Source organism: Giraffa tippelskirchi, chromosome 3 (genome assembly GCF_054371585.1).
Source record: "Giraffa tippelskirchi isolate mGirTip1 chromosome 3, T2T-mGirTip1v1.2.pri, whole genome shotgun sequence".
Classification (NCBI taxonomy): domain Eukaryota; kingdom Metazoa; phylum Chordata; class Mammalia; order Artiodactyla; family Giraffidae; genus Giraffa; species Giraffa tippelskirchi.
Window position 1 is genome coordinate 156,236,686 of NC_137277.1, and position 72,089 is coordinate 156,308,774.

The window sequence follows — 72,089 nt, forward strand, 5'->3', positions numbered from 1 at the left end:
GCCTGAGTTATTCTACTGTTGGTTCCCTCCAGAGTGCTTTTGATCTCAATTATTCCATTATTCATTATTGATCGACTCTTCTTTAGTTGCTCTAGGTCCTTGTTAAACATTTCTTGCATCTTCTCAGTCCTTGTCTCTATTTATCTGTAGCTCCATTTTGTTTTCAAGATTTTGGATCATCTTTACTATCATTATTCTGAATTCTTTTTCAGGTAGACTCCTTATCTCCTCATCTTTTGTTTGGTTTGGTGGGTATTTAAAATATTCCTTTACCTACTGAATACTTCTCTGCCTTTTCATTTTGTTTAGATTGCTGTGTTTGGGGTACCCTTTCTGTAGGCTGGATGTTCGTGGTTCCTCTTTACTGTGGAGTCTGCTCCCTGTGGGTGGGATTGGATTGGTGGCTTGTCAAGATTTCCTGGTTGGGGGAGCTTGTGTCTCTGTTCTGGTGGGTGGAGCTGGATCTCTTCTTTCTGGAGTGCAATGAAGTGTCCAGTAATGAGTTTTGGGGTGTCTATGGGTTTGGCATGGCTTTGGGCAGCCTGTCTTTTAATGCTCAGGGTTGTGTTCCTGCTTTGCTGGAGAATTAGCACGGTATGTCTTGCACTGGAACTTGTTGGCTGTTGGATGGAGCTTGGTTTCAGTGTAGATATGGAGATTTTGGGGTGAACTCTTGTCTATTGATTTTCCTTGGAGTCAGGAGTTCTCTGATGTTCTCAAGTTTTGGAGTTAAGCCTCCTGCTTCTGGCTTTCAGTCCTTCTCTTACAGTAGCCTCAAGACTTCTCCCATCCATACAGCACAGATGATAAAACATCTAGGTTAATGGTGAAACAACTCCCCACAGCATGGGATACACAGAGAGATTCACAGAGTTACATAGAGAAGAGAACAGGGAGGAGGGAGATAGAGGTGACCAGGAGGAGAAGAGGGGGAGTCAAAAGGGGAGAGAGCAATCTAGCCAGTAATCAATTTCGTAAGTGCTCTTCACAGCCTGGAACACCCAAGAATTACACAGAGAAGAGAAGAGGGAGAAAGGAGATAGAAGTGACCTGGGGGAAAAATCAGTTGAGTCACTCAGTCGTGTTCCCACTCTTTGCAACCCCATGGACTGCAGCATGCCAGGCCTCCTTGTCCAACATCAACTCCAAGAGTTTACAAAAACTCATCTCCATTGAGTCGGTGATGCCATCCAACCATCTCGTCCTCTGTCATCCTCTTCTCCTCCCGCCTTCAATCTTTCCCAGCATCAGGATCTTTTCCAATGAGTCAGTTCTTCTCATCAGGTGGCCAAAGTGTTGGAGTTTCAGCTTCAGCATCAGTCCTTCCAATGAATATTCAGGACTGATTTCCTTTAGGATGGATTGGTTGGATCTCCTTGCAGTCCAAGGGACTCTCAAAAGTCTCCAAAACCACAGTTCAAAAGCATCAATTCTTCAGTGCTCAGCTTTCCTTACAGTCCAACTCTCACATCCATACATGACCATTGGAAAAACCACAGCTTTGACTAGATGGACCTTTGTTGGCAAAGTAATGTCTCTGCTTTTTAATATGCTGTCTAGTTTGGTCATAACTTTTCTTCCAAGCAGTAAGCATCTTTTAATTTCATGGCTGCAGTCACCATCTGCAGTGATTCTGGAGCCCTGAAAAATAAAGTCAGCCACTGTTTCCACTGTTTCCCCATCTATTTGCCATAAACTGATGGGACCAGATGCCATGATCTTAGTTTTCTGAATGTTGAGTTTTAAGCCAACCTTTTCACTCTCCTCTTTCACTTTCATCAAGAGGCTCTTTAGTTCTTCACTTTCTGCCGTAAGGGTGGTGCCATCTGCATATCTGAGGTTATTGAATTTCTCCCAGCAATCTTGATTCCAGCTTGTGCTTCTTCCAGCCCAGCATTTCTCATGATGTACTCTGCATGTAAGTTAAATAAGCAGGGTGACAATATACAGCCTTGACATACTCCTCTCCCAGTCTGTTGTTCCTTTTCCAGTTCTAACTTTTTCTTCCTGACCTACATACAGATTTCTCAAGAGGCAGGTCAGGTGACCTGGTATTCCCATCTCTTTAAGAATTTTACACAGTTCGTTGTGAGCCACACAGTCAAAGTCTTTGACTTAGTCAATAAAGCAGAAGTAGACGTTTTTTTGGAACTCTCTTGCTTTTTTGATGATCCAACTGACGTTGGGGGAGAAAAGGGAGAGTCAAAAGGGGAGCGAGCAATTAAGCCAGTAATCAAATCCCTAAGTGAAAAATGGATACTTGAAGATTAGATTCTTAAAAGTTCAAAATTGATAACAAATATCAAAAAGCAAAGATTAAAAATCTAGAATAGAGTTTAGACTCTCAAAAATACAATATAAAAATACAAAACAAAATCACAAAAAGTAATACATATATATATATATGAAATTTGCTTTAAAAATAGGGTCTTTTTTGGCAAGGTAATAGTAGGTTATAAAAATGAAAATTGAAAGAGTAATAAAGAACTTAAATTTTTTAAAAAAACTTTAAAAGTGACAATAGTAAAAACATATCTAGGAATTTCTCTGGAGCCGTTGTGGGCAGTGTGGTATCAGTTCAGTTTCATATAGTTCCTTCTTCTAGCTTGTACTTGTTCTCAGGTCTATAGGCCCCCTCCAACGCACAGTCAATATCAACTGAAGGATTTTATTCTGTTGCACCTGTTGCTTCCAGAGCAGTTCCCTCTTTTTGTTTATTTTGGCTTCCTCTGTCTGCCAGTCTCTTCAGTGTCAAATTTCTGCCCTGACACAAGGGGGCAAAGGTGGTCACTTATTTAGGTTCAGTTGTGTTGTGGGGAGGGAGGGACACTGCAAACAAATGTTGCTGGCATGTGTGGGGAGTGCTTGCAGTGTATGGACCACACTGGGTTTGTTTGCCACATGCCAGGGCGGTGTGTGCTTCCCACGTCTACACTGCTCAGGCTTCAGGGTGCTCTGCAAGGGCACCGTCTCAAGTAGGCCCTGCATTTTGTGCCCTTCCCAGGTCGAAGCTGCTCAGGTTCTTGGGTACTCTGCAAGGGCTCAGATCTGGTTGGGGTGTGCATTCTTTGCCCTTCCCAGGTCTGAGCAGTTCAGGTGACCGGGTGCTTGGCGAGCGCACTGTCCCAGGTAGGCCATGTGTCTTAATCACCTCCCTGCTCCAGCCACTTGGTTTCCCGAGTGTGCCATGAGCACTGTCTCAGGCGTGCCATGAGTCTCCTCTGGGGGGCTGATCTCAGGCTGCGACCCTCCTGGCAGACGTCAACTGTCCAGGATCCCAGGAAGACATGGTTAGCAACTGGGAGCCTGTTCACAGTTTGGTGGAAGATGTCGTCTCTGGGGCTGAGATTGCAGCAGCCCTTGTCTTCTGGCTCTGGCTTTCGCAAGCCTGCCTGTCTGCCTTCACCTAGGGAGGGGCCTATATGCAGCCAGCTAGCTCTCTTTTGGTATTCACTCAAACCTTTGTTCTGTGAGCATGCCAGGCTGTTAGAGCCTTTTGTAGCAAAGTTTTTTTTTTTTTCTCTCTGGCAATCCCATGGTTTGGGTTGCTGTCTCACGTTAGCTCCCTCAGATTGTCCTCAAGGAATTCAGGCCCAGTTCTTACCCTAAGGACCGATGATGCAACCTCTGCCTCCTTGGTGGGGGACGTGAGCCTCTGGGCTACTTCTCCGCTGGCAGTTGCAGTTAGGCATGCATTCTGTGGGTTTTTTTTTTTTTTCTCCTGGTTATGTTGCCCTCTGAGATTCCAAAACTCCCCACAGACCCACCTGTCAAAGGGTTTCCTATTGTGGAAACTTCTCCTTTTTCACAACTCCCTCCCCAGGATGGGTCTCTGTCCTTGACTTTTGTCTCTGTTTTGTTTTTTTTTTTCTTTTCTTTTATATTTTGTCCTACTTCCTTTTGAAGAGAATGGGCTGCCTTTCTGGGTGCCTGGTGTCCTCAGCCAGCATTGTTTTGTGGAAGTTGCTCAACATTCAATGAGCTTTTGATGAATTTGTGGGAGAGAAAGTGGTCTCCCGTCCTATTCCTTCACCATCTTGGGACCACTCCACAGGCCTAGGTATTTTTCATGGCCAACAGACTGGTGTGTGTGTTGTAAAACACAACAAGAAAACAGAAAATTGAAAACACTAAAGTTTAAATTACATGGCTACAAAATATGTAATATTAACCTCATTATTTTAAAATTTTTCTCAAGCTTGTTGAGAATCATCTGGGGTTGTTAAAGCAAATTGCTTTCTATGCCAGCATATCTGACTTAGTTTGTCTTGGTTGGGTCCTAGAGTTTGCATTTCTAACAAGTTCCAGGTAATGCTAATTAACCTTGTTGGGCCAGAGACTGCACTTTGAGAACCAACAATCTGAGAATGTTAATTCATGTTTTTTGGCTTGAGCACCTAGGTAGTTAGTAAGTGAATTAGGTAATCATTAAGTGAATTAGGAAACACAGCAAAAAGGGCAATTCGAAGTGACTGGTAGAGAGATGATGAATTTGGCTTTTTCAAGGAAACAGAAGAAAACACCATCAAAGTCAGATCTACAGAGAGTCATTAATATATTTCAGTAACATGCAAATGAAGCTAATTCTTAACTGGACAGGTGAGAACTGGTGAAAGGTAAAATACAACATGCTGTTCTTTCACCATAGTAAGTGGTAGACAATGTATTGGCTATGTGCGTCATCTAATCTTACATCAGTTCTTAGTACAGAACATCTCCTGCAGGAGGAAACTGGCAACCCACTCCAGTATTCTTGCCTGGAAATAATCCCATGGACAGAGGAGCTTGGCAGGCTACAGTCAATGGGGTCACAACGAGTTGAACACGACTGAGTGACTAAGCATGATCATTAGCGTTAAGTACAAAACATGCAGGGAACACACTAATGTGAGTAAGAGTGTCTGCCCAGGCTCACTTGTATCAGTGTTTCAATTTAGAAGTTAAAAATGAATGAGTTTTTCCTATTTCTAGTGACATTTCCAAGCTTCCTGGTTCATCCCTGTTCTTATGCCCTGAAGTGTCCCTGGATAAATGACCTCTGTGACACTACAGATCACTTTATGAAATTCTCATTTAGGAAACATGGCAAATGACAGACGGTGGTAAATAAAGTGTAAATGACACCTCTGGTGTATATTTACTACTCTGAACATGCTAAGAAAAAAAAAAAACTGGAGAAGGGTGTGATTTGATCTTTTTTCGTATTTAAATACCTTTAACAATTAGTTGACTAATCGTGGCTCCTTGTAAATTCTAAACAATGGCAAGGGTCTAATTTTCCTCATACAAATCTTTGATTCCAGATGACTCAAATTAATTATCTAGTATAGATTATCTTCCACATGATTCTCATATTACCAGAAGCTTAGGACTCTGAATTGAAAGATTCCAAAGCCTTGGTAATTTTTCCACTAAAATTATAAACACATATTTTTCCCAAGTCCATTCCTTTCCCTTGGTACAGTCACTATCACAGACAATTGATCTCTTCAAGGCTGTACCCTTTGCTTTGACATTGTCTGGAACTGTGTCACATCAGTAATCAGACTCCAATCATCCAAGCTCTTTGATGCTCTTGCTATTAGTGCATGTCCTCTTTGATCACAACACTAATCAGTTCTCTCAATTCATCAGCCAACTCCTGACCTTCCTTCCTTCTTCTCTAGAGTCAGAATTCTATGATGCATTATCTAGTCCCGCGGTATTCAAATGCTCTGTGGCCAGTAACATGGGCATCGTCTGGGAGCTTGTTAGACATGCAGACTCTGAGGGCCCACCAGACTGGCATTTTAGAATCATCTTAACAAGATTCCTAATGATTTGTATGCAGATAAGGCGGGCTTCCCTGGTGGTTTAGACGGTAAAGAATCTGCCTTCAATGTGGGAGACCCAGGTTGGATCCCTGGATCTGGAAGATCCCCTGGAGAAGAAAATGGCTACCCACTCCAGTATTCTTCCCTGGAGAATCCCATAGACAGAGGAGCTTGGCAGGCTGCAGTCCATGGGGTCACAAAGATTTAGCGACTGAAAACAACTCTCTGCAGGAGTACTGAACTCAGTTACCTACAAATACAGATAGAAACCATGGGTCACAGGAGAAACTTGGACACACTTGAAATTTGTGGAATAAAGGAAAGACTAGCTGGAAGGTGAACAGGAATATTTGAAAATGTTTCCTTGTAATCAGTTGTCTCTTCCCCCATCTTCTTCACCAGACTGAGTTGTCAGGGTGGGGACGTGTGTCTCATGCACACAGAATCCCCCGCCAGGCATCTTGCTTATAACATACACGCTTAATGAATTTGGGGAATAAAATGGTTTTAAAGCATTTCTCAGGCATGATTAAATAAAATGGCAGTCTGAAGCATATGAATACTGCCAGCAGTTCAGATTATACCAGCAAGAGGGTGATGTTAATACCTGAATGCCAGATACTCAATCAAAATTAACCATCAACTTTCACCATGAGCCGTTATCAGTGTTTCTCTGGTTACAGATACCTTTCTTAATTCCCCAGCTTCATTAGAGAAGAGAAATTATGCAACTACTTTATAAACTGATTTATCAAGAGTCCTGCTTTCCCCTGCATAATGACCAAGTGCCTCACAAATACTTTCTCTGCCGCTTACTTGCAGAGTGATAGAACATTAGCTGCAGATTTAATGTCACCATGTTTGTGATTTGCATGTGGATGAAAAGTTAACATAATGTAGAACTGTGAAATTAAACTGGTCGACTATGAGCAGCAGTCCTGCTAAGATCCATTCATCTATCCTCATTATTTCACCTCGGGGCTTATTGTGATTGCTGCTTTCCTCCATTACTCACAAAATTGTCAAATAAGTCCCAGAGGATGCACTGGCACAGGGCTTCTTGTGGAAAACAGTGTTTGCAAAGCTCACATAACGGGACCAACGAAGCCAACAGGTGGAAAAGCCCAGTGTTCTCTTGCCTTGTTAGCTGACCCTCGGCTTCAGCAGGAAGAGGGTGGATCTGGACAGGAAACAGAATGGGAGAGCCAATTATCAGGGGACTGACTTGTAGTTTTTTCTTACTTTAAATGATGCCTCTAAGAGTCAAGAATACATGAGACTTTATGACACAGTCCACAGTGGGAACTATCCTGGGGAAAAAGAAATGACACAACACTGATTATTCTATTCAGAGAGTACGGGAAGCAGGGGGGCAAAGGCTTTTTCTAATGCAAAGTGTAGGAAAAAATAAACTATTGTAGGTAAGTTTCAGGAGATGAATTACTTCTTCAAGTTTTGTTTGCTCATGTGGTTACAACTTTGGTGCAACTGAAAGCGCTTGTCACTGTTTTTCTTCTGGTAGGAAAATGAGCCAGGAAACAGTAAAACCGAGAACAAAGCTACTGCCTTAGCAATTGAAATGTAATCTTGTGAATAGGTAGGGGGAATGCTCCACACATCACTTTGGAGTCTCTGGGTGGCCTCTGCAAAGCACCATCCTCTCCACAGCCCTGTGCCCACATCTAAAGATGGGGTGCCCTCATCTCTACCTTCATTTGATCAAAGGAGCAAAATAAAAATAACTGAATTTAGCCTTAATAATATAAATCATTCATACGATAGACAAGGGGAATGAAGGGCATTTTAATCAGAGGCACAGGGAACAAAATATAACTTGGGGATGGAAACAAGTATTTTATAATTTGGCAAAGTCTGGTGTGCTAAGTGACACTAAATGGCTGAGTCATGAAAGGAAGTAGTACAGTCATGCCAGGTGACTGAGCAGAACTCCTTTCCAACCTCTGCACATACATTTTATAATTATGCCTCATTTAATCTCCCCCTGCATTCAAAGTTCCCTTCAGAACTGGTCAGCAGGGAAATCAATTTCTAGAATGAGACTTTTATTAACCACAGGGTGGATTCTCATATGTATGGGATGGTTAATATACTGCCCTGCTTGAAGCCTAGTAGATTCTTCCTAATTCTATTAATGATCAGATTTTAAAATGTTTTCCTCTAATAAATCTTTATATTCATAAAGTACTTCAAATCTTGTTTGACTCAACAATGAAGAAAAAGTCAGCAGCAAGTCCTAGGGAATGAGTATAAAGAAAAAGCCATCATTTACCATTGAAAGAATATATTTCTTAAGTTTAAACCAGAGCAAACAAGAAGCACATGACAATGTACGGTCATAATAAAATTTTATTGAGAACCAGTACATTAAATCCTTTATAGAACATAGAAATACATACAATTCCAGCCCTTTCCAATAAATGGCAATGTAACATTGGCATAGGATTCCTGAATATCCCAAACGCTTTGTTTTGTACCTGTAGGAGAGAAACAGTTCTTCTACCGCTTAACAACACAGAAGTGGGGTGCTCTGACCTATTTAGGGTGGGCAGCACTGGAGACAGAATTCAGCATGAATAAAGAAGGACTACAAATGAGTTCAAGTAGCTGAAGGAGCAGATGAATAAATGTTCACTCTTCTTATTCTGTATTTCAAACTCAGTCAAGAGAAGGCAAGGCATTATAAAATCAGACACAAATTAACTCGAGGACATGAGCAAAGCATATCTCTCAATTAAGTTATGCTGCTGCTGCTGCTGCTAAGTCGCTTCAGTCGTGTCCGACTCTGTGCGACCCCAGAGACGGCCGCCCACCAGGCTCCCCCGTCCCTGGGATTCTCCAGGCAAGAGTAAGGAGTGGGTTGCCATTTCCTTCTCCAATGCATGAAAGTGAAAAGTGAAAGTGAAATCGCTCAGTCGTGTCCGACTTCCAGCGACCCCATGGACTGCAGCCTACCAGGCTCCTCCATCCATGGGATTTTCCAGGCAAGAGGACTGGAGTGGGTTGCCATTGCCTTCTCCAATTAAGTTATGCAGAGACGCTATAATAAAAGAGAAAATGGCCACTTTTACCTAAAACTCTACCTACCATGAAGGCTTTTGATGCCAAATAAGTGGAAGTGACATCAAAGATGAAAAGGGAGTCAAATGACTCTAAGGATTAAAGACTGACTTCTTGATGGGACCACAGATCAATAGGATTGATATAAATAATTGATGTGACATTTACAGAAACACACGAGAGGATAAATGAATACTGCCTAACACAGTTTTAAGGTTTTACTACCTAGTTTTTACATAGAGATAAAAGATACTACTGAGTTTTCTGGAAAGCAATTTTGAGTTTTTCATTCTGTTTTGCTTTTTTAACAAAGAGAAAAATATCTGAGGGAAAAATGATAGAAACAAGTGAAATGATGCCTCTTCCTTTCAAAACTAAGAAAACTACTATAAAATTTCAGTTTCTACCATGGTGTCAGGTTATTATCCTGAGTTTTATACCGTTTGCCTGAATTTAAAATCCTATCAAACTTTCTGAGCTCGTAAATATAAATAAAAAAAACAATGGCACAAGTATAAAATCTTGCCTGTTTAATAACTGATAACTTAATTATGTCAATATTGATAAATCTGCTAATGGATGGCAGTAGCTAAACTGCAATCCAAATACAAATAAGAATCTTATTCAAAATGTTCTACTCCCTGCCTTGATGTCTTTCTGGAGTTAATTAAGATGTTTGGCGAAGCATTGTTATCAGTGTCCTCTGGTTAGTAGAAAGTGTTTTTTTGTTCTTTTTCCCTTGGTTAGTAAATATAGTAGCTAAAAGTGCAGGCAGAGTATGCTGCTGCTGCTGCTGCTGCTGCTGCTGCTAAGTTGCTTCAGCCATGTCCGACTCTAAGCGACGCCATAGACGGCAGCTCACCAGGCTCCGCCGTCCCTAGGATTCTCCAGGCAACAGGTGGAGTATAGTAAGATATTTAATTAAACCATACGGGCTCTATTCTTTCAAGTTGGACACCCATCCAAAGGCAAATTAGCTTTACAGTGAATGTTGACACCTTTGATGTGAAATGCTCACACTCACAAGAAAGGCAAAGCTGGCACACAGCTTACCAGCAGCACTTCAATATCTGAGAAGCACAAGGTTGTCCTGACTAACACAAGTCACAGAATAAGCTAATCCTGGGACTTGACCCAGTGGGCTGTGTCTTAGATCCCATTGTCACTAGCCTTTAAAGGGTCAGGCAGTTTCCAATAATATTAGCTATTTTGGTGCTACATGGAAAATAATAAGGGATTTCTACCCACAGGAACCAACATACACTCAGTGGGAATTTGGTTCAAAGTTTCAGTTAAAAATAGCATATTTTTGTGACCTAGAGAGCCGTGAAATAGGCACATTTAAAATTCTTAGACCCTGTTTTTTAAAGTGGCGAAATGTTTCAAAATCAGTCAATATACATAGAAAAGATGAAATAAGCCTGGGGAAATCAGCAATGGAAGGAGGAGGAATGGGAGCTGATAAGTCAAAACGTTGGTACTGAATTTAAAGCACCAGGAATTCTTCACCTACCATATAAATAACCGATCCTGAGGGCTCAGAAATTGATGAGTGTTAAAGCCTAGAGTATGCTAAGAGACAAAAGCCATTTGTTCTAAGAATGATCACTGGGTAATACTGTCTCAATAAACAGCATTTCTATCAAAAGCTTAGCGATTCTGCCATATAGCATCCCTCCCCCTCTTTAAACAAGTAAAATGCTCTACTATTTAGTGAAAAGATCAACATCTAGATAGACAGGAAGGAAAATATCTTATGGCTTGTACCAAGCAGGCAACACTTTATAAAGCATAGTCTTTGCAAGATAAGTAAAACACAAGTTAAAGTTTAGAAGATTAGTCAGAAAAGGTGGACTCAAATCCTGGGTCATAATATATTCACACATAGAAATATCATTTCCTGATCTTACTAATTCCAAAGAAGAAACACATTTATATTAAGTAATTCCAAAACATATTAGCTTATCTGGAAACGTTTTGCTAGCTTATCTTGAAATAACCATCAAATCAGAATTTTCATATAACGACCATCCCATTTTAGAAGTTTTTGATAAAGGCGTTGGATTATAGAGCTTGAATGCTCTCCTAAAAGGGGCGAATTTGAAAGTATGTTTATCTCTAGTTTAGATAAAGATTGTGAATTTGAAAAATGGTGTTTGGGTCCCTAGCCCAGTTGACAACTTCTTCAAATTTTGTCCCCTTTCATAATCAACCACTTAGAGAAAAGCAAAGTCATAAAACTGTTATTAAAATACTAAAGAGAAGAGGTGGAGGGCAATATCAAACAAGAAGCATGTCTTTATCTACATTTGTTTCTTTTAAATGTTTTTAGAACAGTAACAGATGATTATATTCATAAGCTTAAGTAAGAATACACCTGCCCCTAAGTTCTGAAATATATACATATATGCCCTCAAAATACTATACATATTACCTACGATCCCTTTAGGAGAAACTGAAGTTACTTAAGATTTTCTTGGATATTTTAAAATAAAAGTCGATAACAGAAAGGAACTGAACTAAAGACATATTTTGAAAAACCAGTCAACTAAATTACATACAGAGCTTGACTCTATTGTTGCTTTAGCCAAGGTTTGATAACAGAGATTCATGCAGCGAGTTGCAGAGGGGGGAGCTTTCCTTTTACAGTTCAAATGCAGGGAACTTGGCTTTTGTGGGCACTAGGAGGTCAGCCAAGAAATATATTGTTCCAGCCATTCCTGAAGGAAAAGAAAGAGTCAAAAGTTATTACACCAAAAGATGACATTTTTTATAGTGGCTTCATTTTGCAGCATAAACAATATGATGATATAATTTGTATGATTTAAATGAAGTAGGTGTCTGTTTTTATATGTTGCAGCTCATTAGAGAGGATCACCAGTAAGGTGCCCAGCCTCTTTATGCAGGTAGAAGACAGGAGGGAGAGTGGAGCCAGACTGGTTTAAAGCAGGGCCCTACCATCTACCATATGTGAGCTCCTTCATCATGGCCCCACTTATCTGTCTGAGCCTCAGAAATCTCATCTATGACATGAGGATAATAGTACATATTTCTGATGAGATGATTTATGATGACATCTACAAAATGCCTAGCATGTGCCTGGCTCCATAAACAGCAGTCACCATAATTACTACTATTGGATCCACGGTGGTCTGGGTGCTAATGGATTTTTAAAACTGAGTTATCATATTAGGAAATAAAGAAGTAGTTTAAGAAATAACTATAAAATTAATTTGTTGATAAAATGCAGCATATTACTAAGCAGAGAAGTAGATGCTGATATTATAAGGCAAATAAGTAATGTGTGGAAAATACCTTCAAAGAGGGAGAAGGGGGTGTCTGGTGTTCGGCATCCGTGTTCTCCATAATCTAAGCACCATTCAGCAAACTGAAAATGAGACCAAATTAAATTATTGAAATGATTTCTTCTAGAGACTCCTAAAAGTTGACAGAGGTTATCTCTAAGATTTACTCTGAAGTCAAAACCTATTCTCAAGGCAGGGAAAGGGTTTAACCCAGAGACATGATGGTCTAAAAAGAAAGTACAGAGCATGGGAGGAATTTAATGAGCTTCTGAGTCACGTCTCCAGGGCTATCAAAGAAGAAAGGAACAAAACCACCTTACAGCTCCCAGCAACACAACATCCCTTGCCAATGCTGTTGAGTAGAATTATATCCTTTAAAAAAAACAAAAACAAACACCTAATTCAATTGAATGGCTTTTCTTAAACTGTGTTTGTTCTATAGACTTATGGTTTAAAAAAATAAATGAATTAAATCAGATTAACCAGAGCCACTTCTAAAACCTCCTGGGCAAAGGTGTGCTCTGTTTGGCAGTCCTGAACCCTACCTTACAGGCCCTGTACAGGTACTTCGCATCCTGCGTGAGGCTGTACAGTGACAGGAAGGCGTAGGCATTCCCTGCAGTGCCGTGGCACAGCCCATACCCCTTCTTCAGCAAGCCATACTGCCAGATCACGTCGGCACACTGATAGGCATCATTGAGATACCGTTCTTCTTTGAACACCTGCAGAGTCAAGGGACAGAGTTTATTATAAGGGATATAAAAGACACTTCTATTGACCTTCCTTCCTGACAGGAGAGAAAAGGAGATGGGAAAAGGGAGGAAGAGAAAGGGAGGTGGCTTAGTAAGAAAGGGTAAAGAATTCAGAGACACAGAGATATGTTATATTGGTGGGGAAAAATTACGATAATTCACTAGCATTTTTTTTGTTTTTAAATACATAACTGGACATGACCTTGTCTGTATGATCTAAGTTTTATATGCATGTATGTTTGTGTTGTTGCTGTTTTTTAGTTGCTAAGTCTTTTTGGACTCTCTGCGACCCCATGGACTAGAGGCCACCAGGATCCTCTGTCCATGGGATTTCCCACATAAGAATGCTGGAGTGGGTTGCCATTTCCTTTTCCAGGGGATCTTTCCGATCCAGGGATCAAACCCATGTCTCCTGCATTGGGAGGTGGATTCTTTATCATGGAGCCACGCTATTTGTATACCTGGATGTTACTGGTGAAGTATAGCCTTATTTACTTGCAACTTGCTATTATCCTTAGTCACTTTGCAAAGGATAAACACTATCTTCTCTGTAACAATGATGCTCTTCACTATTAGAAAGTTTCTTTATACCCTGGAGAAGAAATTGTTTATAAAATTGATTATAAAACATGATACTTTGTCAGAAAAATAGAGATACATCTTTACAATCTTTTGTGACCTCCTAACTCTTGATTAAAGATGTGAAAAATATATGTGTGTGTGTGTATGTGTGTGTGTGTGTGTGTGTGTGTGTGTTTCCCATGCCGTGTAGCTTGTGGGATCTTAGTTCCCCAACCAGGGACTGAACCCATATCCTCTGAAGTAGAAGGACAGAGTCCCAACCACTGGACTGCCAGAGAATTCCAGAGAAATATTTTCTGAGTAGATATTTTTAATATCTCATTGCAGTATAAAAGTAGAGCAAGACAGTTTTAAAAGTTTTTGTATTATATTTGACTTTCTGAAGGCAAAATCTGATATACTAAGAGCTTATTCAGACCATAAGATGACAGTGACTATTCAGAGTCTATAAAATTGTAATTTGTAGAACACATACCAATGAACATCGATATCTTGGTTTACTTCCATTTTTTTCCCCTCAAATAAAAACCTTTGCTTCTTTGATTATGGCTCTATCATAACATGCTTTTTTAGAAGTGATACTTGCATTTTAAAAATTATGGTAAAATATATGTATGAAAGTTACCACTTTAATCATTTAAAGTGGACAACTCAATGGCATTAATTACATCGCCTGTGTTGTTTCAAGATGATGAATGAATAGGATGGGGAGACCACTTTCTCCCCCACAAATTCATCAAAAGATCATTTGAATGCTGAGCAACTTCCACAAATCAACTTCTGAACACTGGCAGAGGACACCAGGCACCCAGAAAGGCAGCCCATTCTCTTTGAAAGGAGGTAGGACAAAACACAAAAGACAAAAAGAGAGACAAAAGAGTTAGGGACGGAGACCTGTCCTGGGGAGGGAGTCATGAAGGATAAGTTTCCATACAGTAGGAAATCCTCTCACAGGCGGGTCTGTGCGGAGTTTTGGAATCTCAGAAAGCAAAAAAACACAAACAAACCACAGAATACACACCTAATTGCAACTGCAAAGAACTGCAAACTGCAAAGAACTTTCCTGTGAAAGGCTCTAACCTAACACCTAATGCACAGTCTGGCCTGCTCATAGAACAAAGGACTGAGGGAATACCAAAGGAGAACTAGCCCCCTGCACACTGGCCCTTCCCCGCCCAGAGGCAGAGAGGCAGGCTTGAGCCAGAAGGCAAGGGGCTGCTGCAATCTCAGCCACAGAGATGGCATCCTCCACCAAACTGTGAGCAGGCTCCCAGCTGCTAACCAAATCTTCCTGAGATTCTGGATGGTTGACACCTGCCAGGAGGGTCGCAGCCTGAGATCAGGTCTCCAGAGGAGACACACAGCACACCTGAGATGGTGCTCTTGCGGCGCACCTGGGAAACCAAGCAGTGGGGACCGTGGAGGTGATTAAGATGCACGGTCCACCTGGGACAGTGCACTCGCCAAGAACCTGGTCATCTGAGCTGCTCAGATCTGGGAAGGGCACAAAATGCACGCTCAACCCACAGAGACTGAGCCAGAACTGTGTCTGAGTGTCTCCTGTGGAGGTATGGGTCAGCAGTGGCCTGCTGCAGGGGCAGGAGCTCTGGGTGCAGCAGACCTGGGTGTGGCATAAGCCCTCTTGGAGGAGGTTGCCAGTAACCCCACCATAGAACTACCAGAACTTACACAGGACTGGGGAAAGAAACTCTTGGAGGGCACAAACAAAACCTCGTGTGCACCAGGACCCTGGAGAAAGAAGCAGTGAACCCACAAGAAACTGACCCAGACATGCCCATGAGTGTCCAGGAGTCTCTGGCAAAGGCGTCGGTCGGCGGTGGCCTGCTGCAGGGTTGGGGCACTGAGTGCAGCAGTGCCTGCATGGAACCTTTTAAAGGAGGTCACCATTATCTTCATCACCTCCACCACAGTTTGGCCTCAGGTCAAGCAACAGAGAGGGAACACAGCCCAGCTCACCAACAGAAAACTGGATTAAAGATTTACTGAACATGACCCCACCCATCAGAACAAGACCCAGTTTCCCCATCAGTTAGTCTCTCCCATCAGGAAGTTTCCATAAGCCTCTTATCCTTATCCATCAGAGGGCAGACAGAATGAAAACCACAATCACAGTAAACTAACCAATCTGGTCACATGGGCCACAGCCTTGTCTGGCTCAACGAAACTATGAGCCATGACATGTAGGGCCACCCAAGATGGACCGGTCATGGTGGAGAGTTCTGACAAAACGTGGTCCACTGGAGAAGGAATGGCAAACCACTTGCCTTGAGAACCCCATGAATAGTATGAAAAGGCAAAAGATAGGACACTGAAAGATGAACTCCCCAGGTCGGTAGATGCCCGATATGCCACTGGAGAAGAATGGAGAAATAACTCCAGAAAAAATGAAGAGATGGAGCCAAACAAAAACACCACCCAGTTGTGGATGTGAAGGGTGATGGAAGTAAAGTCTGATGCTGTAAAGAGCACTATTGTATAGGAACCTTGAATGTTAGGTCTATGAATCAAGGCAAATTGGAAGTGCTCAAACAGGAGATGGTAAGAGTGAACATAGACATTTTAGGAATCAATGAACGAAAATGAACTGGAATGGGTGAATTTAACTCAGATGACCATTATATCTACTACTGCAGGCAAGAATCCCTAAGAAGAAATGGAGTAGCCATCACAGTCAACAAAAAGAGTCTGAAATGCAGTACTTGGATGCAATCTCAAAAACGATAGAACGATCTCTGTTTTATTTCCAAGGTAAACCATTCAATATCATGGTAATCCAAGTCTATGCTCTGACCAGTAATGCTGAAGAAGCTGAAGTTGAACGCTTCTATGAAGACCTATAAGACCTTCTAGAACTAACACCAAAAAAAGATGTCCTCTTCGTTATAGGGTCTGGAATGCAAAAGTAGGAAGTCAAGAGCTACCTGGAGTAACAGGCAAATTTGGCTGTGGAATACAAAGAAGAAGGTCAAAGGCTAACAGAGTTTTGCCAAGAGAACGCACTGGTCATAGCAAACACCCTCTTTCAACAACACAAAAGAGGGCTCTACACATGGACATCACCAGATGGTCAACACTGAAATCAGATTGATTATATTCTTTGCAGCCAAAGGTGGAGAAGCTCTATACAGTCAGCAAAAACAAGACTGGGAGCTGACTGTGGCTCAGATCATAAACTCCTTATTGCCAAATTCAGATTGAAATTGAAGAAAGTAGGGAAAACCACTAGACCATTCAGGTATGACCTAAATCAAATCCCTTATGATTATACAGTGAAAGTGACAAATAGATTCAAGGGATTAGAACTGATGGACAGAGTGCCTGAAGAATTATGGACAGAGGTTTGTGACACTGTACACGAAGCCATGATCAAGACCATCCCCAAGAAAAAGAAATGCAAAAAGGCAAAATGGCTGTCTGAGAAGGCCTTACAAATAGCTGAGAAAAGAAGAGAAGCTAAAGGCAAAAGAGAAAAGGAAAGATATACCCATTTGAATGCAGAGTTCCAAAGAAAAGCAAGGAGAGATAAGAAAGCCTTCCTCAGTGATGAATGCAAAGAAATAGAGGAAAACAATAGAATGGGGAAGACTAGAGATCTCTTCAAGAAAATTAGAGATACCAAGGGAACATTTCATGCAAACTTGAGCACAATAAAGGACAGAAATGGTATGGACCTAACAGAAGCAGAATATATTAAGAAGAGGTGGCAAGAATACACAGAAGAACTATACAAAAAAGATCTTCATGACCCAGAAACCATGATGGTGTGATCACTCACCTAGAGCCAGACATCCTGGAATGCGAAGTCAAGTGGGCCTTAGGAAGCATCACTAGGAGGAAAGCTAGTGGAAATGATAGAATTCCAGCTGAGCAATTTCAAATCCTAAAAGATGATGCTATGAAAGTGCTACACTCAGTATGCCAGCAAATTTTGCATATTGAGTTTTCACTCCAATCCCAAAGAAAGGCAATTCCAAAGAATGTTCAAACTACTGCACAAATGCACTCATCTCACACACCAGCAAAGTAATGCTCAAAATTCTCCAAGCCAGGCTTCAACAGTACATGAACCATGAACTTCCAGATGTTCAAGCTTGTTTTAGAAAAGGCAGAGGAACCAGAGATTAAATTGCCAACATCCATTGGATCATTGAAAAAGCAAGAGAGTTCCAGAAAAACATCTACTTTTACTTTACTGACTATGCCAACGCCTTTGACTGTGTGGATCACAACAAACTGTGGAAAATTCTGAAAGAGATGGGAATACCAGACCACCTGACCTGCTTCCTAAGAAATCTGTATGCAAGTCAAGAAGCAACAGTTAGAACTGGACAAGGAACAACACACTGGTTCCAAATCAGGAAAGGAGTACGTCAAGACTGTACATTGTTACCCTGCTTATTTAACTTATATGCAGAGTACATCACGTGAAATGCCGGGCTGGATGAAGCCCAAGCTGGAATCAAGATTGCTGGGAGAAATATCAATAACCTCAGATATGCAGAGGGCACCACCCTTATGGCAGAAAGTGAAGAACTAAAGAGCGTTTTGATGAAAGTGAAAGAGGAGAGTGAAAAAATTGGCTTAAAACTCAGCATTCAGAAAATTAAGATCATGGCATCTGGTCCCATCACTTCATGGGAAATAGATGGGGAAGCAATGGAAACACTGAGAGACTTTATTTTTTGGGGCTCCAAAATCACTGCAGATGGTGACTGCAGCCATGAAATTAAATGATGCTTGCTCTTTGGAAGAAAAGCTATGACCAACCGAGACAGCATATTAGAAAGCAGAGACATTACTTTACCAACAAAGGTCCGTCTAGTCAAAGCTATGGTTTTTCCAGTAGTCATGTATGGATGTGAGAGTTGGGACTAAAAAGAAAGCTGAGTGCCGAAGAATTGATGCTTTTGGACTGTGGTGTTGGAGAAGACTCTTGAGAGCCCCTTGGACTATAAGGAAATCCAACCAGTCCATCCTAAAGGAAATCAGTCCTGAATATTCATTGGAAGGACTGATGCTGAAGCTGAAACTCCAATACTTTGGCCACCTGATGCCAAGAACCGATTCACTGGAAAAGGCCCTGATGCTGGGAAAGATTGAAGGCAGGAGGAAAAGGGGATGACAGAGGATGAGATGGTTGGATGGCATCATTGATGTGATGGACATGAGTTTGAGTAGCCTCCAGGAGTTGGTGATGGATAAGGAAGGATGGCGTGCTGCAATCCATGGGATTGCAAAGAGTTGGACGTGACTAACCGACTGAACTGAACTGAACTGATGTTGTATTAATAGAACCATCACCATTATCTATTTCCAAAACCTTTTCAACATCCCAAACAGAAACTCTGTACCCATAAAATAATCATTCTCACCCTCCTAGCCCTTGGTAACTTTTATGCTACGCTCTCACTATGAATATGCCTATTTTGTATATCTCACATTAACCATCACAGCATGTAAGTGGAGTCATACTGGATCTGCTCTTTTGTTTCTGGCGTGTTTCACTTGGCATCATGTTTTCAAGGTTCTTGCACGTTGTAGTATGGATCAGAAGTTAATGCTTTTTTAGGGATAAATTATATTCTGTTGCATGTAGACACCGTATTTTGCCCATCCTTTTATCTGCTGATGGATAGTTGGATTGTTTCCACTTTTTGGCTACTGTGAACAATGCTGCTAGGGAACACTGGTGTACATGTATCTGTTTGAAACCTCATTTTCACTTCTTTTGGGTATATACCAAGGAGTGGAATTGCTGGAGCATATGTTTAATCCTGTGTTTAATTTTTTGATGAACTGACAAACTGCTTTCTATAGTAGTTGTACCATTTTATATTGCCACCAGCAATCGCCAGGGAGAATCCTTTCTATTTTTAATTAAGCTCCTGGGATATTTCTCTTGTCTTTGCCATTAATACTATAGATCTTGGCTACTGTATCCATCAGTGAAGTGGTTCCCTGTTCTGTGAAATAATGTGTGCTATGGTACAAATGGATACTGTGAGAATGAATTATAATTCATACAACCAAGTGAGTTTAGGTCCAACAAATGGTTTGTCTATGTATCCATGAAAAATTATACAAAAAACTAATTAAGGTGATAGAATTTTATATTCTGTTTGCTAACTTATTTCTAAAAATGAGAAAATTCATATTACCTTATAGGCCTGAATGAGCATGTAGATTACCCCGGGAGCACCGTGGCACCAGTGGACTAGCAGATCACGACTGTCGTCCACACAAGGAGGGTAATTGCCTGAAGGGAATTTCAGTTGGCAGACATAGTCTACGCTGGGCTTGACCAAATTATGTAGCTTCGCATGGCTCACTTGAAGGCTGGGCTAAAAACAAGAATGGGAATTATTAGTTCTGCTGAAACAAACAGTCCTTTTTAACACTCAAAGTCAAAGTGTTAGTCACTCAGTCCTGTCAGACACTTTGCTCAGGAATGGGTTTAAAAAGAGAGGAAAAGATGACCAAATGAATTGGAAGTCATTAAATGGTTTTGGATTCCACCCAATTTTTTCACCTACTGGCACAAACCAAAATCAGGCCATCAGTTTACATCTGGAACCTTATATACATATTATTTTCAATATTTATTTTTATCTAGATACATATAAAAATTTCCAAAGCCAATACTTAAGAATGTGAGCTAAGAGAAGTTTCCTAAGGTCTTAGCACCTTAAGCACACTTTAAGGACCACAAAGAGATGCATTAGACAAGTCAGGTACAACTTTCATCTAAAGTAGTAGAGGTGGTAGTTTAGTTGCTAAATCATGTCCAACTCTTGGAGACCCCATGGACTGTAGCCCATCAGGCCCCTCTGTCCATGGGATTTCCAAGGCAAGAATACTGGAGTGGGTTGTCATTTCCTTCTGCAAGGAATCTTCCTGACCCAGGTATCGAACCTGACTCTCCTGCATTACAGGCGAATTCTTCACCGACTGAGCCACCAGTGAAGCCCATTTAGAGTACTGGTGGGTCATATTTACAACAGAAGAAGATGCTGACAAGTTGGGAGATCTAGGATCTAAATCCCAAATTGGTGTGACTCTAGATTAAGTCTTTCTGCAAAAGATTTGGAACTGATACTTATGAAGGCTTATTTAGATACAATAGTGAACAGAATTACAGGATTTGGTGCCATATGGCATATGAGCCTCTACTTTTGATACAATTTTTAGTTTTGGTCCTGGTCCTAATTCAGTGTACTGCATACTTCTTTTAAACAACAAATTCAGTGTTGTCTTTGCCAGGCAGGGGCTGGGCATCTGGGGTGGGAGGGAGGCAGTGTTGTGAAGTCAGGCAGGAGGCAGTGGTGGCAGGAACGAGATGATACTGATCATAAGGCTTTCACGGACACTGAACATGCACTGAGTCCTGTAGACACACTTAGATTCCACTTTACGCAAAGACTATTGTTCAAGCACAGTTTAAAATGTGAGAGCTGAATGACTGGATTCTCCTCAAACTTGCAGAAGTTCTCAAAATGGCCTAGAAACTACGTTTTTATGTTGATACTTATGCACCTATCAGAATGGACTTTGAGGATTAAAAATTAAATCATTTCAAATAGATAATAATGTGCAAATGGAAAATGCAATACTTAGGTTTCCAGATTTCTTATTATAACCAAACACATAGAAGCAGAGGGTAAGACACCTCCTGATGATCTGCTTCGAAGAAAGGTCATGAGGTCATCCAGTCACTGACACGTATGACTCTAACTCACCTTGGCACGTCAAGGTTGTTCTTCTTTCCTGAAAACTTTCAAAAATCTGTATTTACTTCTGGAAATAAGAGAGTCAGTGAGGGAAGTGTGCCAGAAAAATAAAACCCCTAATTATAAAACTCTGACTTGAGAAGTGCAGAACATCACCGTTGGTCTCTTACTGCCAGTAACACTCCAAGTATGGTTATGCATTCAAAAGCAATAATGTTTTATTTTTCAGCTCTGCTGTTCTTGTTTAGTTACAGGGAAATGACAGATGTGAGGTTGATTTGGCATTATTACAGCTGCTCCACCAGCTTTGGGCATTTATACCCAAGCTCTCTTGTTGTATGTATTAATGAAACATTTTTCGTTATGCTACACTGTAGTTTGGGAAATTGAGGGGGGGGGCACCTTTACCATCGTTAAAAATCAGTATTCTTTTGCCATGAATTCTTATTCTTAAGCACAAGTGCCGATTTCTCCTTCAGCAGTTAGACAACCCCCTGGAAATGATGCTCTCATGAGGAGCCCTCTTCTGATCTCCCCTTCCAGGTTATGCTTGCTGTAATGTTCTATTTGCCCTTGGTCTATCTGGCTTTGGCTGATGCCCCCCCAACAGTATTAGCATCAAAGAACTGTTAACATGGCATGTGCTGTGCTTAGTCGCTCAGTCACGTCCAACTCTTTGCGACCCCTTGGACTACAGCCCGCCAGGCTCCTCTGTCCATGGGGATTCTCCAGGCAAGAATACTAGAGTGGGTTTCCATGCCCTCCTCCATGGGATCTTCCCAAACCAGGGATCCAACCCAGGTCTCCCACACTGTAGGAAGATTCTTTACCGTCTGAGCCACCAGGGAAGCCCAAGAATACTGGAGTGGGTAGCCTATCCCTTCTCCAGGGGATCTTCCCGGCCCAGGAATCGAACCAGGGTCTCCCACATTGCAGGCAGATTCTTTACCACTTGAGTTACCACAAAAACCCTGGAACATGGACTATTTAGCTATTTTTCAGGTAAATTACACAAAATCCATTGAAAAGGCTCCTTAGTTTTGCTCTCTAACTGTGCTTTAGGCAGCAGATCCTTCCTTGTTTTCTAGTGATTTTGTTCTTATTTCTGGAACTTCTTTCCATGGGTTGTGCCTTCTAATGAGGAGCAGTATTAATTCAAGGCATCTGCTGAAAGAGCAGAGCAGAGGGCACTTCATATAGAACAACAGGTCAAAACACTTACTCTGCACAAGTGGCGTGAGGTGGGCAAGTGTGGTCACCTACAAATCAAACATCATCTCAAAGCACAGTGCCTTTTACGTTAATACACTTCAAATACACTTTGGCAAGCACTGTTGTTGTTTAGTCATTGCATTGTATCTGACTCTTTGCAACCCCATGAACTGTAGCCCGCCAGGCTCCTCTGTCCATGGGATTCCCCAGGCAAGAATACTACAGTGGGTTCTGATTTCCTTCTCCAGGGGATCTTCCTGACCCAGGGATCAAACCTGGGTCTCCTGCACTGGCAGGCAGGTTCTTTACCATTGAGGCACCACGGAAGCCCTTGGCAGTCACTACTCGTGTTTATCTAGGCCAGGTAATGACCAGGAGAGTGATGTAGCAGTTGACAGAATGAAAAAACTGAGCTGGAGCACTTGTCTTCTCACCCTAGATAGTACAGTAGGAACCACATTCTAGTTTCATCATCACCACCTCTTACCTGCATCAGGTAGTAATAAATTCCTGCCAGGCCATGAGCAGCCCCCACATAATATTCTTGGTACCATTCATACATCAGTGGAGTCTTTCCTGTGAACCTTCTCTTTCTAGCTAGGTCTTCTCCAGAAGTTAAGACTGTTTCACAAATCTACAGAGAGAAACCCAACAGAATAAGGAAAGAATTAGAATGGAGACGAAGGATTTTTGCTAACAGGTACTGGGGAACACAGCAAGTTAGATATCACCTTATGGCCATGAATGGGCACAGTTTGACTCTGTACTCAGAGAAGCACATGGGATTATTCTGCCAAGGTCAACTCTGACCCTTATCTTCCTCTGAATGCCCCTGAACTCTCAAATGGAGCAGCTGGACTTACTCTGAGTCACTCCCTTCAGTTTCCCACAGCACCCCGAGTGAAGCTGGTGGTGCTGGGATCATGCCTGACCTTCAGAAGTCAAGATACACCTTCCTGGCCAGCTACCTGGGATGTGCCGATGAGGGAAAGAAAACCAACAGTTTAGGCAGACAGGAAGCGGGATCCTAAAAAGACGCCAGAAAGCACAAAAACATGGTACCTGCTGAATATGGCTCTGAGGAATCTTTTCCTCTCCAAAATTCTTATTCACAAACAGAAGAGCACTGATGTAGCCCATTCGTCCATAGAGCATTTCACTTGGAGCATGGGGATGAATCTTATTTAAGTGAATTAGCCTGGGAATAAAAGTACATGCCTAAGATAATGTGAAAGGGATCGGGTAGAGATAGATACTTAAAAATGGTACAATTAAAACACACACATACAAATATATATAGAGAGTTATATATATATATACATATGTGGGATTATTATTTATATTAAATATGTAAAATATAATTTTAAATATATTTACATAAAATATAATATTTAAATATATTCACATATAACTTATATTAGTATACTCTAAATATTAAGTAGGCTGGGCCAGACCATAAATGGGTAATCAGGGGTCAGTGATTAACCATCAACTACATTTCTTTTCTTCAGTTCACAAGGGAACTGACAAACAAGAAATTCAAAGAATGGAGGAACACATAATTATGGCTGGGACCACCTACCGTTTCCCTAGCCCCTCACGGCAGTATACCTGGAGACCAGCAGCTGGCGTCCGAGAAGCCAAGAACTACTGGCTATTATAACATTCAGTCTGAGGAAATGACAAAAGTCAACACTCAAAGGGCCATCCATTTCCATAAAATGAAATGCCTGCTGCACCCCAGTTATCGGCTTTCCTGGTTTAATTCTGCAATGTGTCACCTGGCCTGGCTGAAGTGCCTGTACAGCAGCCTGATCTACCACTATCAGTCACACATACAAACAGCACAAAGGGATCAGTCAGGCTCCCCGTTTCCTCGGTCTCCCAGCATCTAGTCCTTCCTTCCAGAAATAACCATGATTACCAATTTCTTGTATATTCTGAGAATTATTTTATGCACAGATAAGAATACATAAACTTATTTATAAACATATTTCCCCAAATGTTTTGTGACTCTGCTACTTAACAATTCATCTTGACAATCATTCCTGATCAGCACACACAGAGTAATCTCCACAGTATTCCACTGAATGATTATAATTTATTAGTTCCCTATTGACAGACTCAGTTCAGCTTCCCCCCCAAAAAAGTTATTTTTGGTTCTGGTCCCAGGTGAGATGGAGTAAGCATATGCCATTCTGCCTCTGACAGCACATGTAGGTCCAGAACCTACAGAGAATGTGTGAAGCTATTTGAAAACCGTGAAAAGTAAACAGTAGCCGGCAGAATGCGGATGACCAGAATTTGAAGTACTGCTAAACCAGTGATGAGTTTACCACATTTTCCCCTCTGGTATTTCCCTGGCCTGAACTCAGTGCTGCCTGAAGCCTGGAAGTGGGCATCGGTGGGCTGAGAGAGTCCTGGAAGAAGCCCTTCAGTTCTGTCTCAGAAAAGAAGAGGAAAGAGAACTCTTAATAGCAGAGAGTGGTAAAACACTTCATTTTTCTGTTCACTCCCCAGGCTACAAGCAATCTCATGCTGGCAGCAGAAGTGAAGGCAACTGGAGCCCACAGGGGCCAAAACTCTGAGAGAGGGACCTGTCCACACAGATTGGAGAGGTTGTAGTCCCAGGAGTGTTGAGGGCGCAGGAGGCCCTTCGCCTCACTTCTCTTTCCAGCCTCCCCATCACCTGACCCCCCAGGTGCAGGCACAATCGTGGGAAATGTGTGGCTGAGTAGGGTAACCGAAGCCTCATTTCTTTCCAGAGAATCAAAAAAGGAAGTCCCAGGGAAACAGAAAGCAGGTGGAGTTCACAGAGGGATAAAAGCTCAGAGAAGCAACTATACTTGTAGTCTGAACTCTGAGCATGAACTTTTTTTTTCTTTTTCCCTTTTGGTGGGGGGCAGGAAATATGATAGCTAGGGAAAATGCCATTGCTGTTTTACATTTTTTATTACATGAAATTTTGAAAGCACATCTCAATTATCCCTAAATTATCCTACAAATTCAACGTGAGACTATTTTAATTATTAAAATGATTTAGGTTTTGATGAAACTTGACAAAATGATTTTAGTATACTAAAAAAGCATGAGGAAGAGAGTCAGGGGACTTCTGGAAAAGAGGAGTAATAAGAGGACATTAGTCTTACCAAAAAAAAATGGTCTTGTCATCAGGTAGCTTATGATACTAAACATGTTATTTAATCATTATACTTTAAATTTCTCAACTATAAGATGAATGATGCCTTCCAATTTAAACATTTATTTTTAAAGTAGTGAAGTATAATGTATATTATACTGCATACGTATATTATCTAACTTTAGTCTACATACTAAAAATGTTTAATAAGCATTTGAAGTAACCAAAACATCATACCCTTGGAGTGATTGGTTATATCTTAAGTATTCTATAAAGAAAGCTGAGCGCCAAAAAATTTGATGCATTTGAACTGTGGTGTGGGAGAAGACTTGAGAGTCCCTTGGACTGCAAGGAGATCCAACCAGTCCATCCTAAAGGAAATCAGTCCTGAATATTCACTGGAAGGACTGATGCTGAAGCTCCAATATTTTGGTGACCTGATGCAAAGAGCTGACTCATTGGAAAAGACCCTGATCTTGGGAAATACTGAAGGTGGGAGGAGAAGGGGATGACAGAGGATGAGATGGTTGGATGGCATCACCGACTCGATGGACATGAGTTTGAGTGAGCTCCGGGAGCTGGTGATGGACAGGGAAGCCTGGCGCGCTGCAGTCCACGGGCTCACAAGGAGTCGGACACAAGTGAGTGAGTGAGCTGAAGTATTCTAGTAAGGAATCAACATTCAGAGATACCTGGCACTTCAAACAACTTTATCAAAATATACACTAGAGGATTTGATAACATGGGGAGTAAAGAATGTTACGAAATATTGGTGCAGTGAGTGGTGAAGATGGGTGGATGTTTGGGAAATGGTACAGGCTCTAGCAGCCGTTTGATGAGTAAGATCCAGGAAGGATCAGGGGAGGATGTGGCTTTACCTGAACCACAAGAACAGGGCAGGGGACTAACTGTGCATGTGTGTCTTCTTCCTCATAAATGTAGAGTTTGCTTAACTGCTTGTGCCTGCATTTACTCAGTGGTGAAACAAAGGTTATAGTTGAGAGGGTGCACAGCCCCCTACCTCTAATTTCTGGAGGCTGCCAATATCTACAACAACAAAAACAAACAGGAAAATGAGAAGCTAACAATTGCTACCACCAGGCTACACATCAGTAGGTAGAGAGTCCTAGCTCTGAAGGGAAGGTACTTGTGAAAGAGAAAACAAGCCTCCTCTCCCGAACCCTCCCCGACCACTTCCACAAGCCTGTGGTGGGAGGGGAACTCTTAGGATCAAAATTGAAGAAGACACACTTTAATAAGCAGAGTGAATTGATTTTTTTTTGTTTTTGTTTACAGCAGCTTTATTCATAATTACCAAAACTCAGAATCAACCAAGTTGTCCGTCAGTAGGTGATGTGGATAAGTGAACTGTGGCACATCCAGAGGAATGAGATGATTTTAGTGAGTAAAAAGGGCTGACAGTTATGAAACAATAACTGAGAAAAAGTTAGGGAAAGCATCCTTAAGGGAACCTACTCCCCTATAGGAAAGAGAGGCTTGAAAGAGCTTGACTGGTTGCAGTTACTGACAAAGTTAAATGTTTCCATATTTATATCTCAACAAATGGAGTCATCTCAATCAAACTGGTTAAACATGCAAATGCTGGCTCATGCATTTCTTTTCTATTACAAACACAGGAATTAAACTCTCAGTGGAATAGTGGTTATTAGTAATAGGGAGACACAGTGGTCAGAGGTAGCTTTCAATTTTCTCGTAATACCTTGCTTGATTTTTTTCCCCTCCAATGCCAACAGGGTTAATCTGTTATCTGCTCTATAACCACAGGGTGGCTTTCTTCTACTTTAATACCCTCCCTCATCCCCACAAATCTCTAATATTTTTAAATAATTTAAAAACATTTATTAAGAAAAATTATTTTTTTTCTCACAACAAAACTGGAAGCTCAGTAATGTTGAGAACTTAATAAAATCTGTTAACCAGATACAAACTCAACTGTTGTAAACAGAATAAATACCCCAGAGTTTTCATGAGAATTTACTATAAAGTATTAATACAAATGCATCAAACTGTATAGAATTTAGATAGAAAAGCACTTTGATTTTTGTAAAGGGTATTATTGAAAGAACTATTCAAAGAGCGAAATGACTAGCAATTTTTTAAATAAACACTGCTCTAACAGTTCAGTTCAGTTGAGTTGCTCAGTCGTGTCCGACTCTTTGCGACCCCATGAACTGCAGCAGGCCAGGCCTCCCTGTCCATCACCAACTGCCGGAGTCCACCCAAACCCATGTCCATTGAGTCAGTGATGCCATCCAGCTATCTCATCCTCTGTCGTCCCCTTCTCCTCCTGCCCTCAATTTTTCCCAGCATCAGGGTCTTTTCCAATGAGTCAGCTCTTCGCATCACGTGGCCAAAGTACTGAGTTTCAGCTTCAACATCAGTCCTTTCAATGAACACCCAGGACTGATCTCCTTTAGGATGGACTGGTTGGATCTCCTTGCAGTCCAAGGGACTCTCAAAGAGTCTTCTCCAACACCACAGTTCAAAACCATCAATTCTTCAGCACTCAGCTTTCTTTATAGTCCAACTCTCATATCCATACATGACCACTGGAAAAACCATAGCCTTGACTAGACGGACCTTTGTTGGCAAAGTAATGTCTCTGCTTTTTAATATGCTATCTAGGCTGGTCATAAATTTCCTTCCAAGGAGTAAGCGTCTTTTAATTTCATGGCTGCAGTCACAATCTGCAGTGATTTTGGAGCCCAGAAAAATAAAGTCAGCCACTGTTTCCATTGTTTCCCCATCTATCTGCCATGAAGTGATGGGACTAGATGCCATGATCTTAGTTTTCTGAATGTTTAAGCCAAATTTTTCACTCTCCACTTTCACTTTCATCAAGAGGCTCTTTAGTTCTTCTTCACTTTCTGCCATAAGGGTGGTGTCATCTGCATATCTGAGGTTATTGATATTTCTCCCGGCAATCTTGATTCCAGCTTGTGCTTCCTCCAGCCCAGTGTTTCTCATGATGTACTCTGCATATAAGTTAAATAAGCAGGGTGACACTATACAGCCTTGATATACTCCTTTTCCTATTTGGAACCAGTCTGTTGTTCCATGTCCAATTCTAATTGTTGCTTCCTGTCCTGCATACCAGTTTCTCAAGAGGCAGGTCAGGTGGTCTGGTATTGCCATCTCTTTCAGAATTTTCCACAGTTTATTGTGATCCACACAGTCAAAGGCTTTGGCATAGTCAATAAAGCAGAAATAGATGTTTTTCTGGTACTTTCTTGCTTTTTCGATTATCCATTGGATGTTGCCAATTTGATCTCTGGTTCCTCTGCCTTTTCTAAAACTGGCTTGAACACCTGGAAGTTCACGGTTCACGTATTGCTGAAGCCTGGCTTGGAGAATTTTAAGCATTACTTTACTAGTGTGTGAGATGAGTACAACTGTGCGGTAGTTTGAGCATTCTTTGGCATTGCCTTTCTTTGGGATTGGAATGAAAACTGACCTTTTCCAGTCCTGTGGCCACTGCTGAGTTTTCCATATTTGCTGGCATGTTGAGTGCAGCACTTTCACAGCGTCATCTTTTAGGATTTGAAATAGCTCAACTGGAACTCCATCACCTCCACTAGCTTTGTTCGTAGTGATGCTTTCTAAGGCCCACTTGACTTCACCTTCTGGGATGTCTGGCTCTAGGTGAGTGATCACACCATCGTGATTGTCTGGGTCATGAAGAACTTTTTTGTACAATTCTTCTGTGTATTCTTGCCACCTCTTCTTAATATCTTCTGCTTCTGTTAGGTCCCTATGATTTCTGCTCTATGAAAGTTACTAAAAACAATTACTATGTATTGCATTAACTCCAATGATGTTCTCATCTAAATGTGTTTGAACCAGTGAATTAGAAAATACCATTCTTTTATTTGCCGTTGTCATGACCTGCATCACCACTAGGTGTGTGCTCAGTCTCTCAGTCGTGTCTGACTCTTTGTGACCCCATGGACCGAAGCCCACCAGGCTCCTCTGTCCGTGGGGATTCTCCAGGCAAGAATACTGGAGTGTTTTGCCATGCCCTTCTCCAGGGGACCTTCGCAACCCAGGGATCCAACTCAGGTCTCCCACATTGCCAGCAGATTCCTTATTGTTTGAGCCACCAGGAAAGCGCGGTGGCTCCCACAAGGAACCACTAGGTGGCGATATATAATTACCATATCAATTATTTTGCAACCAAACATTTGGTTGTTCAAAGTAGATGGCAAGCACTTATTTTCAAATACTTGAAAATAAAGTATTGGTCAGTGCATCTCATTATAATGAGTACTTAGGAAGTACTTTAGAAAAAGTACCTCATTTTTTTATGGATTTGAATTCAATTCATTAAAACTCATTAGTTGCATGTATCTAACACAGTGTTCATAGAGCACTATTTCCAATAGCCAAGACATGGAAGCCACCCCAGAGTCCAGGCATAGATGAATGGATAAAGAAGATGTAGTACATATACACAATGGAATATTACTCAGCCATAAAAAGAATGAAATAATGCCATCTGCAGCAACATGGATGGACCTAGAGATTACAATACTAAATGAAGTAAGTTGGGCAGAGAAAGACAAATATTACAAGATATCCCTTATATGTGGAATCTAAAAAAATGATATAAACAAATTTATTTACAAAACAGAAACAGGCTTACAAACACAGTTAACAAACATATGGACCAAAGGGGAAAGAGTCAGGGGAGGAATTAATTAGGAGTTTGGGGTTAAAATATAAACACTACTATAGATAAAATAGACAATCAACAAGGATATACTATGTAGCACAAGGAGCTCATATATATATATATATATATATAATATATATACATTTATATATAATTGTTTAATCACTAAGTCATGTCTGACTCTTTTGTAACCCCACAGACTGTAGCCCACCAGGGACTACATGGACAGGTTCCTCTGTCCATGGGATTTCTCAGGTAAGAATACTGGAGTGGGTTGCCATTTCCTTCTCCAGGGGATCTTTCTGATCCAGAGATTGAACCTGTATCTCCTGCTTAGCAGGCAGATTCTTTACCACTGAGCCACCTGGGAAGCCCATATGTATATAAAATCAAGTATACTTCAATAAGCACTTCCCTGGTGGCTCAGATGATAAGAATCTGCCTGCAATGCTGGAGACCCAGGATTGATCCCTGGGTCAGGAAGATCCTCTGGAGAAGGGAATGGCTGGCTACCCACTCCAATATCCTCACCTGGAAAATTCCATGGACAGGGGAGACTGGTGGGCCTGTAGTCCATGGGGTCGCAAAGAGTCGGACATGACTGAGCAACTAACACACGCTATACTTCAATAAAAATTAAAAACAAAGTTAGAAGGAGAAAGACTAAAACAACTACTAAACCAGGATTTTTAACGTCATGCTTTAGATGCTATATTATTAAGACAAAATGAAGCAATGACAGCATTTATCAATCATAATGGTTATTTTATGTGTTTTCAGAAACTCTCAAACCCAGAAGCACATCGTTGCAGCTCCACTTATTTGTTTTGCTATGTGGATATTAATAGCAACCGATTTTTAGAAGAGACAAGTCATTGAAATGTCACTGAAGCAAAAATAAAGACATAAAACAGGATAATTCTGTTCCACTCCTAGCAGTATTTCTCCAGGGTATTACCGGAAAGAGTTTTTGCCTTTTATCATCAAAAGGTTTGTAACTTTTAAAAAAGAAGTCCTTTTCTTATTCATCGCTACAAAAGAGAAAGGGTATACATTTTCTGACCAGAAAGCCAAAGTTCTTTGTATTAAGTACTAAGTACTAGCCTGAAAGCATGTTGTGTGTGAGGGTAAGACACTTAATTGGGCACAAAACAGGCAATGCTCCTTATTCATGCAGTAGCACCAACTATCTCTACGTAGAAGGAAGGGAGAAAACAGTATAAATGAAGCAGCAGGAAGAACTAGCACTATTTGTTATCTTCCTCTCCACTTGTCTCAGCCAACTGCCAGACAGTTTTGAACAAGAACACACACATGTACACACATTCCTTTTGGGGAGTAACAGACCCCTCCAAGAAAAGTATAAATGTTCTCTCCATACTGAATATAATTTATTTAGGAGTTTTCTAAATACCTCTGGAAGTCCTAAGTTTCTCAAGATTCCAAAGCTAAGAAGCCCTACCTTGGGGAAACACCGATTTCTTTGGATTTCAATCTGTCTAAGGATTAATCCCAAAGGCCCTTTGGTTTCTAAAACCCAAGATCATGATTCTGGAAGACTGCTATATTAAGAAAATACAGGAATGGTAAGCTGAAATACAATGCTGGCAGTGGAGTACATGGATGGTACATGGAGAATATGAATGTCTCTGGACACAAAAGGACTGTGTGATGAGAGGAAGAAGGTTAGGCACAAAGTAAAACATGTAAGTAGTGGTGGCGGTTTAGTCACTAGGTCATGTCCAACTCTTGCGACCTGATGGACTGTAGCCTGCCAGGCTCCTCTGTCCATATGATTTACCAGGCAAAAATGCTGAAGTGGGTTGCCATTTCCTTCTCCAGGGGATCTTCCCGATCAGGAATCGAACTCAGGTCTCCTGCACTGCAGGCAGATTCTTTACTGACTGAGCTACCAGGAAAGCCTGGTAAAAACAAGTTTAATAAACAAGTGAGCAGGTTTATTAAATAACCGATGTCATCAAGTAATTTTGGATTTCCTGAAGTTAAATTGAAAAGACTTTGAAATTTTTCCCTTTAAGGGAGAAATTAGGAAATTCACATTTCCCTTTAAGGAGATATGAAAGTAATTTATAAATAATTTTGTTTCTTTTTGGTCTGCCATGAACTTCGAGAATCTAAAAAATCAAACCTGAGGCCAAAAAGAGGTATTTTTTCTATCATATACCTGCATTCTGTATTTTTAACCTTAAGTCTATAAAAAAAATATTGCTGAAATGTCGTAAAACAAACAATGATATAAATAACACTTTTAATACCAAGGTATCAAGAAAAAACAAATTTTATTCTAAGTGTTTTATAATAAGCTAATATTAATAAATGGTATTATTCTCCAAAGAGTGTTTCTTAGAACAACAGACCCTAAGATGTACTGAGGTTGCCTAAAAGACAAGTGTGGCAAATTCTGCTCCCTAGAGTCATCTGAGTTTCCCCTGTGTTTAAAAGCTACTGAAGACTCTAAGCAGCCAGTAAAAACACACATGTAACTTTAATTAGTATTTCCACACTGCATCTGAATACACAAATCTTGTTTTCATTTAATACCTAATAACATTCGTCACTTATGAAACTATTACTATTTGGCTGTACATATTTCGAGAGAGGTTGACATTATATGTAGAATATCAGTTCAGTTCAGCCACTCAGTCATGTCTGACTCTTTGCAACCCCATGGACTGCAGCACACCAGGCCTCCCTGTCCATCACCAACTCCCGGAGCCTACTCAAACTCATGTCCATCGAGTTGGTGATGCCATCCAACCATTTCATCCTCTGTTGTCCCCTTCTCCTGCCTTCAATCTTTCCCAGCATCAGGGTCTTTTCAAATAAGTCAGTTCTTTGCATCAGGTGGTCAAAGTATTGAAGTTTCAGCTTCAGCATCAGTCCTTCCAATGAGTATTTAGGACTGATTTCCTTTAGGACTGACTGGTTGGATCTCCTTGCAGTCCAAGGGACTCTCAAGAGTCTTCTCCAACACCACACTTCAAAAGCATCAATTCTTTGGTGCTCAGCTTTCTTTATAGTCCAACTCTCACATCCATACATGACTACTGGAAAAACCATAGCTTAGACTAGACGGACCCTTGTTGGCAAAGTAATGTCTCTGCTTTTCAATATGCTGTCTAGGTTGGTCATAACTTTCCTTCCAAGGAGTAAGCGTCTTTTAATTTCATGGCTGCAGTCACTGTCTACACTGGTTTTGGAGCACCCCCAAAATAAAGTCTGTCACTGTTTCCATTGTTTCCCCATCTTTCTTCCATGAAGTGATGGGACCAGATGCCATGATTGTAGTTTTCTGAATGTTGAGTTTTAAGCCAACTTTTTCACTCTCCTCTTTCACTTTCATCAAGAGGCTCTTTAGTTCTTCTTCACTTTCTGCCATAAGGGTGGTGTCATATGAATATCTGAGGTTATTGATATTTCTCCTGGCAATCTGATTCCAGCTTGTGCTTCATCCAGCCCAGCGTTTCTCATGATGTCCTCTGCATATAAGTTAAATAAGCAGGGTGACAATATACAGCCTTGACATACTCCTTTCCCGATTTGGAACCAGTCTGTTGTTCCATGTCCAGTTCTAACTGTTGTTTCCTGACCTACATACAGATTTCTCAGGAGGCAGGTCGGGTGGTCTGGTATTCCTATCTCTTCAAGAATTTCCCCCAGTTTGTTGTGATCCACACAGTTAAAGGCTTTGGCATAGTAGAAGCAAAAGCAGATATTTTTCTGCAACTCTCTTGCTTTTTCGATGATCCAATGGACATTGGCAAATTTTATCTCTGGTTCCTCTGCCTTTTCTAAATCCAGCTTGAACATCTGGAAGTTCACAGTTCATGTATTGCTGAAGCCTGGGTTGGAGAATTTTGAGCATTACGTTGCTAGCATGTGAGATGAGTGCAATTGTGCAGTAGTTTGAGCCTTCTTTGGCATTGCCTTTCTTTGGGATTGGAATGAAAACTGACCTTTTCCAGTCCTGTGGCCACTGCTGAGTTTTCAAGGCTACTACAATTTATTCTTATGAAACTTATGAGTGATTCATTGAATGAGACTTTCTTGCGAACCTCTAAAGCAGAGGGATCCTCAGCAAATAAAACCAGAAATACTAATGCTATTCTAACAGTAATTTATAGGAATGAAGAGTGGGAATCAAAAACCATGGTCAGTTCAGAGATGATCGCTCACTAAAATCGTGGATCCACCTGAAAAATGGGCTAAACCTTTACCAAAGAAGATATTCAAATGGTGCACTGGGATGACCCTGAGGGATGGGATGGGGAGGGATGTGGGAGGGGGCTTCAGGATGGGGGACACATGTACACCCATGGCTGATTCATGTCAATGTTTGGCAAAAACCACTACAATATTGTAAAGTAATTAGCCTCCAATTTAAAAAAAATGGCAAATAAGTATATGAAAAGATGCCCCTCAACATATGTCATTAAAGAAATTCAAATTAAGACAATGAGACACCAGTACACATCTATTAAAATCACCAAAATCTGTAACACTGACAATACCAAATGCTGACAAAGATGGGAGCAATAAGAACTCTTATTCATTGCTGGTGGGAATGCAACATGGTACAGCCACTCTGGAAGACAGTTTAAGTTTTTTCCAAAACTAAACATAGTCTTATCATACAATCCAGCAATTATGATCCTCGGTATTTTACTGAAAAGAGCTGGAAACATATGCCACACAAAAACCTGAATATGGATGTTTTTCACAGCTTTGTTTATAGTTGGTAAAACTTGAAAGAAACCAAAGTGTTCTTCAATAGGTGAATGAATACATAAACTATGGTACCTTTAGACAATGGAATATTATTCAGTGGTACAAATAAGTGCTATCAAGCCATGAACAGACATGGAGAAATCTAAAAGCATACCACTAATGAAAGGAGCCAATCTGAAAACGCTATATACTATACGATTTCAACTCTATGACATTCTGGAAAAGGCAACTCTGTGACATTCTTTTTACCATGGAGATGGTAAAAAGAACAATAGGAAGACGGGAGGAGAGATTAATAAGCAGAGCACAGAGGATCTCAAGGGCAGTGAAACTACTCTGTGTGATACTGTAATGACGTATACATGTCATTATACACTTCTCCAATCTCATAAAATGTACAAAGCCAAGAGTGAACTACAGACTTTGAGTGATATGATGTGTCAACACAGATTCATCAACTGTAGCTCGTGTACTCTGTGGAGGATGTTGATAATGGTGGGGGGAGGCAGTGGTGCTACACAGGTACAGAGCAGAGGATGTGTGGGAAGTTTCTGTGAACTGAAAACTGCTCTGAAAAGTCAGGCCTGTTAAACAACAAAACAAAAACAAAAACCTTTGCAGGAACTGCAACTCTCTGTGTGTTAGAATATTTAGGGGGAGCCTTGGGCTTCCCTGGTAGCTCAGCTGGTAAAGAATCCGCCTGCAACGCAGGAGACCCTGGTTCGATTCCTGGGTTGGGAAGATCCCTGGAGAAGGGAGAGGCTACCCACTCCAGTATTCTAGCCTGGAGAATTCCATGGACTACAGTCCATGGGGTCTCAAAGAGTCAGACATGACTAAGTGACTTTCAGTTTAACAATATGGCACGCAGACTTGCATGGCAGACAGATTTCTTAGTAGAATTCTGAAAGTGTTCAATCAACTTTACTAAAGCCAAAACTGTAGTTTGTTAGTACAAAAGTTTCATAATTCTTCATTATTCACAAGCTTCTCAGGGCTGCCCTGATTTATATTAAAATGAAACTGGATTTGCACGTCATTATTTCTGTAAGAGCCATTTTGGCTCTGTGATCCCTTGGGAGGCCTCTCCCAGCCCACTACAGCACATGCATCACGTTTCTTCGAATTATTGATCCTGGATAGCACCCTGGACTAGTAATCACATGACTAGGCTTTTGATCTCATTTATGTTAAGGAACTGACATTTGATCTGGAACATGTCAGTGTCATTACATCTTGCAATAAATAAGGATTACAACGGTTGCTCCTTAACTACAACTCAGGAATAATGTGAGAATTGATCAAATGACAGCAGTAACATTTACTGCTGAGAGAAAAGTAAAGTCAATAAAATGTTCTTCTGCTAACACACACAGAGTTAAGGCAAAATGTCTAGACAGTAATTCTTAAAAAGAAACATGATTACCGGGTGATGTACTCTTCCGCCTGCTTCTCATTGTTCATCTTGTGATGCACCACAGCAGCCACTGCCAGGGGGCCCCCGTCCCCACAGAGGAAGGTTATGGAATGCTTGCTCAAAGAGTTCAGACTTTGCTTTACGTAGCCATGTGCCATCTGTAGGTAGGTAGGGTCCCCGAACACATCGTAGAGGTGTAAGTAAAGCACAGCAATACCTGAAAAGCAAAAAGAAAATCATGCACAGGTAAGGAAAGAGCAGTTGACTGTATTACTCTGGGGTATTGTCTACTCAGCAGTGTTGATTTTTGATAAGCTAACAGCAAATATGTAAATTATCTGGAAATTCAGATGACCTTAGTTCTAGACTCAGCTTTATTACTAAGCAGCTCTAAGGAAAATACTCACTTTTTCTCAGTTTCCTCATCAACTCAAAATTAAAATAGGAACTCTAAGAACTCTAAACCAAGTTTACTATGAATCCTTGTTATGCTCCAGCTATTGTGTTCTTTTTTTCTTTTGCGAGTCCTCCTATTTTATTTATTTTTGGCTTCATGGGTCTTCATCGCCGCATGGGCTTTTCTCTAGTTGCGGCGAGTGGGGGCTACTCTCTAGTTGCAGTGCACCGGCTTCTCATGGTGGTGGCTTCTTGTGCTGTGGAGCATGGACTTCAGGGCACTTGAGTTTCAGTAGTTGCGGCACATGGGCTCAGTAGCTGTGGCTCCCTGGCTCTGGAGCACAGGCTTAAAGAGTTGTGGTGCATGGGCTTAGTTGCCCCACGGCATGTGGGACTGTCCCAGACCAGGGTTGAGACCTGTGTCTCCTGCATCGGCAGGTGGATTCTTTAACACTGAGTCACCAGGGAAGCCCCTGATGTATTGTTTTTGATGGCAAAAATTATAAGTCTCCAATTTTTGGTATAATAAATCATCACCTATCTATTTTACAAATAATAATTTCCTTAATAATAAACAAGAAATGTTTGTTCTTATGAGCTGAAAAAATTCAAAGACCGGGGAATGAAAAACTCAATTTTGTTTTGTATAGAAGATCATCTTTTGCACGAGAAGGTAGGTGGAGTAATAACCAAATCCTCCATCCCAGTACTGTTCCAGGCAAGGATTATATGAAAACTATTAAGTTATTTGAAATCTAAGAAAATAAATTCAGTTTCTCAATTTTTTTTTTCCCACTGTTGAAGACCCAGCCACTTTAGGAACTATACTGGAAAAGCTGCCAATAACTTTTGCTTTGGGCTTTGATTTGCTTCTTATCCTGCTCTTGAAGGCTGCTATACGTAATTGAGGCCTTGTGTGCATGTCCTCATTCGAAATGCCTGTCACAGTAGATAGAGCCTTTTCTCGGAAACCGACTGGTCTCAGGGCAGACTCAAAGAGGTGGGGTAGAGAGCCTGCCTGCCTGCAACATTTCCATAAACTCATCTCTCCCCTTAAAGTACGTTTTCCATCTCATTTGCCATTTTTAGAAGATACAGAGCCTCTGTTTAAATCTAAATTAATAGAGCCAATCTCTTCATGGATTTCAGGGCTGTAAAAATGCAGTGTGCAAAATTACTTTTCACTGTACTGAGGACAATTTTAAATTTAGATAGTTTTCTTATTTTGCATGGGTAACCTCCAAAGCTTTGTGCTACAGACAATTCAATTTCGCATGTATATTAAGGCCAAATTTTCATTTCCTGCCAGAGTTAATAACCTTGTCTGCTCTTTCAAAGTGGCCTGGCATTAGTAATTCCACAAGCTGCTGATCAGACGTACCAACACTTAAGGTTTGTAGATAAAAGTGTACAAAACCATGCATGTGGGTTAGAAAAAAAAATTCTCCTTTTCACAAATGATCAACGTCAAGAGCTTCTTCTAGAATTAGGTTATTAATAGGCTTCATCTCCATCCATACCAGGCGTCTGCAGACAATCTGTTTAAACTGTTACTCTTTGATTTTGCCCTTCTGTTCCCATCACTGCCTGAACTCCCCTAATTAAGTTATGTAGGCACCAAAGCCAGATAATGACATGACTGAGATCCGAGAAAATAAAAAGTGATTAAATACAAGCCCAAGGGTTGTTTTCCCTTTCAGACCTTTGTCTCTCATTATCAACAATTCCTCTTGGACTAAACATTTAACAAACAAAACTCATTAAGGTGTGTGCAATTTTAAAATCTGGTGAATTTCTCGTGAAAAAAACGTAATCATTTACAAGTCTCATGATGCTTCACTTAGACGGAAATTTTTTTATTTCTTTTTGATCAGCAGAAAATTAGCTTTCCACAGCTTCAGGTTCTATTTCTGTGTTTTCATTCTGGGCCTCTGTGTCCACATATTTTGATTAAGCAATTTTCTGCAGGCTTGTAGTTTACACTATCTACCTTCTTCCCTGCTATGAGACATTCAAGGATGAGAAGGGTTTCGAGTAAGGAGTGCTAATGCCAATTAGAAAAATTTACCTGGGCAAGTTTATTATAAATCAGTCTGTGTGTGTGTGGTAGTCGTCAGTCATGTCGGACTCTTTGAGACCCCATGGACTGTAGCTCACCAGGCTCCTCTGTCCATGGGGATTCTCCAGGAAAGAATACTGGAGTGGGCTGCTTATTTCCTTCTTCAGGGGATCTTCCCTGGCCCAGGGATTGAACCCAGGTCTCCTGCATTGCAGGCAGATTCTTTACCATCTGAGTTACCAGGGAAGCATAAATCAGTCTAGGTCAGGAAAATAAGGCAAGATGCACTAAGTCAAAGACATTTAATGTCCCATCAATATTTTACACCCCAGGGAGCCTAATAATAGAAAAAATGAGGGAATTGTCTGTGACCAAACATCTTGAACTTGATTCTTATGATCTTCTAACCTTTGACAATAGTCATGTATACAACATCACCTTTGCATAATACTGAAGGCTGATTGATAACTGGCAAGGTGGGAAAAATAAAAGATACAACCTCAAGGGCTCTCAGGGTCAACTCATCCAGTCCTTACATTTCCTCATAAGCCTGGCCTCAATCCAGGCTTTTAAACTCTCTTTTCAAATGGAATTTTTAAATCAAAAATAAATGTGTTCTTCACGGAAAAAGTCAAACAGTACTGCAACGCTTAATATACATTTGCAGTCTCTGGCCCTACTATTCCTGCCTCCCAGAAGCAACCACTTTCAATAATTTTAGCTATTTCCTGTAGTATCTGCCTCCGTATTTCCAATAATATGCTATGAACTTTCTCTTGATTTTTCTTCATCAAATACTTCGATTCACATTTCACTCCAGAAAATAAGGATTTAACTCTTGGAATAGAGACAGCTAAGTGGAACCCCGAAATTTATCTCCCTTTTCTGTAAACGATAATGCCTTGGATTTTAGCTAGGTACATGGTTACCCAGAACAGTCTGGGTAGGAACGTGTGCATGGGTAAGTTCTGACCAATGAGACAGAGTGGAAATAATAGGCTGAACTTCAGAAAATGTCCTTGAAGGGAGGAGACCTGCTATCTTTTTTCTCCTGGTTGGAATGTAGAGGTGATGGTGTACCTCAAGCAGCCATTTTAGACCATGAAGTGGTAGTTCTATGATGAAGATGGTAAAACATCAAGATCAAAGAAGTTTAGAACCCAGAGGACTATGAAGGTGCCACACCATGACTACCTCACACAAGACAGAAATTCTGTTGTATTAAAGGCACTGTTATTTTAGGTGTAGTCCCCTTATGCGAGCAAGCCTAATCCTAAAGAACATAGCTCTCTTCAAAGCTCTGGAGGTAGGCAGAAGGTAGACCACACAGGGTCTCATAAACCAGTTAAGGATTTGGGGCTTTATTTGAAAAGCACCATTTAAGAGCATAACTAAATTTGCATTTTTAAGATTTCACTGCAGAGGGAGGTGGGAAGGATGTTCAAGTGGGAGGGGACATGGGTAAACCTATGGCTGACGCATGTTGATGTTTGGTAGAAACCAATGTAATACTATAAGGCAATTATCCTTCAGTTAAAAATAAATTAAAACATATTTTATACAAAAAAAAATTTCACTGCAATTGCACTGTAAGATTTGGAAAAGAATATATGGAACAGTGGATGCAGGAGGAGCAGTTAGGAGGACTGCTGAGGAGTACAAGTGGGAGGCAGAGTAGCTGTAGTAGAGATGAAACAAGACTGAATGGGAAAGATAGCTTGTCTGGAAGGTACAAGTCAACAGTACCTGTTGGGGAATGACTGAGAGGGAAATGTCAAGACGACTCCCAGATGCCTAACTTTAATGGCTGGATGGGCTACGGTGCCATCCTCTGAGATGGCAAACACCTCGAGGGGAGGGCCACTTAGGAGGGAAGACTACAGCTGTATCCATTCATAAACTCACCCCCAAATACGATTCCAGTTCCTAACGGACATTTAATGTAATGAGAAAGAATGTTTTTTTTAGTGGTTTCTAGGATAACACCCAACAGAACTGGTCATGAGGCTCAATGCAGGATGATGTATGGAGTTTAAACTTTTTAATGTTTTCATCAATCACGGAATATATTACATAATCAAGAATATTCTTAGGCTCAAATTTGAGCAGCAGATCAAATGTCCTTCTCTACTGTTCGGTAAGCAAATGGTAGAATAATCAAGACTTCCTTCCTTCTTCTACCTTTTCTTTTTTTTTTTTTCTTCTTCTACCTTTTCACCTTTTCTTCTAGACCAGAAAAGACTGAAATGAGATTTAAAATTTGTTTGCAGTTAATTGTAAAAATATGCTCCAGATTGTTTTAGACTTTAGAATTATGTTTTTAAGAAACAGGAAAGACTGCCCCACCTTTTATGAATCTGGATGAAGTTTTCATTGATATAAAATTTAAGTTAAAATATTCTTCTATTATTTTAGCTGGTCCACTCCATGATAACTACTATCACTAAACTCTGAAAACTAATGCTTTTTGGTCTTAATTTGACTATCTGGTTAGAAAACATACTGACCTATTTTAAAAGAGAAGATAATCCACATGAAGCTATACACTGAGATTATTAGTAAAGCAAAATCTAATCCATTATTTTCCCATTAATCTTCAAGTCATTAAGGGTGACTTTATGAGAAGTATTGGGGATAATATTCTAATTCTGTTAAGCAATGAGTACTTTCCTTCAGGAACAAGAGACCATTCCTACTCTGGATGGTGTTTTTATTTTCCAAAGGATACAGGAAAGTTGTTATTGGGCTGCCACCTCTAGTTTACATGTAAAATCAGACACACATTTAAGTCATATCAGTAAAAATGAATCAGTAAAGTGCCATTTAGAATCAAGCATGGTAAGTCAGTAATTGTTTTGGAAACAGCATGTTAATTCTGTAGTTATTCATAGCCTCAGAAGCTGACTTGGTGGAGAAGGAACAGACAGGTGGACAGAGTACCCTCTTCTACCCCAGAGATAAAAAAAACATCATCAGGAAGTAGGTACGGGCAGAGTGTGGACTGAAAGGGAAGGTTCATTTGTGGGAAGCCTGAAACAGAGCAAATGCAGAGAGTGCTCCCAGTACATGAAATCATCTAAGCAAATCCATGTGGACAAGAAGACTAGGGGATGATCTGGCTAGTAAGACTGGACTCCTTGGGGGTTCAAATTGTTAAAAACTAGACACAGAAATTTAGATTTAATGCTAATCCATTGTCAATTTATGTGAAGAAGGAGTATTCAAAAACAGTATTTTTCAAAGATAAATTTAGCTATATGTGTTAGTCCTACAAGATGGGATTGAACATGTAGGATTTCACTAGGGACATACATAACATGAAGGGTACTGCAGGGCATCATGCCAGCAATTGCATGCTGCTTCCACGTGCAGCCCCTGGACAAGAAGAGATGGCCTCACCTAACTAGACAGAAGTTGAGGGGTCTAACCCTTCTGGAAACCAAGAAGGAGAGGGACAACCAGATATGATTGAGCACTAGAAGTGTCTGACACAAGGCCTGGCGGGGAGGTGGCAGAAAGAGGAAGCAAATCTTAGACAGGTCAGGTCTGAGATGTTCATTAGACATCTCAGTGGAGATACCAAGTAGGCAGCAGAATGCATGGGTCTGAGTTTAGGGGAGAGAAGTTGGACAAATGTCCTCCAGAAAATTAAAAAAGAACCTACTTATCTCCTGTGATCTCAGAGGCCAGCAGAAACCCAGATATCTATTACTTTGATCTGATAACTTGTGGAATCTGTCTGGTTGCTCAGAACTACAGTGTTCACTATGACAGATTGCAACCGTAAGTATCTACAGAAACCTAAGTTAGTTAAAACTAACAAATTTAAAATTCAGTTTCCCAGTCACACTGGCCACATTTCCAACACATATCATCACTGCAGAAAGGTTCAAGGACATTACTGTATTAGGGACAGATGTCTTTCTTTACATAGAAAGTTCAGGATGTCTGGCACCGCTCACAGATCATCCCAGGAATCTCTTGGTTTTAAATTGTTGAAAACTAATTTACTTGAAAGACAAAAAACAAATAAAATTTTGCTGTAAAGGAATCTATCCTGGCTTTAAGTATAGATGCTCTGAACCAGATTTTTTTCTATTCTGTTTCCTTCTGTTACCACTCTGGCAAGGGAGGGTGAATTGTTTAGGGACACTTCTAAATCTGTAATTTCTTTACTCAGCTACTTATCCCCAGTAGTACTATAAATATAGCCAGCTGTTGAGAAGTAATTAATAGGAAGCCTTTGAATTTCTGAGGGATCATTAGTCCTATTCATCTTGACCAATCAAGACCTTGATGCATCTCAAATGTCTATGGAGATGATAAAAATCTCCACAGATGTATGAAGCTCTCAAAGCACTTCTCTGTAATTCTGCATTTGAGATTATTCCTCAACATTATTCATTTATTTTACAACCAGCCTACACTGATATAAAAACCTCTGCCATGGTACTTCAGCTCTGCAAGTTATTTCCTTATAGGTTAGGTGCTTTTGAAGACTCTTCTTCATGTATGCTCTGGTGGGAAAAATCACGTTCAGGTTATGGGTACTGCTGCAACCACTGGAGATGTTCAGTCAACGCCTAAGAATGGGTCTTAATAGTTTTGAGTGATACGGAGACAAGAATTTCCTAAAGGAGGGGGGATGGGTTACTTCACCCTCAGTTTCAAACAAAGTGTTCCCTAGTTGAAATTTTAAAAGCTCATCAATTTTTTTTTCGTTCAGATTAGCGGAAATATGAGAAATGAAAGTTTTCTCTAAATAACCCCCATACAGTATGATCACCTGCTTTCTGAGCAGGCTGGTATTTTCTAATGCATTATTTTTAATAATTATCTTAACCTTGTGTGTGTTTTGAATGTGTGTGTTTCCATTTCCTCGACAAAATGACAGTGCCTTTAGGGCAGGGTTCCCAGTCCCTGCAGTTATTCTCCACAAAGCCTGGATGTGAACACTGCACTGACTAGTACATCCAGCCTGTCTTCAGATTAAAGCTAGGCGTAGTGCCGGCTTTCCAAATACTCCGGTACTTTTAATACAGGTAATCTGAGGAGGAAACTAGTTGTGACTTTACATACTTAATTTAAAAATATTGACCCAAATGAAGAGGTGGAATTGTAAAGTAAAAAAAGGCAAATGAGCACGCTGAAGAGGTGTCTTCTTTTCTCCATTATCTATTTCCAGAGCTAAACAGGAAAAGAGATTAAAATTTAAAAACAGGGGGATATTATACTTTCCTGCTTCCTTCCCTCAGTGCCCAGCAGTGTACTGCTTCCTAACTGTCAAATTGGGAAGTGCTCCTATTCGATTATTCAGACTCCCATGAAAAGTGAAAGTGTTAGTTGCTCAGTTGTGTCCAACTCTTTGTGACCCCACGCACTGTAGCCCAGTAGGCTCCTCTATCCACGTGATTCTCCAGGCAAGAATACTGGAGTGGGTTGCCATTCCCTTCTCCAGGGGGTCTTCCTGACCCAGGGATCAAACCCGGGTGTCCACATTGCAGGGAGATTCTTTACCGTTTGAGCCACCAAGTAGGCCTTAGACTACCACAATAGGTGATAAATCTTTTAACACAATAGTTATGAAGAGTACAGGTTCATGAATCACTGCTTGAGATTGAAGCCTATCTATGCTACTTCCTAGCTGTGTAATCTTACCCCACTTACTAAACCTCTCTGTCCCTGAGCATCTTTATCTATTAAATGGAAATAACAGTAGCTACTCCATGTATGTGTGTGTGCGTGCTAAGTCGCTTCAGTCATGTCCGACTCTTTGTGACCCCATGGACTGTAGCCTGCCAGGCTTCTCTGTCTGTGGGATTCTCCATGCAAGAATTCTAGAGTGGGTTGCCATATCTCCTCCAGGGGATCTTCCAGACCCAGGGATTGAACCTGTGTCTCTTATGTCTCCTGCATTGGCAGGCAGGTTCTTTAACACTAGCGCCATCTGGGAAGCCCAGCTACTCCATAGTTACTGTAAATCATTCTGATCAGTACAACAGTCTCCAGCACCCAGTAACTACTCAATAAATGCCCAACTCCCATTAGTCTGTGATTCTCTCTGAGTGCTGAATGAGTTGCTGTGTCTCATCACTGATGCCTGATCTAAAGGGAAAGAAAATACAGAGGGAACCATATTCTTCTTCCACCTCCTATCTCCTGCCTCTCTCACTGGCTCCTCTGAGGAGGGTTAGCAAAGTGTTCCCTGCACATGTTCTGAAAATCTTCCCCGCATCAGGCCGTCTCTCTTCTCCTCAATCCTGTTTTCATGTTGTCATCCACTCTTTGGCTGTCCAGAGGCTCTTGAAGTCTAAGGAGTTCTCGGGTGGTATGGTGGTAAAGAATCCACCTGACCATGCAGGAGATGCAGGTGACTTGGGTTTTGATCCCTGGGTCAGGAAGATCCTCTGGAGCAGGAAATGGCAACATACTCCAGTATTCTTGCCTGGAGAATCCCTTGGTCAGAGGAGCTAGGTGGGCTATAGTCCACTGGGTCGCAAAGAATTGGACACAACTGAGCATGCATGCACATGAGAGCAGGTATGTTTAAATTGGGGGCAAGAAGGAGGAAGCCCACTTTATGTCCAGGTCTAAACGATATGCTCTTTATCCAATTCTGCCAAGTATAAAGTGAATATTATGTATGAGCCCTGTGTCATTGCTGAGTTCACCTCTCAATTGCATCAAAGGCTGAAGGGAATGGGATATGATTAACTCTTTCACATCCTTGAGACATGAAATGAGTTGGATTCTCACTCCTTCCCCATTCTGCCTAGTTTTGTTTGTTATTGTTTTTAGTTTGCATAGATGGTAGCTAGAGTAGTAAAAGACAGGTCATTTCTCTTTCATTCATCCATTCAACAAATATTTATTAAGCACCAACTATGGACCTGGCATTGTGTTAACTGCTGAAGTTAATGGAATGAAATTGACAAGACATGCCATCTGCTATTGTGGGTAAAAATCAAATGTTTAGATATATGTCTTCTTTCTTTACCTCCTGTCAATTCTTCTGATCTAGCTACAAACACTCTGATCCTGCTCCGCGCTTCACCCAAGCACACTGGTGATATCTAAACCCTACAGCTGTTTCAAGCCTGTGTCTCAGCCATTTATTAATAAGATCACTGACAGCACAATGACATCAGCACCTTATAAATTGCAGGCACAAAGAAAGAAGGCAACATTCATGGTGAATTCATCTATCTAGTGATCATCGTGAAGGGCCCTCACAGACCCAGTGGAGATCCACGCCACTGATTCCTTCCATTTGACCTAACAGTGCTGGGTGGGAAGCATAGATGCTTCTCACGACAGTGAAGGACACTTGGTCAAGGCTCAAATTAGACACTGAAATGCTGGCTCTGACGAAGAGCTTCTTAGAAGAATATCAAATTGCAAAGAAAAGACACCTAGCCATAGCAATTCCTTTCAAATATCTGGTATCAGCATAAACTAAGACCCACATGCTAAAACTGTATAGCTCAGAGGCTATACATTTGGCAGATCAGAGGAACACCATCTTGAAACACTTTAATAACTTGCAATTTGAGCGTGATTTAATATTACTCTAGGGATTATGCTGCACATCCTCTTATTTAAAATGTTATCTAATACTTGAAAAGAGGAAATATATGCCAATCTTAGCCTCATTAACTTTGCAAGTTGGTACAGAAGATTGGGTCATGTCTTTTAGAACTAAAGCCGCTAGAGTCCTGTGTGTACTTTTTAAGTCTGAGTAAATCTTATTTCCCTTGGGAATTATCAAAGTTAAGCATAGAAAAAAATGAAATTAAATGAGGGCTAGCACTTTTCCTCATTCCCTCTTAAAGACACAAGTGAGATCAGCCATCCCTTGGGTTTACTTTTCTTACTTTGTTATCTGCAAGGAAAGCAATCTTTCTTACTAAATGCTAATTTCTAATGCGAGAAAACTTCATCTGCTCACTTAATCCTTTATAATAATAGTACCTCACCGTGCTTCATGTTTTCCATTTTATAAAGCACTTTACAATCTTCTCCCTCCTAGAACAAATCTACTTGGAGCAAAACCCAGATGGCAGTGGGCATCATGTCCTCTGTTGAGTCCCCACAGATTCCTGGACACTACCTGTGTGCGTGCATGTTCAGTCCTGTATGACTATTTGGGACTCTATGGACTGTAGCCCACCAGGTTCCCCTGTCCATGGAATTTCCCAGGCAAGAATACTGGAGTGGGTTGCCATTTCCTTCTCCAAGGGATCTTCCTGACCCAGGGATTGAACCCGTGTCTCCTGCATCTCCTGCAGTGGCAGGTAGATTCTTCACCACCGAGACATCTGGGAAGCCCACTGTCAAGGAAGTCCCTATTCATTTTTTAAATGCGAGCAAGTTATTAGGTGAATTTTTTAAACTTAACTCATTTAACCATAATTTACTTAAAAGTTATTGATACCTTGTCTTCTGTTAGTGCTTCAGGATGCTTCAAAAAACAAAGCTGCTGAACAGAAATAGATTAACCCTTGCTGGGTCTTTGATCTGGAGTTATATCTGAAAAATAACCTTTGAAAACAATCTCAATTTGTGATTAAGTATATTTACTAGTATAGGAATTTCCTGGTGGTCCAGTGGTTAGGATTCCATGATTCCACTGCAGGGGGCATGGGTTCAGTCCCTGGCAGGGGCATCATCTACCATCACTTAATAGCTGAACTTCAGATTTGATCTTAAGGGGTTTCCATGCCTGCTATTTTTCTACACCGTTTGCTGTGTGCATGAGCACACTGAACGGTTCTTGATGGGGCACCTAAAGATCTAAACGGCTTCCCTTGCCTCCCAAGCTGCGAGCGTATAGCAAAGAACTCTTGAAACTCTACTGGGAAAGGATTAAAGCTCAAAATGAACAACTCAATGCTTAACTGCTGGTGTATGTCATACATCAGTATCATGATGCACTACATTTCAGTGTACTAGATTTTACAGAGGAGGATTTCAGTGAAAAGAACTGAGGCTGTTCATTTCAAATATTGCTTATTAACAGTTGCAAGAGCTACTGCTTGCTTTCAGACTATGAGTAATGTTTTACACAAGAGGATCCTCAACAAGCCTTTTCAAATACAAGCAATTATGAGGAAAAGCTTCTGTTTTGGCCCAGTTAATTTTCTATCCTGAAGCCATGCTCTGAATATATTAATTTAGGATTAGAAAGAGGAAGAACGTTCTAAGGAACAAAGCTGAAGATTATACTTTTCTAGCTGCAAATGCCCATAAATCTTTCTAGAGTTTTTACTCTACTGCTACTGCTAAGTTGCTTCAGTCGTGTCTGACTCTGTGCGACCCCATAGATGGCAGCCCACCAGGCTCCGCCGTCCCTAGGATTCTCCAGGCAAGAATACTGGAGTGGGTTGCCATTTCCTCCTCCAGTGCATGAAAGGGAAAAGTGAAAGTGAAGTTGCTCAGTCGTGTCCGACTCTGTGAGACCCCATAGACGGCAGCCCACAAGGCTCCTCCATCCATGGGATTTTCCAGGCAAGAGTACTGGAGTGGGGTGCCATTGCCTTCTCCTTTTACTCTATGTCCAGCCCAAAATAACTTTTTCCTGTAGACATTTTAATAGTAGTTATTCTTGCCTTTCTTACAAGCCATGATTCCCTCAATCTTTCCAAATTCCTGTCATGTTTTTGCAGGGCTTATTCTGATTTTTTCTAAAACACTTAAAATTGACTAGTCATTAGCCATTTCTAAAAAGTTGGTATGGCTCACATTACTTCATCTCATAGCTTATGTGTTGGTCTTCACTTATCTTTTTTACCTATCAAATGTATGGAGTAAACCCAAACATAGGAGTGGAAAGTAAACTCCAACTGCCACCGCCCCCTCAACCACCACACACACACATACACGTTCTCAGCGACTAAAGAGCAGGGCTCTATCTTTGTCACTAACTAGCTGTGTGAACAAGGTACGCAGCCTCGCTTTGATTCAGTTTTCTCATCTGCGAAATCAGGGTATGAATAGTATGCATGCCATGGAGTTGTTTTGAGATGTAGATGCGTTATTTAATGCAAAGCACTTATGTGGAGCCCAGCATATAACATTAGTGACTGGCATACACACACACACACACTAGCTCTTGTCATTCAAATGTAAATCCTATTAGCATTTTATTAACAAGAATCAAATTTTAATGTTTCTTCTCATCTTTCCACAGTTAAATGATCATGAAATTGCATACTGATGATCCTCATTCCTTTAGGAGCCAAAATTCATTCAATCAATGTATTTTATTATTAAAATATTGAATTGTATTTTGAATATTAATGTATAGTAATAATGTGTTAACTCTCAATTACTGACTGAAAAAATTGATTATTCACAACACTTCATTCCTGAATAAGTAAAAAGAGACCAGACGGATTTGTGGTAAAAATTGCTTCATTTGCCATAAGAGATAGTTATGGGATTTTAAAATTCTCCTTTCTTTCCTACCTAAGGATCAAAGCATATTACCTCTCTGTGGTGAATAAAAAAAGATAAACACCAAAGAATACAGCTTATAAAACTGCACTATGACAACCCATAAGTATAAATAAAGGCTTCAGAGATGATATCTGAATCCTATTAAAAGTTTATGTTAATCACTCATCACCACATTATATCCTCTGCTTTTATTGAAAAATAAAAGCCAAGATAATTTTAGTTGTAAAAGAGTTTGTAAAGTCGATGTTAAGTACTTTCTTTTTTTTTTTAAGTTTTATTTATTTTTTTAATAAATTTATTTATTTTAGTAGGGGGCTAATTACTTTACAATATTGTAGTGGTTTTTGCCATACATTGACATGAATCAGCCATGGGTTTACATGTGTTCCCCATCCTGAACCCCCCTCCTGTTAAGTACTTTCTAAAGCAATGATCTGCTTCTTTTGAGTGTCAGTTTAAACTTGTATATGTCACCCTTACCAGTAAAGCATTATAGTGTTTTCTAAAGCACATACAACACACAGAGGTACTCTAGCAGAAAAGTAATCTATCACTATTAGTCTCAATTTTTGTTGGAAAATTAAAAAATGATGCGAGTCCCGTTTCTCAGTTTTAAGTTCATATGTAACATTAAAAACATATGGGTGCTTTTTCTCTTCACTGAAACTCTTTCAAGATCAACTGAACAACTGAGACAAATCTAGGCATAGCATGAATGAAGCATCATGAAGTTCGGCAGCCTAGCCCTGTGGTTTTCTTTGGAGTCATGAACCAGAAACACAGATACATGACTACAGGGTGTACTGTGGATTGATAAATGTTACAAACAAATTAAGGACTTTATAACCCTGTGACAAGACAGCGAGACTTTGAGAGGAAAAGGAAAGGAGAGGCAGAGAGCTGCTTATTCAGGCTGAGAAACCACTAATGTTTCACAGTGTTTAGAACCTGCTGTAGCCCCATTTCTAAGTTTAAGCTACACTTGGATCTAGAAAAATGATTTATGATTTGGCATTTCTAGAATACTTCCTTTCTATGGCAGGCTTTATGAAAAGACTATTACTTATAGAAATTAAGGAACTTAAAAGTGAGTAAGAAATTTTCAATCAAAATCCAAATATTAATCTCCCTAGAAATATAGAATAAGCAAAATATTGCTTAGCATATTTCAAACATTTATCAGTTCAGTTCAGTTCAGAAGTTCAGTCTGAGAAAGAGTCGGACTCTTTGTGACCCCATGGGCTGCAGCACGACAGGCTTCCCTGTTCACTGCCAACTCTCGGAGCTTACTCAAATTCATGTTAATGATAAATTTATCCTTATAAAAATTCTCCCAAATTAGAGAGCCAGGTTAGAGAGCCTTTTGCAGATAGAAAAATTGTGGCTTACTGTCTACATGCCTTGTGCAAACATAGGAACAAAAAAGGATCCTTTTTCGTGTTGTACAGAACTTACAGCAGAGAGTGCCAGGTCTTACCCCAAATCCATGCCCCTCTTTCCGTCAATAACCGACCCTAGCTTAGACTACATTCACCATCCTGCCTTGTTAAGGGGTATGACCATGTGACTATGTTCTACCCAATGCAAAGAAAGTAGAATTGAAATGCTGAGTAGGACTTCCTGGAAGTCTTATTTTAAAGGAAAGAAATGCATCTTTTTCCTCCCTGCAGCCTTGAAAAGCCAATATAATGGCTGAATATTCAGTTGCTATTTGGTCAAGGGGTAGAAGCTAGTGCTGAGGGATGTTGTAGCTATTGCTCAGTTGCTAAGTGGTGTCTGACTCATTGAAATCCAAAAAAGGGCAATGCCAAAGGATTGGCTGAGGGATGATGGAGAGAAAGAAACGAGCCTGGGTTCCTTTTGACATCCTGAGGCCATCACCATAGCTCTGGACCACCTCCCTCTGTTTCTTTTACATCTTTTTTGTTTTGTTCAGTTGCTAAGTTGTGTCTGACTCTTTGCTACCCCATAGACTGCAGCATGCCAGGCTTCCCTGTCCTTCACTATCTTCTTGAGTTTGCTCAAACTCATGTCCATTAAGTCAGTGTTGCTATCTAACCATCTCAACCTTTGCTACCCTCTTCTCCTCTTGCCCTCAATCGTTCCCAGAATCAGGGTCTTTTCCAATGAGTCGGCTCTTCGCATCAGGTGCCAAAGTACTGGAGCTTCAGAATTGGTCCTTTCAATGAATATTCAGGGTTGATTTCCTTTAGGATTTATTGGTTTGATCTACTTGCTCTCCAATGGACTCTCAAGAGTCTTCTCCAGTACCACAGCTCAAAAGCATCAATTCTTTGGCACTCAGCCTTCTTTATGGTGCAACTCTCACATCCACACTTGACTACTGGAAAAACCATAGCTTTGACTATACAGACCTTTGTCAGCAAAGCAATGACTCTTCTTTTACATCAGAGAAAAAAAATGTTATCGTGTTTGAGCCACTGTAATTTTTATTATTTTGGATATCTGAAACTGAACCCAATCCTATTCCAAAACCAATCCTATTCAAATCAGCACAAAAATCAGACTGTATTTCAACTGGGGAATGAAACTTAACAAAATAAGATAGAATTTAAGGTTCTAATTGTAACAATCATGTTACAATCATAGTTTCTCAAATAAACTGCATATTACATGAAAAGAATTTCATTGCATATGATAATAAATGTTTAATAAACGTGAATGCTGAAGAAGGAAATAAAGTTTTAAAAAATTTCTATAATTAGTGTTTTCCAAAGGAATGTTATTTTGCAAAATTAATAACAAGAGCAAATAATAGTATTTATAGAAATATGACCCTCAAATTGGTGAACAAAGTTAAAAATATATAATCCTCTTTTCCTCAAAAGAATTATTTTTTGAAAGATAATGAGGCATAAAAGTAACACACAAAGCCACCCATTATTATGTAAATACTGCTTTAAGACAGAACACAAAGTATTTTTATTGTGTTAAGATGCTCATGAATGTATTTTTGCTAATAAAATTGCAGTTATGAATAGATGATGCTTGATAAGACATAATGCAATGGGAAGAAAAGGTATTACGATATCCTGTGGTTGAATCAGCTTTAGTTTCTCCCACAACAAATTTTATGCTGTTCAGATGGAACATTTGCATAGGAAAGCATTTTACTTGGGCAAACACTGGAGGAGACAATCCATTCTATGTGGGAACAACAGCTTTATAACAGTGCTTGATCAGGAGGCATTAGGAACCTTGCCTTGAAAGCCATTATCAAATTTATCTAGAAAATTTTATGCTACATCATAAAATAACCAGCAACTGAAGAAATCCTTAACTGCTTACTATGTCAATTTGCCCCTGCTTTCAGGAGACATCAATGAATATCATAGATACTGAAGGATAAAAGAGCTGAAGGACACAGGCAATTCAAAGGAAATTATGCCAAAAACTCCATATTGCCAAAAAAATGTTAAACAAACTTGCATTCTACTTTTGGAGAAGGCAATGGCACCCCACTCCAGTAATCTTGCCTGGAAAATCCCATGGACGGAGGAGCCTGGTAGGCTGCAGTCCATGGGGTCCCTAAGGGTCAGACACGACTGAGCGACTTCACTTTCCCTTTTCACTTTCATGCATTGGAGAAGGAAATGGCAACCCACTCCAGTGTTCTTGACTGGAGAATCCCAGGGACGGGGGAGCCTGGTGGGCTGCTGTTTATGGGGTCACACAAAGTCGGACACAACTGAAGCGACTTAGCAGCCGCAGCAGCATTCTACTTTGGAGTAACTTTTTCTTTTTTCTATTTCCAAAGAAATTTTAACTTTGATTCTCAACCAGCTCTGCCAATAGTGAAGTTTTTTCTTATGTTGGTAAACAATTAATTCAAACTTGAAATCAATCACCACTTCTTTTCCTCCTAAAGCAAGTTACCTTATGATATATAATAATATAAGCTCACCTGAAGAAGGAGAGTTACAGATTTATGTCATTCTTTTAATAATCAGTTATGGAATGAAATCCAGCCATCTGTCTCAGTTGTCCTGTTCTGTTCAAATCCTCATAATTTTACACAAAGAAGTGTAATACTAATCAATAAGATTCACTTACCAATGACTGCACACTTGGAACACAGTATAGCTACTCAATAAATGACAGCTGTTGCTATAATGTCTCTCTTGAAACAAAATACCTTCATTTTATTCTCATCTTAACATTTCTTGTGTTAAGCTTCTAAATCCACAAAAATTATAACACTATACTATAAAAGGGAGGGTCCAACATGTAGCTCAGATGGTAAAGAATCTGCCTGCGATGCAGGAGACCCGGGTTCGACCTCTGGTTCGGGAAGATCCTCTGGAGAAGGGAATGGCAATCCCTCCAGTATTCTTGCCTGGAAAATCCCATGGACAGAGGAGCCTGGCAGGCTATAGTCTGCGGGGTCTCAAAGAGTCGGACACAACTGAGCAACTAACAATAACACTATCTAGACCACTCCTTTTGTTTTATAAAATACTGACCTTAAACGTCCCTGAGAGATTAAAATTTTACTGATTTTCTCTGCCTTCCCATACTCAAGAGAAGGAACAGAATCACTTGCCATAACAGAGGATTACTAAGAAAATGCTATTATTAACAGTAAATTCCTCTCCTAGAAAAGCTCTCAAAGTATGCTCTGAGAAGGACCATCACCATCTGCATCAGGACCATGGAGGCTTGTAAACTGCAGATTCCTGGGTCCTGCTCAAGACTACTGAAGCAGAATCTTGCTGCGAGGCCTAAGAACCTGCATTTTTATAAGCACCACTGCCTTAAAATCAAATCCAAACTTCCTAAGCTAAAAGCCTCTTCCTCCTTGTCTGCTTTTCAGAATAACTGGGAAACACTAGTCTCTAAGTTGTGTTTCCTTCAAGATGAGAAAGCTGTCTTCCCTTTCTGCATTTGTAAGCTAGCTGCAGTTCAACTTTCCTTCTTTGGTTTCCCTCTTTCTCACTCTTTTGACATCTATGTACAGTTTCCTCCCAAACTTTCTCAACCTCTCAATGACCAGCAAAACAGTGAATGTACATCAGTGAGCAATGACTATATTGGAGGATTAGTTCATGGAATCTATATTCTACCCTGAGTTCCTGTATGGACACCTGTTACATGGTAACTTAAAAAATAAAAAAATGACAATTTTGGACGTGTTTTATTTTCCATGGGTAAATTCTCCTGTTTCATGCACTGCATTTTGGGAATCTTCCCAGCTCTTCTCAGTGAAATTCCATTTCTGAATTAACTATGTAACACTGAACATCAATTTTTCACCCAAGTATGAGAGCCATCCAAACTTGTGTCAGGCATGAATTCTAGGAATATGCTTACTCTGCTCTAAATTCTGGACACTGTTAAAGACCCAGGAGATACCAGGTTAGGCTGAGAGCACATTATCCTCCCCAGAAGCAATTGCTCCTAGGCAGATGCAGGAAGCACTTAAGGGTGTACCATTCAACCAGGCAGCTCTCCTCTCCTATGCTTGTGTCAGCTCCCAGTCAGCACTTCATACCTGCCCAGCCAGTGTAAACAGTGCTATCCCGAGGGTCTGCTGACTTCAGGCCTCTCTCCATTTGCTGAAGAAGCTCTCGAATCTTATTGTTCAAGCGTTGTGAGAACTCAGGAGTCAGCTGTAGATATTAAAGGGAAAACAAGTATCAAAAAACATAGGCCACTTGGTGTCCTAGACTATACGCTGTTAGAAATAGGAGGGTACTTCATTTCCTTTCAAGCTGCAGTTTTTTGCCTGAGAGAACGGGATAATTATTTTAGTCTTAAACAACAAGGATGAATTAACAAAATGTAAAAGTACTACTGTATTTTCTTACTCAAGTGAGGAAATATTTTTGATGTAACTTAAATGTTTTCCATAAAAATTTTAATTAAATATTAGACTGCCAATGATAAATGGGATCACAGTAATTTCCATTTACTAGGAATTGTCTATTATTTAAATCGATGTTTTTTATTATAATAAAAACCATTTTATTAAACTAAGCACAAAACATTTCAAGCAATTGGATTTTTAGTATTCAGGCAGATGCAATGTAAATTCCCTAAAGAAATACTAATTGCTTCTGTTGTTTAAAAAATGAGGATAAATATTTATTAAAAAATCCATTTAGAAAAAAATGTATAAACATTTAAAAAAAACTGTAGAAGTGGCATAAGAAAAGCTAAATAAATTCACAGATATTAGGAGCCTTCAGCAGAGTGGAAAGAACATTGGATCAAGACACAAAAACCCACGCCCAGCACAGTGCCTGGCAGGCTACGGGCCTCACAAATATCGCTCAATGAATGAGCCAGGTACATCCTTGTCTGCTAGTAGCTGAGTGACCATGCTCAACCTGTAACTTCTTTATGTTTCAGCTGCCTTGTAAAGTCAGGATAATAACACCTGACCCACCAATGTCAAAGGTGCACAGAGGATCAAATGAGATTGTGTGTCTCATACCCTTTGCATTCAGGGATTTAAATGCTGACATTTTTACTATTTTAAGCAATCCAATGGTCTATAAAAATATTTTGGATATAGACTGAAAACACACTAAGATTGGGGAGTGGGGTTGGTGATATCCATATAAAGGACCATATGAAGGGCAAATGGTGAGGCTTACCAAAAAATTATGTTATTTGTTCTAATAACTAAAAAACATTTAGAAAGTTCTGTATATGTTGAATCATCAAGTGTCTTAAAAGGGCACTTTAATATATACCTCTATTTTTAGTAATCTGCTCTGATTCTCAGACTTGGATTTCACAAAGCAGTAAAATAGTTGGGGAACATTACAAAGGTACAAACATTTCATCACGTAAGAATGGTAAAAACATATGTAACAATGACCTGCAAGCATCATAATCTCATTTTTTTAAAAAGGGCATTTTTAAAAAATGTAGGAAGGCAGTAGGAAAAAAATGTAGAAAAGGCAGTATCAGAATTATTAGTGATAATAAAAGACATTAAGTTTTACTGATACTTTGAAGAGTATCTCTGATAAGGCAAATCAGATGATCAACCATATCTAGGTTATTTATTCTAAAGCATCACTATGATCCCTTATTTCACACTCTGAAGAAGAAACCACATTGTTTGAGGGACACACTCCCATCATTTAAGAATGTCTGCCAAGAGGTTAAGATTTCAACAAGCCTTAAAAATACATTTAGTAAGATAAAATATACTTCAGTATTAATATAAAAGGCCTATAAATCTTAACTAGATAGAAGAATGCATCTACGTAAGAACATGTCATAGTCTGTTCGTAGATCATGGATAATTTATCATCTTGCCTGACCTTACTGTAAGCGACCAAGAATAATGAGAATGCCTCAGCCTCATGAAGGGACATTACCTTCTATTTGGCACATAATTGCATTTAATAAAAGCAACCTGCCTAAGAATATTGATTGCTTGTGGCAGACAAAAAATTATTCAAACCTAGCAATAATATGAAGAGTCTCTAAAAGCCCTTTTTCAATAGATGCCAGAAAGCAGAGCAGTTCCTTATTGAAATATTCGCATTAACAAGTTAAGGAGGACAGATCTCCAGGGTCTGTTCCTTAGTGTTCAACATTAAACAATTTTAGAAGTGGGAGGAGGATTGTCCAAAACCCACATGTCAGGCAATAAATTACATTATCATTTTGGGGCCAGAGTTCAAACTTATGAGTATTGTTATTTTCTCCCTTAGATACAGACTTAAATTTGTAATTAGCATTTACTTTATAAACAGTTCTGTTCTCTTTGCCAAGAAACATGAAGCTGCAGATCTTCCTCCAAAAGGACAAGACAAGACAAGACGAATGCTTCAGCTTCAAGATCTGCAGAGCTAGGCAGAACACAGGTTCAAAAAGCCAAAAGGAAGCCATCTGGTTTCAAGGTAATGATTAGAGGCTTAGTTTTGGCAGTTCAATTCTGGTCTTAAAAGAATCATACTAATTCCAGCTCCATACACACTTAGGCAGCCTTCTATCTTACAACTCTCTGCCATCTCTTTCATTCCTCCTACTTGCACTACTCAAGTTAAACTACAATGCTAAGTGTTTTAAGGAGAGAATCAACAGAATTACTGTAAGTTCACTTGGCAGATATGGACTCTCTAAGGCCCTTCAATCACAAGCAAAATGCTTTTTGTATGGCTGATGAGCTTAGAAGAACTTAGCTGGTAAAATTTTAAAATGTGTGCACATTTAAAGAGATCACTCTTCCCACTTAACACTTAAGATTTCTTGACAAGGTGTATACCCTCTTAATTATGTTCACAGGCGTGAGAAAACACAGGCCTCTGGAATCTCAAGCCCAGGTTCTCTTTGTAACCTTACAGTAATTTGTGAGGTGCTCACCAGTTTAATTGACCACTTTCATGTATCCATTCATTTATTTATTTTCCAGTTGTGGGGTTGACTGGAAATGGGACAAAGATTTCAGGCCTATATCCCAAACCTCTCTTAGCAGCAGGAGTTTAAAGATGTCTTCACTGCATTCTGGTTTACCCTCGTCCTTATCCTGCCGGTACTCCTGTTCAATCATAAAATAGTAACACTGCGCATGTGAAAAGCCAGCAGGATTTCTCATCTCTCTTAAAAAACAAACCAAAATGATAAAAAAAAAAAAAAAAGGCAGGATTACACAGCAAATTGCAGAGCTGCCAATTTTTATAATTTAAATATCAATGACTGAAGTTATTTCAATGATCAATTACTATTAAAAATATTATCAACAACTCCTTATATAAGTTCAACATGTTAGAGCTCGAACTATTTTCATATGTACTTTATATATTTAAAATATTTTACCTGTTTATACTGAAATTATGTATTTTTTTAAAAAGGGATGGTCATCCCTTCTTTCAGGCAAAACCAAACTCCTTTCCAAACACTGGGGTTTGGAGGTAGGGATGGGGGCAGATATTTCCCAAACTCACCCTCCCAGCAGAATCAAAGTAGCCTTCGGCCAGGGATTTGTTATAATCGGCATAAGGATTCGGGAAGGCCCTTTGCGCCATGATGCCAGTAACGAGCCTGCAAAACAGGGGAAAAAGAGAATCTACGTTGAGATACGGGCCAAGGCCGCGTTGCGAAGGCGGCGGCCAGCGCCCGGGGAACACCTTCCTTCCAGTCCCCCGGCCACGGCGCGGTCCAGGCGGTTCGAGTGGACCCCTGGCCCGCCGCGGCCCGGCCGTCAGGGTGTGGCACCTCCGCAAAAGGGCTGCCAGAGCTCCTAACCCACCGCGACGAAGGGGGTCCGTTTTGCACCCCACGTTCACACTCTTCCGATTTCAAGCAACTGCCCGTCCAAGGTCCCAAAGCCCTGTACGGTCTCTGGCCACTCACCCCGCAGTCTCTGGACAAAAACAGAAGCGACACTTTCACTGCCCACTTCCTGCCATCTGGACCAATCAGAGCCTTCGCCACTCCGGAGGCCCGCCCCTTTCTCATTTTCAGTTTGTTAAAGAGACAGAAGTGTTGTTTCTAAAGGGTGGGACAGGTGATTTAATTCCTGCAGAGTTGGAGAGGGGGCATATCTTAGAGTAATGTGCAACTGTGGGCAATGTTTCCTACCTTTATCCTCCTTTAAATTAAAAAAAAATTCAAGTCCAGATGATTCGCAAGAATTCGATTTTTTTTTTTTTAATTTGGAGAAGGAAACTTTGAGATATGAACACATTCACAGTCCTACTGCTAGCACTGAAGGACTGAATAAAATTGAGGAGGATTATGTCTCTCCAGAGATTTGTCAAGCTTTTTTTTTTGCTTGAATAAACAAAAAATGTAATAAAACACCATCATCACTCTTAGTGGCAAAGATCTTTGGAGATAATTTATGATAATTTAACCTCAAAGGCACTCAGTCAATGTGAGTGGCCAGCGGCAAGATGTCACATGGCAGCTTCTCAAACTTCAAGGAAAATAACATGAAAGCACAAATCACAGCTCTTAAGAGCTTTAATCTTCTCCTTTAGTTTAAATTAGACCATAATACTGTATACCCAAGCCCTTTAAAAAGGTAACAGTGTCCAATAGAGCAAAGGGTAACATTCAATTCGTAACATTCAATTTCAATGCTTAACGGTCTCTAGTATTTGAAAAATTTTGCTTTCATTTAAATTTAAATCCCACCTGGTATACATTAGGCCCATGCTGTTGCTCAGAGAAAGTTGAATTTCAGTTAAATGATCAAAAATAGTCACTTTCTCTTCTCTTTCCTTCCTCGTGTTCCAATGAAGGATCCTAGCCCCACACCTCTTGTGGAAGCTCAATCCCCAGCCCACCCGCATCTTGGCCCAAGCTTGTTCCTCTGTGGCTGTCATCCCAAAGTTTCCTTCTGCCCTTGCTCCGGGTCAGTTTGTTCTTTTGAACCACTGTCCTACTAGGACGCTTGTTAGCTCCTTCATCAAATTCATGAAAATTTAGTAGAAGCTGTCAGTGTATCTTACATTGGAACTCTTCTTATTATAATAGATGGGTATGTGGAGGAGCAACTCGTAAGAAGAAAGAAATGGAGTGAGAGGCATTTTCAATTTTTTTCTTTAATTATTTAAGGCTTACTATCAGTTTATCCTATTCACAGTCTTTGAGCAATTAAAATCAGAGTGATATTTATGTATATTCATGACTACTAGAGGAGTCGGGCTTCCCAGTGGCCCAGTGGTAAAGAATCCACCTGCCAATGCAGGAGACTAGGATTCTATCTCTGGGTCGGGAAGAGTCCCCTGGAGAAGGAAATGGCAACCCACCAGTGTTCTTGCCTGGGAAATCCCATGGACAGAGGAGCCTCGTGAGCCCCAGTCCATGGGGTTGCAAAAGAGTCAGACACAACTTAGCTACTGGGAAGGAGGACGGCATCATGAAACAGGAGATTGTGCTTGAGCAGAAATGAAAGAAGAGTGGAAGGAGGATGCAAGGAGAGAAAGTAGAAGAGGAAGATAGGAAAGAAGAAAGAAACATTTTAGTCAGCTTGAAAGGCAGCCTCTCAACCAAAGAAGGGAATGGATAATGTGGTGAGATAGTGTAGGGGCCCTCATGCTCACACTACTGACATTTTGGAAGGGATGACTCTTTGTTGTGGAAGCTACCCTGTTCCCTGTAGTGTATTTAGCAGCATCCCTGGCCCCCGCTCATTAGATGACAGTAGTACCTTGTCCCCAAGTGGTGATAACTAACAATGTTTTCAGACTTTGCCAAATGCCAGGTATCCCTGGGGAAAGGGAAGTACAAAATTGACTCTGGTTGTAAACCACTGAAATGCATTAAAGACCATATTCTATTTCAATTTTTCCCTTAATTCCCTTTTCTCACTCATTCTTCTCCTTCAGGAGGCAATCACAATGTTATGTTTACTTTAGGTAATATTTGGAAAATATGTCATGGGTTGTGTAGGTATGCATTTTTAATAAGTGGGATAGTGCTATAAATAACAACTTGTGTTTTATATCTATTCATGTTGCTCTGTGTATACTTGGTTGCTTTAGATACTTGTATACTTAGTATTTTTATGATATGTCTCCAACTCATCTCACTTGTCCTTCCCCTCAAGGATAGGCATTGATTCTAACTTCCATATCACAGATGATACAGCCAGGAATATCCAACTACTTGTGCTTAAAAGGATCTGGATGTGATTTTTTTCTGAGATACGTACCATAAATGGATTTCTAGATCATAGGATGTCTTCATACTTAATTTTCCCAATACTGTTAGATTGTTCTCCAGAACTAATGGACAAGTTTATATTCCCTCCAACAGTACCTAATAGCTTCTGACATTCCCATGTCCTCTCCAACACTTGATATTATATAGTATTCTGTTGTGTTTTTTTGCAATTCCAGTGGGCAATGTGGAATTTCATTGATTGTTAAACTTTCAATATTTTTATTGCTAATAGTGTTGAGTTTTTTGTATACTTGTTAGACAATCTGACTTTTCCCTAAGATTTACCTACTTACATATTTTACCCATTTTTCTTTGGGCATTGTGTTATTTTCTCGTTGATTTGCACCAGATGTTTTATGTTTTGGTTTTGTTTTTTTGGATGGAGGGAGAGTTTATTACAGTTATTAATCTCCTTTGGCTTTAGATGTTACACATATCTTCTCATCTGTTAACTTTTTCTAAGATTTTTCTCCATTGAACCACAATTCTTCATTTTGATGAAGGTAAACCAATTCAACTTTAACACTGTAATTTCAGGATTTAGCTTCGTGCTCAAAAAGTCTTTATCCATTCCTAAGTTTCAAAGTTGACTTACATTTTATTTTATTAGCTTTTCACCTTTTTTTTTTTTTTTAGTTTTTTACTTTTATGTTTAGGTTTTTAATCTATCTGGAGTTCAGTTATGAATATAGTGTAAAGCCTGGATCCAAAATTATTTTGGAAGGATATAGAATTGTTTTGAAAGTTCAGATATAGTCAAAGCAGAACAAGTCCCCTCCTTGTTAATCAGAAAAAACCAAAGATTGGAATGACTAGAAATCAAATAGAACTCATTTGTCTTGTTTTAGAAGCAACCCTAAGAATTTCTCCTTGGTTCTGACTCAGAAGAAAAGTGATTGACACTGACATACTTGTATAAGTCTTCTGGGGTGGCCATAACAGAGTACAACCAGACAGGTTGGTTTAAACAACAGAAATTATCATCTCAGAGTTCTGAGGCTGGAAATCCAAGATAAGTTCCAGTAGGCTTGATTTCTTCTGAATCCTCTCTCCTTCCTTGCACATGGTTGTCTTAACATGGTCTTCTCTCTGTAAGTGTCTGCGAACTCTTGTTATAAGAACACCAATTATATTGGATTAGGGCCCACCCTATGACCTCATTTCACCTTAATTATCTCCTTGAAAAGCCTACATCTCCAAGTTTAGCTATGTGCTTAGGTACTGGGAGTCAAGGATTCAACAAATGAACTTGGGGGAACACAATTCAACCCATAATAGTGCTTATGTTTTCATATATGACAATAGTGTCTGCATACATCTGTGGTTAATACCAGTTTGATTGTTATTTTTCAAGGACCATTCACTTTTTTTTTTTTTTTTAGATTTTTAAATTAGTTTATTTTCTATTTTTTAACTTTACAATATTGTATTTGTTTTGCCATACATTGACATGAATCCACCATGGTTGTACATGTTTTCCCCTTCCAGAACACCCCTTCCACCTCCCTTCCCATCCCATCCCTCTGGGTCATCCCGGCACACCAGCCCCGAGCACCCTGTATCATGCATTGAACCTGGACTGGCAATTTGTTTCACATATGATAATTTACATGCTTCCATGCCATTCTCCCATATCATCCTGCCCTCACCCTCTCCCCTAGAGTCCATAATACTGTTCTATTTATCTGTGTCTCTTTTGATAAATTTAGATTTTTAAAAAAAACCATTGTAATGTTCTTTCTCTTAATTTGTGAATCTGTTTTGTGTGGACCCTTAGAAACAGTTATTGTATTATTTCTTTTAAAAAAGAATACCTCTAGAAATCTGGAAAGTTATATTAAACCTTGAGAAAACATGTATCATCAGTGAGCTCCTTAGTTCTCTTCTAAGATCTTAATTTCAAAATGTTATGATGTGTATTAGGGTGAACACTAAGTTACAGTTATAAAGAGGCTCAAAAACACAATCACTGACATAAATATAAATTTATTTTTCTCTTACATGAGCATAGCTTTGCTCAGTGTAACCATTTATGATCTTAGGTTCCTTCCATCTTGTCGTTTTTTCCTCCATTAACGAGCTATCCTCATGCGCAGGGTCCATGCTGGCCATAGGCAGTCTCTTACAGGTTGCCGGAGGGTCAGGAAAGCAGAGAAGTACCCATCTGATGCCTTCACCCTCAGCAGGAAGTGGAACCGATCACTTCCCACAGTATTCCATCTGTGAGAATCCAGGCACATGGCTACCTCCAGCTGCCTGGGTGGCTGTGGGATGAAGTCCTTTGCTGAGCTGCTTAATGCCCATCTAGAATAAAAGAAGGGAAGACTCACTGTGGTGGACCATTGGTCTCCAACGCAGAATGGAAATTCTAGTTATTGATATTCTGTGTCTCCCATCAAAAGGGCAACATGCTTAAATTTCTGTGGTGGTCCCTTTTCCTCTGACCTCCTAGCAACCACATCATCTACGTTTCCTCCTGCATATTCCCTTGAACTTTCTGAGTCATTGACTGGGTCACTGACTAATGATAGAAGACAGATTGTAAGACTCCATATTCTTTTTTTTTTCTAGAAAATTCTCCCCTCTCAAAACAAAACAGATTGAAACATATGCACAAAATCAGGCAAATGGCTATGATTTTTTTCACTTTTCTCCTAAGTATTATCTCTTCTGTGGAGAGTACCCTATTTTCATTTCAGCTCAAAGTATGAAGCAAGCATTATCTAAGTTTGAGTTTAATATCACCATGCTATTGGTTTAGCATCCATCTGGGACTGTGTAATATTAAAACAATTTTCTATTTTATTTATAGTACAGAATTCATGGATTGACAGGAACTACATTGCCAGAGGAGAAAACAAGAACATAAACAGTCATACACCACATGCGCTATGGTACAGTTTTAATTTCCCAGAGATAGTATTTCTTAAGGTACCAGTAGCATTTTCTCCCTCCCTTGTCAGGAGTGTTGTTAGTGTGCTGTCAGATTCGTTTCTCTAAATGTACCTGCTGGGTGAGAACCACTATTATGTGAGACAGGTGTGCTGGGGTTTCCTAGCGAGATTAAAGACTGTGAGTATAGAAAGTTGATAAAAAAGTACAAACATTTAAACTGTCTTTTCCTCTCTACACTTCACACTTGAGAAGGGATCTTGATCAACAGCGTTACTTCATGTCTTTACAAGCAAAATAAAAAAGAGGTTTTCTCTGTTATTGTCGAACCCCTACTGGTTGTTAAAATTATGCAGATCTCCATTTTTCTATATGCTTAATATGCATACGGAAGGTAGAAATGAGCAGCCTTCTCACGACAATGAATCATTAATCAGGCAGATTACATTTGCTTCCATCCCCACTCAAGCATGTAAAACTCACCTATGGAATGAAATGATTTATTACCAAAGCCTTGGAAAATGTTGTCCCATTTCAGGGTGTTCTTTTGGCATCTCTGGCAGTCCTGCTTCCCAGCAGAGAGACACTCTGGTTCATACAGTCCTTCATTTTAAGCTCCAAAATTGCCTCACAGCAGGTACTTTTCCATCATTTGAAAGAAAAACTTCAAAATTTCCTGACTTATCTGGTAGTCATGTTATTTGTACTTCATCTTTCCTTTGTATTTGCCATAAGAGGTGACAGTTCAGATGGATCGGGGAATAACTATGTGAGTAGATTAGTTTATAAAAAGAGATGGGAGAAACTGCTACTTCAGGGTATATGAACTTTGCTGTACAACTTACAGATTTAGAAGGAAACTTCAAGAATTCAGCTGGGTACACCTGAAACTATCACAACATTGTTAATCAGCTATAATCCAATATAAAATAAAAAGTAAAAAACAATTCAGCTGATTTGCCCTGCCACTGCCATGTGGGGTTATCTGGAACTGACCACATTGCTGGTCAACCAGTGACAGTGACTTTGGTGCAGAGAGGAGCCGCAGATCTGGGATGGGCTGGCTCTTTCACCACTGTCACAACATCTGGGTTGAACCTTGAAGCCTAGAGCCAAAGCTGCCCTTTGGAAGTGGCTGAGAAAGCCAGGAGCAAATTCTCAGGCTGATTTCCTGACCCCTGAGGGGCAGGACTTGGAGCCTGAGGAGTTACTTTTCGCCCAGGTAATTGCAAGTTCTAGACCATTTGATACATTATGTCACCTTGGAACTTAATTAAAGTGCAGATTTTCTAACTTCACTGCCAGAGACTGATTCAGGAGTTTGGGGTTGAATCTGCATTTTTAAAAAATGAGTTCTTGATAGGATTCTCTTGCAAACTAAAATTTGAAAAATGCTGGAAGGAAAGAGAGGGAGGAAGAATATAAAAACTATGGTTCTAAATGATAACAAGTAGACTGAAATTTTGTGAGTTATCATATTCTCCAATTTATATTCGATATATCATAACGCTAAAGTATTTCCTGGGGCTATCGTTAAAAAATAGAAAAAACAACCCCCATTTACCCCCTTAGAAAATAAAATAGAAAGGAAAAAGAAATGTCCATTCACTCTAACCTAATACAAACTGCACTTACAGGGAGCTCTTTCACCCTCGAAACTTCCAGATCATAACTTCTTTTGACAGCCAATTAGGATTTTAAACATCCTTGATGGTGTTAGTGGTAAAGAATCTTCCTGCTAATACAGTAGACACAGGCTTGATTCCTGGGTCAAGATGATTCCCTGGAGGAGGAAATGGCAACCCACTCCAGTATTCTTGCCTGGAGGATCCCATGGACAGAGGAGCCTGGTGGGCTACAGTGCATGGGGTCACAAAGAGTCAGATATAACTGAGCAACCGAGTACACACACATTATTTCCAGGAGTTCTTTCTTAGATCTAACCTACTTATTTCTCAACCAGAAGTTTAAACATCTTTTGAGCAAGATGGAGAACAACTTGTCAGGACAAGTCTTTTTGAAACTTTAGCTTGCTTTTCTTCAGGTAGCATTTTACATAATTGCGTTTTACACCTTTTCATACTGGGGCTAATTAAGAGCTCTTTAATAAAGCCCTGACTCATCAAGCTGGGAACCAGACAGATAGTGCTGAAGGGAGCAGGAGGTTGCTGCCACTCATAAACCTGCTGGAGCATTTGGTGTTGCTGATGGGGCTATAAAAAGGCCAAGGAAGAGAGACTGGTCCACAGTCCCATTCTAATAATAATATCTACTGTATACAAAGCCTTTATACTGTGTGCTGGGAACTTTACTGGGCTTCCCTGGCAGCTCAGATGATAAAATATCTACCTGCAATGCAGGAGACCTGGGTTTGATCCCTGGATCAGGAAGATACCCTGGAGAAAGGAATGGTGACCCGGTATTCCTGGGGCTTCCCTTGAGTTTCCTTTGATACTTGCAACAGTCTTGTGAGTTGTCAATACTATTCATGTCCCGCTTTTGCAGAGGAGGAAAGTGAAACTTTCAAAGTGAAAACACTTTCCCAAGGCCACCATGGAGCAAGGGGTGGCCCTAGACCTTCCAAATGGAGAACCAGTATGCTCCCACATGATCCCTGTCCCTGGACTCAGGCAGCTCCAGCCCTCAGTGCTTCCACCCTTGCCCCCGGCTGACATTAGGGCTCCAGTGCTGCCCCTAGGCTACTCATTATCCCTGCCATTCTTTAAAAATTCCTATTTATTCTTCCTGCTCCAAATCTGTATTTCTCTTGCTTTGAATTTGTTGTTCAGTTGCTCAGTCATGTCTGACTCTTTGTGACCCCATGGATTGCAGCATGCCAGGCTTTCCTCTCCTTTACCACCTCCTGGAGCTTGCTCAAACTCATGTCCATTGAGTTTATGATGCCATCCAACCATCTCATCCTTTGTCATTCCCTTCTCCTCCTGCCTTCTATCTTTCCCAGCATCAGGGTCTTTTCTAATGAGCTGGCTCTTCGTATCAGGTGGCCAAAGTATTGGTGCTTCAGCTTCAGCATCAGTCCTTCCAATGAATATTCAGGGTTGATTTCCTTTAGGATTGACTGGTTGGATCTCCTTGCAGTCCAAGGGACTCTCAAGAGTCTTCTCCAACACCACAGTTAGAAAGCATCAATTCTTCGGCACTCAGGCTTTTTTATGGTCCAACTCTCACATCCATACATGACTACTGGAAAAACCTACTGCTTTTTAATACACTGTCTAGGTTTGTCACAGCTTTACTTCCAAGGAGCAAACATCTTTTAATTTCATGGCTGCAGTCACCATCTGCAGTGGTTTTGGAGTCAAAGAAACTAAAGTCTGTCACTGTTTCCATTGTTCCCCTATCTATTTGCCATGAAGTGATGGGACCGGATGCCATGATCTTTGTTTTTTGAATGTTGAGTTTCAAACCAGTTTTTTCATTCTCCTCTTTCACCTTCTTTAAGAGGCTCTTTAGTTCCTCTTTGCTTTATGCCATAAAGGTGGTGTTATCTGCATATCTGAGGTTATTGATATTTCTCCTGGCTATCTTGATTCCAGCTTGTGCTTCATTCAGCCTGGCATTTCACATGATGTACTCTGCATATAAGTTAAATAAGCAGGGTGACAATATACAGCCTTGACATACTCCTTTCCCAATTTTGAACCAGTCCGCTGTTCCATGTCCTGTTCTAACTGTTGCTTCTTGACCTGCATACAGGCTTCTTAGGAGGAAGGCAAGGTGCTTTGAATATTCGAGTTCAAATAAACTGATGCAGATGTATGTGGTGGGAGGTAAAATTTTACACTTGCCTGCAAAAATCACATTTTATCTGTTTCCATGTAGTTGATTTGTACTCAGATTTAGCTTTGCCTAGGGGTAGGGGGTGGGGAACTGGTAAAGGGCTGGACCTCTAACATGCTTCCAAATTATATTCTCTGATTCATTTGGGTTGGTTCTTTTGTTTATTTATTCACCTCTTTACTTTTCAAATAGGTGTTTCAAGTAGATGTTTCTGGAACATCTATTGTTTCCTAGGCTTTTGGGAATAGAAAACTAACCGGTGTGGTGTTTTGTGTAAAGTATCAGTCTAGTAAGAAGATGAACAAGTAAAGAGATGAGTGCAATCTGCATACAGGTTATCCTGTAAGATGTGCAGGTACCTATGAGAACTCATAGGAGAGGTACCTAACCCCACCTGGGGCAGCCTGGGGGGTTTCCTGCAGGTGATACCTGAACTGAGTCTGGAAGGAAGTGTAACAATGAGCTAAATAAAAATCAGCAGGGGTGATCTTTTCAGTCTAGAATGGTTACATTTCCTATACTGTATACATATGGAATCGTATCGTATGTACTCTGCCTTTTTTTTCACCCAAAATAATTGTTTTAAGATTTATCCACATTGAAAATATCAGTATCCTTTTTTATGTTCAGTTTTATTCTATTCTGTGGATATACCACAATTTGCTTCTTCATTCACCTCTTCATGAACATTTATTTGGACTATTTCCAGTTATTTGCTATTTACAAATGAAGGTTCTAGGGGCATATACAAGTCTTTATAAGAGTCCACTCTTTTTGTTTCTCTTGGCTTAAAACTTAAGAATGGAATGACTGGGTAGAATGTAAGTGAAAGTGAAAGTCGCTCAGTCGTGTCCAACTCTTTTTGACCCCATAGACTATATAGTCCGTGGAATTCTCCAGGCCAGAATACTAGAGTGTGTAGCCTTCCCTTGGAGAAGGGAATCTTCCCAACCCAGGGATTGAACCAATGTTTCCCACATTGCAGGTGGATTCTTTAGCAGCTGAGCCATGAGGGAAGCTGAAGAATCCTGGAGTGGGTAGCCTATCCCTTCTCCAGCAGATCTTCCTGACCAAGAATTGAACCAAGGTCTCCTGCATTGCAGGCAGATTCTTTTCCACCTGAGCTATCAGGGAAGTCCAGTATGTGTTTGATGTTAAGAAATGAATGAACTGTTTACTAAAATGACTGTACCACTTCATATTGCCACCATCTGTGTATGAGCGTTCCGGTTCCTCCACATATTCACTGACGTGTGTTCAGTCCCTTTAGTTTTAGCCATCCTAGTGGGTTTGTAGTAGTACCTCATTATTGTTTTCATTTTCATTCCTCTAGTTACTAACACTATTGAACATTTTTTCATATGCTTATCTGCAAACCATGTACCTTTTTTTGATGATGTGTCTATTCAAATCCTTTGCCCCTCTTTTTATTAGGGTGTTTATTTTCTTAGTAGTTTTGAGACTTCTTTATATATTCTGGACACATGTCCTTTATCAGATATGTGATTTGCAAATGTTTCCTCCCAAGCTGTGACTTGTCTTTTCCTTTTCTTAACAGTGTCTTTGAAGAGCATCTAATGACTGGTTATTTGCATGCATGCATGCTAAATTGATTCAGTCATGTCCTATTCTTTGTGATCCTGTGGCCTTTAGCTGGCCAGGCTCCTCTGTCCATGGAATTCTCCAGGCAAGAATACTGGAGTGGGTTGGCTTGCCCTTCTCCAGGGGATCTTCCCAACCCAGGGACTGAACTGTTTATCTTCCATCTCCTGCATTGGCAGGCAGGTTCTTTACCACAAGTGATATCTGAAAAACTGACTGGTTATTTGGGGGAGCATAAATGCCCAGAACCCTTGCTTCAATCTGGGATGACTCTGAAGGGACATCCTAGATCCAGAGCTACTAATGGGATGAGTGGGGGCTCCTATTGTGACTACATTATGGGGAAGCTTCTCCATCTGCTCAATCTGCCTTCTCTCTTCTTCACAGCCCTTATTCCAAAGGATACCTTACAATAACCTTCTACATGCAAGTTTTTCTCTGAGTCAGTTTCCAGGAACCACGGCCAAAGCAGGACCTGTGTCTGTTTTTGCTTTGCTATAAGTCTTTGCTCTGTAATTGAATCCTTTCCTTTTTTTTTTTTTTAATAAATTTATTTATTTTAGTTGGGGGCTAATTACTTTACAATATTGTAATAGTTTTTGCCATACATTGACATGAGTCAGCCATGGGTTTACATGTGTTCCCCTTCCTGGACCCCCCACCCACCTCCCTCCCCATCCCATCCCTCTGGGTCATCCCATTGCCCCGGCCCTGAGCCTTTGTCTCATGCATCGAACATGGAATGGTGTTCTGTTTCACATATGATAATATACCTGTTTCAATGCTATTCTCCCAGAACGTCCCACCCTCACCTTCTCCCTCAGAGTCCATAAAATTGTTCTATGCATCTGTGTCTCTTATTCTGTCTCGCATATAGGGTTATCGTTACCATCTTTCAAATTCCATATATATGCATTAGTATACTGTATTGTTGTTTTTCTTTCTGGCTTACTTCACTCTGTATAATGGGCTCCAGTTTCATCCATCTCAGTAGAACCGATTCAAATGCATTTTTTTTAATGGCTGAGTAATATTCCATTGTGTATATGTACCACAGCTTCCTTATCCATTCGTCTGCTGATAGACATCTAGGTTGCTTCCATGTCCTGGCTATTGCAAACAGTGCTGCGATGAACATTGGGGTACACACGTCTCTTTCAATTCTGGTTTCTTCGGTGTGTATGCCCAGCAGTGGGATTGCTGGATCATATGGCAGTTCTATTCCCAGTTTTTTAAGGAATCTCCACACTGTTCTCCATAGTGGCTGTACCAGTTTGCATTCCCACCAACAGTGTAAGAGGGTTCCCTTTTCTCCACACCCTCTCCAGCATTTATTGCTTGTAGACTTTTGGATAGCAGCCATTCTGACTGGTGTGAAATGGTACCTCATTGTGGTTTTGATTTGCATTTCTCTAATAATGAGTGATGTTGAGCATCTTTTCATGTGTTTGTTAGCCATCTGTATGTCTTCTTTGGAGAAATGTCTGTTTAGTTCTTTGGCCCATTTTTTGATTGGGTCGTTTATTTTTCTGGAATTCAGCTGCAGGAGTTGCTTGTATATTTTTGAGATTAATTGTTTGTCTGTTGCTTCGTTTGCTGTTATTTTCTCCCATTCTGAAGGCTGTCTTTTCACCTTGCTTATAGTTTCCTTTGTTGTGCAAAAGCTTTTAATTTTAATTAGGTCCCATTTGTTTATTTTTGCTTTTATTTCCAATATTCTGGGAGGTGGGTCATGGAGGATCCTGCTGTGATTTATGTCGGAGAGTGTTTTGCCTATGTTTTCCTCTAGGAGTTTTATAGTTTCTGGTCTTACATTTAGATCTTTAATCCATTTTGAGTTTATTTTTGTGTATGGTGTTAGGAAGTGTTCTAGTTTCATTCTTTTACAAGTGGTTGACCAGTTTTCCCAGCACCACTTATTAAAGAGATTGTCTTTTCTCCATTGTATATTCTTGCCTCCTTTGTCGAAGATAAGGTGTCCATAGGTGCGTGGGTTTATCTCTGGGCTTTGTATTTTGTTCCATTGATCTATATTTTGTTGTTGTTCAGTCACTAAGTCATGTGTGACTCTTTGCGTCCCCCTGGACTGCAGCACATGCACAAAAATGTACATTGAAGCACATTTTTGTCCCTAGTTACAATTTCTGGAAATCAAGTCTTACACAAGAATATTCATAACCTTCTCTTACCTTCTTGTTTCCTTAAAGAATCTATGCATTACTTTATCAGAAGGATCTACTGAACCATGTGCCACTTTACTTGCCTCTCATGTGGCTCTAGTTGTAGGGCCCCTGCCTCCAAACCTCCTTCCTGCCAGACTATTGTCACTTTTCTGACCACAGATATTTAGATATTCAGTAGTGGGATTTATGTGTTCTGGTGTCCTACAACTAGCCATGTTGCAAATCATGCATGGATTTTATTATACAACAGATTCAATCTGAGTCATCAGAATTTTGTGGCTGCTCCATAATTCATGCATGGGAGTGGCTCAGGAAGCTGTGTGATGGGGTGAAGCACAGACTGAGGTTGTCTGAACCTGCATTTACAAAACCCTATACCCGAGAAAGAAAAAGCATCAGTTGTTTGTTTGTAAGAAGAAATGAGAGATGAGGGAGTTGGTGGAAATTATACTAACGTTCCTCCAAGCCACGTCTTGGCACTGGCATTCTTTGAATGACTTGCTCTCTTTATTTTTGTCTTGTGTGTTTGTGTGTGTGTGTGTGTTCAGATGTGTC

The 72,089-nt window shown here is 40.3% G+C and overlaps 1 protein-coding gene across 7 annotated transcripts; it reads right to left on the reverse strand.

Annotated features, from left to right (window-relative positions):
* Positions 1-4,538: 4,538 nt before the first annotated feature.
* On the reverse strand, positions 4,539-58,777 carry LANCL1 (LanC like glutathione S-transferase 1). Of its 7 annotated transcripts, XR_014080241.1 has the most exons (13): positions 58,634-58,777; positions 58,329-58,425; positions 54,914-55,031; positions 36,498-36,705; positions 23,553-23,688; positions 22,978-23,124; positions 19,710-19,892; positions 12,742-12,918; positions 12,207-12,279; positions 11,453-11,611; positions 6,829-6,993; positions 5,945-6,063; positions 4,539-4,742 (listed from the first exon to the last, which is right to left on the reverse strand). XR_014080241.1 is itself a non-coding variant. In XM_081582735.1 (10 exons), exons 2-10 carry the CDS (start codon positions 58,407-58,409, stop codon positions 11,535-11,537), a joined length of 1,200 nt encoding a protein of 399 aa, XP_081438861.1. In that variant the 5' UTR covers positions 58,410-58,425; positions 58,738-58,777; the 3' UTR covers positions 8,163-11,534. The 7 variants fall into 7 exon arrangements, 3 of the variants coding, with proteins under 3 accessions (XP_081438861.1, XP_081438860.1, XP_081438862.1); XR_014080240.1 differs by having other exon boundaries at positions 4,539-6,993; positions 58,738-58,777; XR_014080239.1 differs by having other exon boundaries at positions 4,539-6,993.
* Between the last annotated feature and the right edge of the window lie 13,312 nt (positions 58,778-72,089).

Bases quoted from the DNA above. Each gene is read 5' to 3' on its own strand.
- LANCL1 (XM_081582735.1), bottom strand. From the start codon at position 58,409: ATGGCGCAAAGGGCCTTCCCGAATCCTTATGCCGATTATAACAAATCC. The intron at 55,032-58,328 runs GTGAGTTTGGGA...TAATATCTACAG, and splicing joins ACTTTGATTCTGCTGGGAGG to CTGACTCCTGAGTTCTCACA. The intron at 23,689-36,497 runs GTAATCATGTTT...TTTTATTCCCAG, and splicing joins GCGGAAGAGTACATCACCCG to GCTAATTCACTTAAATAAGA.